Source organism: Photinus pyralis, unplaced genomic scaffold (assembly GCF_008802855.1).
Source record: "Photinus pyralis isolate 1611_PpyrPB1 unplaced genomic scaffold, Ppyr1.3 Ppyr1.4_LG6, whole genome shotgun sequence".
In the NCBI taxonomy this organism is placed as follows: domain Eukaryota; kingdom Metazoa; phylum Arthropoda; class Insecta; order Coleoptera; family Lampyridae; genus Photinus; species Photinus pyralis.
In genome coordinates, this window is record NW_022170663.1 from 33,589,035 (window position 1) to 33,648,293 (window position 59,259).

Sequence of the window (59,259 nt, forward strand, 5' to 3'; positions counted from 1 at the left end):
TAGGCGAGGAAGACTAGATCTATCTAAAAATTTATTAATCTACATCAGTGCCGTATTTATATAAGGGGCAATTGCCCACAGCGGTAAAGTTGTAAGGGCGGCATATTTGGAGGAAAACAGAAAAATTAAAATGCGTTCAAATTTTTTAGGTAAACGGTGAATCGGTAAATGAAATGAAGCAAAAATAAAATCTGTTATTCATTGCATTGCAAATATAGCCAATGAATGCCTTACTTTTTTTTATTCAAAGGGAGCGTTTGCGCTGTAATAACGGTGATATAGTGATATGTCAAGAGCGGCAAAAAATGTTTGCCCACAGCGGCAGAAATAAATCCGACACTGATCTACATGTTTTTTTTTTGTTTTTGTACCGATAATCTCCTCACTTCATCTATTGTGTGAGGGCTGTGTGGTACTTCAAACAGTTTTGTCTCCTTGTTTGATTTTATTTACAAGATTCACAAGCCCTCCCTTTAAGTGTACTCACAAATTGCGAGTACCCCAGACATGGAGGCGCCATCAAGTAGATAAACAAGTCACCGGCGATAAGGAGGTGATTATTATAGTGAAGTTTACGCTCGTATGTGATAAATTTACATGTTATAAATTTGTGTACAAAAATGTTCATTAATAATTATAATTGTAAATAAATAAATGGCGCAATTAAATTTACGTTACATTATAATTACTTTTATTCCATTCTTTTATATAATAATCCGTTTATTGTGTCGAGGGTTGTAATTTCTGTGACACTTCAAATATTTTGTTTCCTTGTTTGATTTTGGTTACAGAATATCGACATATGCCCCCTTTTTAAGTACACATAAATGTGTAGCGCCTCCCTCGTTTCAACAATTATAATTTTTTTGCAAAAACTCACTCTCATAACGATTCATCTGTTGTGAGTGTCTTATAATGGTTGTTGAAAAACATCGAATATTTTCTTCCTGGGTTGATTTTGTTAAATGATCCACAAGCTACTCTATAAGTGCACATAAAGATATATTCCCTATTCGCTTCAAAAATCATACATTTTTATAAGACTATTATTATTACTGTAGGTAGTAAATATTCTAGAAATCCCAATAGACATCGAGGCGCCATAAAAGATTAGTCATTGGCGTGAAAGATTCCACCCTGTAGGTATATACAACCTGCGATGATACACATTTTTGAGAGCTGGCAACCACGTAATTTTTAGAAAGGGGAACCTGCAGTTTAATTTTGTTGTTATTTAATCCAGGTAGTAATCTTTGCATTTCTTTGTGTTTTGCTTACTCCTTCTCTAAGGTGTTTTGCATGCAAGATTGTATATTCCTTTATAATTTGTCATATTTGTTTTTGAAATTGACTTGATTTAACCTCGATACAGGATCACGTGTTTGATACTTAACGTTAACTTTTATAGTTTCTTTTTCATTTTTAATGTTTGTTCTTTTTTATTTTATTTTGATTACATAATCCTGACTAGAAGAATTATTCATATCAATTTTTATCATTCTTTTAAAATTATCGAATTGTTTGAAGTACGATGTGTATGTAAGGAATTGTTGTTTGTAAACTAAGACTTTCTCCGAGAAGAGACGGTCACGGGGGTGGTAAAAAAACTGTAACCAAATGAGTTATACGACACTTAATTCCGTAATTATGTTCGACATTCAACTGTAGGCTCGAAACCCCGAACAAAGGTATGTACATATCTCGGGGGCGAGATTATGCTGATCAGAACTCTTCGATTTAGAATCTACGTGCGATAAATGTTGAATTTTGTCGTTAGTTCAAGTTGCCTTGTATTTTTATATGGTCCTTATGGTTTAGTTCAGGAGTGTTTTTCCCTACATTGCAGGGCGTCTGTCGCCACCAACGCTGCACTTGAAACCGTCTGCCATAGCATATTTAAAAACTATGGGAAAAATGAGATTTCTTGATATAAATCTTTTCCGTGACCCTTATATAGTTTAGTAATTTAGTTGATCACCTAAAGAAGTCACTCATTCAAGTTAATGCTGCTATTTACGACTGGCAGACAAGGGATTTTATTACTAGTTTTCAACGTACTTTCAGCCTGAATTATCGAATATGTTGTCGCTTATGGTTTAGTTACCTTGTACGCTGCCTCTCGGTCTATACCTACCTGCTTACCTGACCCATTGTTCGCAAAATTAGTTTTAACCTTGAGGATAACCACCTTTATGGATATGCATTTACTATTTTTTTAACCACTGCTTAAACTTGATAATTCCACAAATTATTTTGTTAATTAACTTTTGGGCTGTGTTAATTAAACGTCAAGGTTTTCTCCGTCGTTACTCTTTTTACCCTTAGCAGTTGCTTTTGCTTGCTTTGTTTGTTGATGTACATCAACTAAATTTCCCCGACTATCACAATCGTCATAATATGAGCAATAATGTTTCGTTTTAACTGTGTTAAGAATTTTATTTTTTTGTTTACACAATTGTGATTATGTACATCTTACATTCAACGCTATTTGTTTATTGAAGCATGGTACAAATGGTTATACCTTTACATTGTTTTATTAGGTATTTATCTGTGGGTTCACACGCAAGTAGATTATCAATGTGATGCTTGCGTTTTGATGTTTTTTATGTACATGCAATTTATCATTTTACGGGATTGTTTGACTGCGTAAATTGAACTGTAGATGTAGGTATTTTTGCACGATTTTGATTTATACAGTGAATTTTTTTAAATGCGAACATAGGAGTTTGTATGCAATGTAATTTCCCTATGTTCGATTTTTAAAAAAACACATCAATCTATTGAGTAGTTCAAATGAGTAGTAGATACAATTGACAGCTGTCACATTTTTAAAAATACTGCCGTCCAATTTAATTACGAAATCGGTTAGGTTATTGCTTAGAATGTCAAGTGAGGACACTTCGAACATTTATTGTAATTGTTTGCGTTATTTATTTTCTTATTTATGTATTGAATAAATCAAATTAGTAGAATACCAGGTGCAAATGAACTACAAATAATTGAAGGTTGGTTCACAATGAATTGTGATGTCAGCGCGTGCCATGTGAAATCAAGTTATCGTAAGTTTAAGAAAAATTTATCCTAAAGTTGCTATGGCCTCACATGGCTTATTTAAAAAAATCTTATCGAGTGCTCTTCATCATAAAGACTATGAGTTGCTGTTCATAGTCACACAAATTGCGCGTTTTGGGAATGTTAACCGCGCACACCTCATAGATTGATGTGTTTTTTTTTAAATCGAACATTTTACATTGCCTGCAAACTCCTATGTTCGCATTTAAAAAAAAACTCACTGTATATTGTTTTCCATTATGAGGCGTGCTCAACCAAATGTTTCATGGGAGGTGTGTTGAATTGGGAACAGTTTAAGGGTGCAGAAAACAGTACTTGATAAGAAATAATAGCGTCAAAAGATTTTTTTAGACAATAACAAGAACAGCCACAGAGATGAGGAGGCGAGAGCGAGAACAAAGGCAATGCAACACAAAAGTAGAGAAAGAAGCAACAAAACAAAGTAGCTGTACAACAGGTGACAGGCTAATTATAATTGCAGCAAAGTAGTACTACCGCAAGTGACATTCACAAATTGGTTCTTTATTAGAATTAATTATAAAATATCTTACAATTTTCTCTTATAAAAATAAATTGCACATAGGAATATATAAGCTGATAAAAAGTTCAATACTGGTATTTGTATGTTTCATACAAATATAAAAATAATACTTACATAGTGAAATATTCGTTAAACAGACCTTTAAAAAGAATGAATTAAGTACTGGGAATAAAAACAAAATGCCATAATGGCACAGTCAAGGGAACGTTCCGCTGTTACTCCAACATCTAGTGGCAATGGGACGATTCAACTTTTTCCCGATCGTGTGGACATGAAATCCAATTTCTAATAACCTGCTGTGATTCAAGATTTTGCGCCCGTCGAAAATATAGGCGGGCTTCATCATTCCATTGTAAATTTTGTTATAATCTAAACACTAATGTAGCCTATAAGAAAATGAACTTTAAGTTTAGATTTACTTACTATAAATTCATCCCACTCGGTGCATAATACAATGGCATGGGTACCGGCCGTGGCAGTGTACGCATCTTCGTGAATTTTGACAGATTTCCTTACATATTCTGGGCTCTCACAAATTGAGGGATGCGTTAAATCTTCAAATATTTGTGATTCTTCAACCTAACTGAAATGGTTAGACATTTTTGAGTGTGATGTGTACACGAACCTTAGGATCATAAATATGGAGAGTAGCGCCCTCGTCAAGAAGTGTTTTAGCGACATGAATCGCAGGACTTTCTCGTGTATCGCCCGTATTCTTCTTAAACGCGAAACCTAACAAAGCAATTTGCTTTCCGCTCACTGTATTGAACAGTGCTTGCACCACTTTCGCTGTAAATCGCGTTTTTTGGTACTCGTTCATGTCGATCACTTGCTGCCAGTAGGCGGCGACCTCTGGCAAATTTAGGCACTCGCAAATATATACAAGGTTCAGTATGTCCTTTTGGAAACAGCTCCCGCCAAAACCAATAAAAGAAGAGGGTTGTTAGTTGTTTTTAACGGCGAGAAAGTGCGAGCGATACCTATTGAAGCTTGAAGAAATTTTGAGCCAATTCTCGAATCCAAACCGATCGCGCGGGCCACCTCCGATACGTCGGCGCCAGTCGATTCGCATACTGCCGATAGTGAATTTATACTGGATATTCTTTGCGCTAACATAGCATTGGCAGCCTGGAAAAAAATAAAAAAATTTAGACCTGTAAGTTCCATCATATATGATAGTCGGAAAACTGCTGGTCACTGGTTATGTGCCCCAATACCTGCTATTTTATGATTACATTGTTCTTACAGAAGATATGATGTTTTTTTAATGCATTTCATTAAAGCATAAAAACGCAAGCTACGCCACTGGAAATGTTTTACCGCGAACGTTACCAATTTAAATTGCAAGACGAAAGTTCCCGTGGTTGGAAATAAAATTGTCCAATGTTATCGTACAGGCTGAAAACTAATGTAAAATTGTTAACTGCAGATTGGAAAACAACTGAGGAAGTGAGTACATAGGAAGGTTTTCAATAGCTTTTTTCCTTTCTTGGAATCAATGAAGTCCCTACAGCTATTCTCGTGTGATTAAGAGGGGGCAACCCTGATTTGAATTTGGATGTGGTTGTTTTTGTTATTAACGAATTTAATTAAATTTCACTCTCCCCATATCTGGCGTTTTATTTATATGGAGAATAAAGAGCAATTTTGAAAGAATCTGGACCAGGTTTTGGAAAAATGTGGGAATGAATTTAGAAATGAGCATTGAATAGGTCCCAAGAATGTCAAGAAAATAATGTTAGGAAAAAATATATAATACACTTGCTAATAATATTGGAGAGAACCTCCAGATGAATCTTGAAAAGGGTTTGAACAAAAATCCCAAGAGGAATCTTAGAAAAAGTGACTTTAAAAGGATTCAATGATAAAAGCGAGTTTCTATGAAAAAAATCTCTATACAGATGTAGGAAAGAATGGTGAGAAGAGCTTTGCAGGGCATTTCAGAAACTATTTTGAAAATTTAGGACAAAATGCTGAGAGAAATCTCTACAAGATTCCGAAGATAAGTCCTCGAAAATATTTTTTGATGAAGAATGACAAAAAACTTACACTTACACAGCGTTGTATAAAACCTTAGAACATCCCCACTGAAATGAGATCGCAATTGCCTATAGGAGCCTTTGAAAAGGACGCTCTAAATAATTCGGGCATCGCAGTTATAAAATTACACAAAGTTAGACAAATCTCTTCCCTTGTAAGACGTATTGTAACAGATGGCCGCTTTGCAGTTTCAAAAATTTCATTTTGAATTGTATTTTGTTATTAAACATAGGAAAATTTCCACACGTACCGCTGCATAGTAAACTTGAACTAAACTAAGTCTGGCGATAACACGAAACGTATTCGGAAAAGCGAGCGCGGTTGTCACAATCTCTCGGACCTAAAAAATCCGGGTTCTTTTAATTGGTTGTAAGGGCACGACAGTCGAGGTAATTGCGTTTAGAAAGGAGAACCCGTTTCGGTTTTTTTAGCGGGTAACATTCAAATTCCGAGAGTGTGAGTGTGTGAAAAATTTGATTCGCGAGTTTCCCATACCTACCTGACATCTAAGATGATAAGATTACTTTTCAAACCGTTCAATGGTTATTAAGTTCAAAAAATACCAACCAGCTTTGATAACTCAGACGACCAGGTGTTAGTGGTGAGAATGTTTTTTCTAGGTATCCAATGTTGATAAACACTGCATAAAGCTTCAATCGCGGCATGCCCTGCCGCACTCTCCTCACCACCAATTAAAACCCTATCTGGGTGCAGTAGATCTTCAATTGCAGTGCCTGTGGAAAGAAACTAATGGTATCAACACCAAAGAACAAGGACACACCTTCCGCCAAAAACTCAGGATTCGACAGTATCTGATAAGAAACGCCCGGTTTGTTGTTAGCGCTCAGTATATTTAAAATACTTTCGGCGGCACGAACCGGAACGGTACTCTTTTCGACAACTATTTTATTACTTTGAGCAATTTCCGCTATCATTCTCGCGGCGCCTTCCACGTATTTAAGATCGGCAGCTCGCCCCTGAAAGAACCAAGTTATCACCGGACTAAAAATGGAACCACTCACCTTTCCATTTCCGAAAGTTTTGGTCGGCGTGTTCACCGAAATAAAAATGATATCCGCCTCCAATATGGCGGTGGTGTAATCGGTCGAAAAGAATAAATTTCTTCCTCTGCACGCCCTCACCACGCCGTCTAGGCCGGGCTATGTAAATTGTCGATAAGACTAGTTAAGGGTTGTTTGGAATAGTTTACCTCATAAATTGGAAGCTTATCGGAATTCCACTGGGCGATTCGTTCTTTGCTCATATCGACGACGGTTACTTTTATTTCGGGACATTTCATCGCGATTACGCTGCATGTTGGACCGCCCACGTATCCCGCGCCGAGACAGCAAATTTTTTCAATCGCCATTGTCGATATCTAGAAATGAAAATGGGTTACGAGTGCAATACACTTTAGGGTTATCGCTAATTTAACCTCAATACAACTGATAAGGGTGTTCGGTTGACAAGCTTTAACAGGATATTCCTGCTCAAAAGTAGCAGCTAAGTGGCACATCATATCGACAATTTAAAAAAAAATTCTCAAAATTTTCAAATTTAAATTTTGACGTCATACTGCAGGTGAGAGAGAAGGGAAAACTAAGAGGGGAAGCTGTCCCTTGGTTACGCATGGTTAGTTCTTTCAACAGAAGCGATCGCATTCCAATTAAATTGAAATAACCAATCAGATGCGTAACCGTAAGAGACAGCTTGTCCTCTTAGTTTTCCCTTCTCTCTCACCTGCAGTATCCGCGCATACATTAACACGCGCAGTTCATTTATTATATGTTGATGGTTAAGATATTCAAAAAAATGTCATCTATACGTACAATAGAAAAAGAAAGTAGTTTTTTACACGTGAAAATTTCCAATAATAATTTTATATAAAGTTATGCAAATGTGATGGATTTATAACATGAAGGCATTCATCGGTGGAATCCTGTGATATTTAATGCGTACCTAATCGATTGCTACCTTTCTTACTCACAAGTGATCACATTTTCCCTATTATTATCATTGCTGATAAGACAAGCCTTTCTAAAAAATTCCGCTGTCAGCAACAGTATTTCATTATGAGTTTCTAACACAATAAGCATAGAACCATGGTTTGAGGTTGCCGAATTTGACGGTTCCTGTATTATTGAATCGCACACGCATGCGGGTATAATAGTGAGCCGATCTAGAAAATTCTATCAAAGTGACATTTTGCAAAACGATAAGTATCTCTTTGTCAGATGTTCCATTTTTTCGTGGGACATTCGGTTCTCAAGACAATCGCATTTAAAATTTTAAATACGTCTGGTCCAGATTTTCCATTTATAAGTACCATTTTTGGACACTCCGTTTTAGAAATACATAATTGGATTTGAAGTTTTGACCCCACTAAATAACACGCATGGCCCAGGTTACCTTTGATAGTACTTCCTTCTCACAAGTTAAGATAATCGCATTTGAAGTGTTCACTCCATGGTCCAGATCAACAATTTTCCCTTTGTATGTTTGCTCATCCAACACAGCTGTTGTTCGCCATAGCCTTGCTGTTAGAACGCTTTCGATAATTTAGTAGTGGAAAAATTTCCTACACATTTTCTAAAACATTTCTTGTGTCCACATAAACAAAGATCGTGTGTAGTATGATCTTTGCCATACGTAAGTACTAGCTTTTCCGTTTCGCAATTTAATTTTTGGGCGTCTTTGAAGATACTTTATCAAGAGCAATACCAATTTGTGGCGACATAATCTGTATGGGCGATTTAAATCTAGATTTATTAATAGTAGATAACATGACGTCTAAATTTAATAATCTATTAGACACTAACGGCCAGTTGCACAAAAAAAATAATCCAGGATTATTGTTTAATCCGGTATTAAGACATTTGATTGGCTTTATACTGAAAGATGCAACCAATCAAATGTCAAAATTCTTGTTTAAACTCAGATTTGGCAAATATAATCTAGGATTTTGATTATATATAATTCGCATTCCTGCAACCGGCTGTAAGCAATTTGCAAATAGTTAATATGGATTGCAAATTACAATCATTCTGTCTATTTTCAACAATCCTCTTCATTACATCAAAATTGTAGTAAAAAAACTTGATTTTAAAGGGGGCTTAGTGTTTGGATGTGAAAACAAAAGATTCCCAATTTATTAATTATACAATAAACTTAACTGCATTCGATAATAAATTTGGCGTCACTGTAACTATGACACCATCCCCGAGACCACTACAAGGGCAATACTTTCTTATTTTTAATCATGGATCGCGTCATCGCAGTACAAATGAAATCGCACACAATAAAGACCTGAGATTCGTTAACCGTCGAATAAAATGAGGTAATCGAATATAATCACAAACCGGAACTGTTAAAACAAAAAGTCTAATTAGTAATTAGTGAGCAAGTAGTCACGATTTCACGGTACTTAATAATTAGATAGTGTGATACGACATGATAGCGTTCACATGCAATCTCTATGGGAAAAAATTTAAACTAGAAGACCCTAACAAACCCTTTTCGTTCACCATACGCGCCTCTTAAAGAAATCCGTTTTCTGACATGTTTTCAATTTTCTATTATAATTGATCTGATGTTTACAATATGCGATACGTCTGCTTTTACTAAAACCATCTTTTGTTACATTCAAAGAAATATCTCCTTAAATAAGAAAGAGGGCACTGCGCATACGCACATCTGATTTTTACTATATGCGACATGTTTGCCTTTACTAGAAGTATCTGTGGTTAAAATTTCAATAAAATATAGGTACTAATAAATAAGAAAGTTGACATTGCGCAGTCTCAGATTGGCTCAGATGCCAGAGCTATAAGCTCCCGAATTCAAAAAGAACGAACTAAATATATTGAAAACTGTAGTAGTTAAGGCCTCTGACGGACAGACAGACAGTCGGACGGAGAGAGAAAGTGGCTGCAATATCGCACCCAACTTCGTTGGAAAATGCGCCAAAAATATTTTAATTTAGAAAAATTTGAAACAATTAACATAATTCAATCAAATTTCGGATACTTTCTAGGCCTTTTCCCGATCCTTATCAGACTTTGGCGAGTCTACATAGCTTTGTAGGAACCATTCTTTAGGGCGAATTTCAGATGATTTATCTAGCGATTTGTTTAAAAAATCGGGAACTGGTATTTATTGTTTAAGCAAATGCTGCGGAATCCCGTACAAAGTAGCATATATTAGGAAGCGACGAAGGCGACGGCCGTTATGAAGTAAATAACCTAATGTGTGGTGCCTGCCTGAATAGTAGCCCTAAATGAAAATATAGATGAAAATCAATTTAAAACTCCAGAAAAATTCAAAAAAATTTCAACAATTTAGAACAATTCCTCAAATTATGCCAAAGTTAAAATCAAAAATTAAATAAAATTTAAACAAATTCCCAAAAATTCAAACCAATTTAATAAAATACCAGCAAATTATACCTACAGGTGTTCCCCTCGGAACGAATAAATCCAAATTGGGGATGTTTGTGCACAAATGTGATCAAATATTCCGATTGACATCGTCCTTTAAATAGCGCCAATAAAATTGGGACACAAAAGCTTTATCTTTTTAGAAATAATTTTCAAAAGAATCCAAGATCTCTACTTAAAATTATTGTAGAGGTTTTTGGAATTCGTCTTAGATATTTTAGCGAATAGTCCAGAAATTCCCATAGACATTGAGGTGCCAGGAACGATTATACATCGGCGTTAAAGAACGAAGGCCGATGTGACCCGATCTTTTCGGGAAGTGTGACGTGTTTTGTTCTAGAACATTCGAGAAGACTCGCGACCACTCGAGAACACTCGATAGAAGCAAATCAAATTGCATTTACAGTTTAGTTCTAATTTCAACGCCGAAATAATAAATAGCTCGCACTGTTATAAATTAATTCATTTCAAGACACGTCATTAAATTTACGATACAATATTTTAATATATGTAATCTTTACAGAGATCTTGTTTGAGAAGCTTCTTAAGAGTTTCTGTAGATCTCAAATACCTCTTCTCTCTTTAGACATCTTTTTGGAAATATTCTTTAGAATTTTATTAGAAAAATATACTGAGAGCATATTTTCTTGAAAACCATTTTGGTATCCTTCCTCGAAATCGTTTATAATTCTTCCTAAAAATATTGTTAAAAGCCTACGTAAAAATTTGACTAAAACCATTTTGGCGAATTTTCTAGAGAATAGAAGAAAAACACGGAAAAAATTTTTTGTAAAAAACAAGCAGAGGATAATAAAAATACTTAAACGCTTTAAAAAGGAAACAATCCCGGATCCCCTAACTTTTTTTATTTTATTTTTATTAATGGGTAGGTACTTTTGTGAGAAATATGAAATATCCAACAATCTATGGGGTTTAGACACAGGAGGCCACAAAAGACTATGCAATAGTAAAATAAATAAATAGTGATAGTCCCATTTCAAAGTTATAGCACTTTGAAATTCCGAAATGTTGCCGTTTCATTGTGAACATTCTGTATCACTAAATCCAACTCTCATCAAAGTGTTACCTTTTACTAGGATTAACATTATTGCTCAAATTTTATTTCTTAACATCAAAAAAAGTCGCTACGATACATCATAGGGAGGTTTGCTTATGGGGAATTATTCGGAAAAAAATTAATAGGATGGCAACATTGACAATAGTTATTTGTATTCACAAGTCCAGAAAATGGATTTTTGCGAGTAAGAGTAAGGTTCATTGTTTATGTTTCTACCTCCTAGAATTATAAGCTGTCATTTTACTTGCATTCAAATTTCGAATATTTCGATGTTATGTTGGTAGCACTGTAACAAGCATGTCAATTTACAACAGATACCTACCAGTTAGGTAAGTTTACCATCGGCAACCATGTACAAAACTCAAAAGTGTCATAACCGCACTAAACGAAAACTTGTAAGTGAAATGTACAATTCTTGATTAGAGTACTTACCTACCACATTTACATATATTACTATGTTGCCAAGCCATAAAGTGCTTAAAATGGAATTTGCACAAAAAATATGCCTATCATTCTAACAATTTAATTTAAATTTAGAAATGTCATTGCAAATGAAATCAGTTCCACCAACCAATTATTAGTGTATCTGTGCCGGTCTAGGCCAATAATGATAGCTTTCTGGACTCATTTGGCTACAGAAAACAAAGCTTTGAAGCAGGGAGACACAAAAACAATCAAAAAGGCTCAATGTAGAGGTAACAAATGACATCGAAACAACTAAAAATATACAGGGTGTTCTATTTTTAATCTCTATGGGCTAACAAAGGGCGAGGCACTGTTGCAGGACCCTGTATAGTTAAATTGCAACTCTTTTTTTTGTTACGCTGAACTTATCAAGTGTGATTTTTAATTTGAAAGAATTTTAATGGGTTTGGCCATAGTACGCCCTTGGAACGATGCCCCCTTAGGCCTGGGCCTTGTGGTAAATCCAGCCCTGACAATGAGTATTATCCAGGGTGTTACCCTCGGGATTACCTACCCAAACCTAATAACCCGCTTATACAGAGTGAGCAACAAAGATTGAAGCTAAATTGGCAATGTGCCGCTCATAGCATATGCTGATTTGATACAAGATACGAAATACGAATAGACGCACGTCACTGTGACAGCGCAGAACGTCATTTTCGTATACAACTCCATACAAAGAAGGTAGTTTTGATATTAATAGGAACAAGCGGTGATGACGCACGCTTCAATCATTGTTGCTCACACTGTACTTCACCGGGTAGCGAAAAAGGCAGTTTACCAAATTTCAATTTCAAAAGGGACAGACATCAGAGACTATTATAAAATAGAATAGAATAGTTGCAATGAGGTAGACGAGGGGCAAATATAACCAAATTTTATCCTATTTACTAAAAAAGAATTTTCCTTCAACACCAAAGTAGGCAAAGAACAAGGCCCTGGGCTCTTGCTCTTTTATCTTATTTTAATGCGATAAGCAATTCAAAGTTTATATTTTAAAAAAGGCGGAAACGGATATGAAATCCAGCAAGAAAATTTCTCGCTCTGAAGTTGTACGATTGTTTGTTTTGATTTTTATTTTAGGTTAGGGATGAACTCAAAATTAAAATTCCCACTTAACAAAAAAAGTCAGTGTTAGATGACTTTGATATTTCCGTAAATGTTTAGATAGGTTCAAATTAAAATAAAACAAAAACTTACTGTAGTGTAGGGCTGCACTCGTAGATGATCAATCGATAACACCTCAGCAAAAAATTGAAGTAAAGACAGGACACGTTAAATAAAAGAGGAGTACCGAAATGTACTGTACACGTACTCAAACACCACGTATTTAAATTTTAAGGTAAACATTTTATAAACCGACAGAAGCAAGTTTGCTTAAAAGTGGAAGTGAGGATTGTGGAAGGGGCGATTTGCGCCAGTGGCGTAGCTAGCTTAGGTCTTTTAGTGGGCGCTCCATTTTCAGTGGTACCAAAAACTGTCATTTCTTTGGCGTTCGATTGTACCATGGTCATCTAACAAAAACTCTTAAAGTCGTACTTAATAACATAATTCTTGATTCTTGAAAAAGTATTAAGTAAGTTTCAACTTACCTACATATTTTATAATAAAGTACCAGAAACCAGTTACATGAGATTGAAGGATGCTGGTTCCATCCTCGGTTCCAACAGAATGGAGGAACTGTGTACACGACTTTTTTGCTGACGGCATAGTCTCCCTGACTTGTTAGGTATCTCTATACTCACTCCCCCAGATTTTTTCTTTGGGGGTACGCTAAAGAGAGCCACGTGTACGAAAATAATCCCCAGACTCTGGAGGAAGGAACTGCAGACAGCAATTACCTTACGCATTAAACGGATCACACCCGCCACGTACTACCTTGCAGGATGTGTTCCGAAATATGTAGGTAGAGTCGTGTGAAGACATGTATCCACTATCCAGGCCGTCGAGGGACATTTTCAACATTACTGTAGTTATCTATACATGTAATTTATGTATTCAAAAGCCGCCCTTATAGATATTAATAAAATGAATCGTACATTAAAATTTTTTTCGTAGTCACTAGCAACTTTTTTTCGCCCGTTTGCAAATTTAATTGTCTTAAGGGGGGAGGGGGCATTAATTAATTCCCGAGACGCTTATGGTGTCAATTTAACTGAGGGGGTAGTCATTGTTTTCTTCATGGTATTCTAATGAAAGACGTATCAACAAAATGAACTATTAACTATTATAGTCAATATACTGATTTTATTTCAGCACATTTGACTAGGTCTTTTTTGAATTTATTTTTCGCTGAATTATTTTAATAACTTATCAGATATTTTTGAACCAGTGATTAATCTTTTCAGAAGTCTTCCAAGGTTCCTTTCGATCTCGATAGTCGGCATTCATCATGGGACACCCTGTATAGGAATGTAATTACCATATATATAAGAGAAGGGTAATTACTGATGCATAATGAGAGAACATTTTATGACCGTTGCAAAATGCGTATAGTTTCAATTACTGTAAAGTGTGATAATTGAAATGTCTAGATAACCAAATCGAGACGTTGGGAAACACTACATATGAGCGCAATAATCGTATCATAATTAGCACACGTTTTCATGTTAATTGTGACTATATCATCGTTCTTTTTGTCACACTACTGCAATTTCATGCCTTGTTAGATCACGTGTATGAGCATATCATATATCACTGTGTATAAGTAACTGTAAAAAATAGCTTTATACGCCCACGCAGGATGGATAAATACAGGGTGATCATAAACGACTGATGACAGTGAATGCCCGCGAAGTAAACTTCGAAAGGTGGTTTGCTACCATATGATCTGGGCGTCGATTCCCGAAGATGTGTTTTGTTCACATCGACTGACCTTGATGTGAACGTCAATGCCACTGCATTCTCGAATCTACCACATCGAGCGAAAAGTTGATCGAACGCAACGACTGGTCTAGACCACTCGTTGCGTGAAAGTCATGCGCAGTTGCAGCTACAGGACGGATCTTCCAGCTGTTTTGCTATAGAGGTTATTCAGTGCCCTAACCTATAAATTCACATATTTTCTGTGAAATAAAACATGGAATTGTTCGAGGATTTTCTGGTTATTAATAGCAGTATCCATAATGCAAAAACAAAACAAAATACAAAACTGACAAATGACAGTTCAATTCTTGTCTGTGATTGGTTAGCGCATAAAGTTTGTCCACGATTCGGGAATGCAGCTAAACTTGAACTTATCCCTATCGTATACGATCATGACGTCATGGCAGCCGGTCACATCACATGCACATCACGGAGCATATCGACTAACTTCGGGAATCGATGCCCTGGTCTATGCCATGCGAGTCCAGACTCCAGTCGGTGGGCTAAGGAGGGGTAACTCGTAGTAGGTCGGTACTGGAATACGTTGCTCGCAACTTTTAAAACAGCTTCTGGCAGCGCCTAACACCGTACCGTGGACCAACGACTCTGAAATGTCATGGCCGAATGGGGAAATAACCACACCGTCGTGGTAAGCTGATGATGACTAATGAATCTCAAACTGACCGCGGTCACGTCTTATACGAGCTTGGGGCGCGGAGGGTCTTCGCAATTCTACGCCGGGATCAAGAGGAGACAACGTCATACAAAGGGCCCAAAAGGTAGAACAGCTAATGCCGACGGGCTGCGAATGGCCAAGGCTCGGTTAATAAGCGAACCTTTTTTAGAACAATTAACTCAACCTCACATGAAATAGCCGACAGGGGCAAAGTATTTGTTTTGAGGTAAAATTCCGATGGAAATAAAGTGTAACCGTCTGGGTGACTAATGGGTCCCTTAACTTAGAGATCTACGGGGAACATATAAAATCTGGGTTGACAAAATTCTCACCAAACAGTGGAACATATAAAGCCATAGTTGTCCAGCATTGACTTACAAAAAGACGTACTCTGATACCGTCACACTGCTATATTACCTGACGCCTCTCCCTTACTTGTAAAGAATTAGGAAGCAATGGGGAGCGTCAAATTTCATAAAACCCCTTATTATATATATTATCAAAGAAGAATGTTTGCAAAAAGTTCCAAGCGATATCAAGATAGTACCTACTCGTTTTATTTAAGCTATTTTAAATTCAACGTTTAAATTTCATGCCTTATTTGGTTTCGTTTTTAACTTTGCTTTGGATTTGACCTCTGCTGATTGCAGGCATAGCGTGAGCTGCTATTGTTTGAGTTTACCGATTATTTGAATGTGTTTACGCGGGAGTAGATTACCAGAATATTACTGCCCTGAATGTTTGGATTAATAATTTATTTCCGTGGAAGAGAAGAACTACATGGAGTTCGCCCTGTCCCTGCAGTTGTTAGTGTCTAATTTCTCTTCTGTTTAAAATGTTGGTTTGTAGGTATGTGAACCACATTTGCTTCGATTACTTGATTTTTGTTGTACGATTTAAGATGTTTGATTTTCGTATTTCTGTTTGTACATCGTTACCTGTAATTGATTTATTTCTTGTATTTGTGTTATGCCAGGTTTTTTTATTGCTGGTTCTTTTTTCCTGGCTTTTCGGTTTGGATTTGCTCTGCGGAACCCAGCCCCGTGCGTAATATTTCATTTTCTCATTTCCTTCGGACGCACAAAAATTCTGTTTTTTATTTAATTCCCTTCCCGATTGTGTCTCACATTCAAACGCATAAAAGACCACCATAGGAAAATTGCAACGTAGAAGTCAATTCGTACAACTTCATCCAAGCCGAATGTTACCGAGATTTGAAAGTGGCGCGAACGTCCATTTTTTGACAACTAAAGTTAGATGGCGCTGTCTGCAATTTGTTCTCCAGGGTTGCCAACTGTAAGTATAGAGTAAGTCAATATTTCCAGTACAGCCTGAGGAACCCCTAGGAACATTACAGCATCAAATATGTATTTGGAGGAATAGGTAACGAACGAAACCCACTTTTAAGAAAGACTGTATGCAGTTATAGGAGAAACTGATGGAGAAATCGTGGCCCCCTAAGTATAATACTTTTGGCAATGTGAAGCTTACTATTATGTTTTAGCATTCTCAATCAAAATATAGGAAGAAATTTATTAGACCTTTCTACGCTTACCTACGTATAATTTTGAAAATAGAAAAAAAGCAAACATTGTTAAAACAAATTAAAAAAAATTTCTGCATTTTTATTTATTCTTTTATTTTCTTATTTTTATTTCTGGTCTGGTCCAGAAGATTAGCTGTAAATTCCTATAAATGGCTATTTGGAAACGTACTTCATTTAAAAAAATGGGGTCTAGGACACTTCGCCGAATGCCCACAACGCCGACACGATTTTTTGAAGGTCCATATCGCCGACTAGGGACACTACGCCGACGGACACTACGCCGACCGTGCCCACATCGTCGACAAGTGTGCAAGGGACACAACGCCGACCATGCCCACTTCGCCGACGGACACTACGCCGATCGTGCCCACATTGCCGAAACGTGTGCAAGGGACACTAAGCCGAACGTGACCACAACGCCGACTGTTCGAAAATCCAGGCCCCTCATACTCTGTCCAGTGTATGAGTTTGCATTTTAAAAAGTTTAAAAAACATGTCCTAAACCTACAAATAACCTAATATCCAAAGCTGCTTTGCTTCACACTCCGTCCAGTTTGATTAAGAATTTTCGTATGAGTCTGTAGTTCGAAAAAAGTTAAAAAAAATATTCTGAACCTACAATAACCTAACGTCAAAAGCTACTTGGTGTTGCACACCGTCCAGCTTGATTAAGAAGTGTTGTATGAGTCGACGTTATGGTCACGTTCGGCTTAGTGTCCCTTGTTCACTTGTCGGCGATGTGGGCACGGTCGGCGTAGTGTCCGTCGGCGAAGTGGGCATGGTCGGCGTTGTGTCCCTTGCACACTTGTCGACGATGTGGGCACGGTCGGCATAGTGTCCGTCGGCGTAGTGTAGTCGGCGATATGGACCTTCAAAAAATCGTGTCGGCGTTGTGGGCATTCGGCGAAAAGTCCCGGCCTCAAAAAATGTAAATTTGACGCTTTTCATAAGGCCTTGTCATTGGTTAAATCTAATGAATGCTCAGCACGTGTTAACCTATTGTAATCTATTGTAATAGTTATTTACATTATTAGTGCGGGAACAGTTATTTTGAAGATGAGCGCGAAGTTTGGCGGCGCGAGTGCGCAACGCGCACGAGCGACGCAACTCGCGCTTAATCAAGCAAATACTGTTCACGCACGTAACATGTATTCTATTTTTTGCACGGATTAGTTAAATCGAATGTATATAAATTCAAATCCTTTTCGCGAGATTTTTTCGACATTATAATTCTTTTGAAAAAATCAAGTCCTCTATGCCGATAAAGTAGAAATTTAGAAATTTAAAATGTCAATTTATTGTTCAAAACTTCTGGTTTAAGCTNTAGTATATTGAAAGACAAGTGTTACAATGCGACCTATTGTAATACGACTATCTTGTGGCACGAGTGGCGACGCGAAGCGTAGCCACGAGTGTCCGCAAGATAGGAGTATTACAATAAAGCATTGTAACACGCGTTTTTCATACTATTTTTTCTATTTCGGTGCTTTAATTTAATTGAAAAAATCATTATCAGAAACTATAGGGAACGTTAGAACTAACATGTTTTATGTTGGGAACACTTTTTATGCCGTTAAGTTTTAGATTGGCAGCGTAGTAAGACTGACATTTTGAAGTTCAAACATGGAAGTACCCAACGAAGTACCTACTTGTACTAACTAGTAACTGCCAACTTAAGAAATGAGTTACCAAAAAAAAACGACTATAATCACTGTCTTTGTACAACTGTTTTCGGCCGAAAACAGTTGTACAAAATCATCATTGTGACACCGAAATAGAAAATAGTTATTTACATTATTAGTGCGGGAACAGTTATTTTGAAGATGAGCGCGAAGTTTGGCGGCGCGAGTGCGCAACGCGCACGAGCGACGCATCTCGCGCGAATCAAGCAAATACTGTTCACGCACGTAACATGTATTCTATTTTTTGCACGGATTAGTTAAATCGAATGTATATAAATTCAAATCCTTTTCGCGAGATTTTTTCGACATTATAATTCTTTTGAAAAAATCAAGTCCTCTATGCCGATAAAGTAGAAATTTAGAAATTTAAAATGTCAATTTATTGTTCAAAACTTCTGGTTTACGCTTATTTTTGCCCGTGGACTACAGGGAATGATGTAAATAACTATTTCGTAGTTATGTCCATCAAAGGACATCCACAAAATGTATATTCAAAACATCCCCAAAACGTTTCGGGAAGAACATTTTATGGATGTTCTTTTTAGGTTCATGGACATTCGTACACTAGTTCGTACATATAATGGACCTACAACGTACGTCCACGAGACGTTGGGTACTATATGGGCTCCTGGGTTTCTGAAGCCCACTATATGAGATTACATTTCATAAAACCCCACAATTAATTATCACCTACCTGTTTTCTGTTATGGTTGAAGGGACATGCTGGTCTCTTGTATTTAATAGAATATTAAAAACTTACAATTTGAATATTTACTGTTGATACAAAACTTACTTACGTCTCTGCACACTCAAATATATAACTGTATATAAGGAAAAAAAGCAATAATTGATATTCTCAGACAGTCTAGAAGCACTAAATCCTTTAGTGGCGCTCACTTGTGATTCTGAACTTGTCCGGGAGTGCATCTGAAACCTGAAGCAGCTAGGAATTAATGATCATATAGCTTTATGGTGTGTTCCAGTAGAGCATTATGTGCCAAGCTTCTACCAAAGTATATGGTCCAGAACCATTACCATATACCATAGAGTAAATATTACTCTATGCATATACTTAGTGATATACAAAAAGACCATATAAAGTTAAGTTATAAATCAGTTGGAAGAGGCGAGCAAGTCCCCAAGTACCTAGCCACCGACAGGTTAAGTGATTTATCAAGGCGACTTATTTATTTAATTTATATTCTCCCTCTTTTCTTCTGGGCTGTCATGTCAACAGGCTTGCACCCAATTACAGAGTGACCCGCATAATGCTTTTTAGAGGTGCCAATTCAGAAGATCTAAAGTTGTTCTATACTACCATTGAATAAGTAATTACTTATTCAAGGATACTACTCGCAGGTCTCATCTGTCACAGATGAAAAATTATTACCTCAGCCATAGGGTTCGAACAGTCAACCTCCGGCTATGTAGCCCAACGCTCTACAACTGAGCCACATAAACTCACAAAGTCTTAGCAAGATATTGATCTGTTAACCCTAACAGGTCACACAAATCTTGAGGGAGACTAGGTGACCATGGGATGCATCAGGCCTTATAGTTCTCACACCAATAATAATACCCAATAGTAATAAGGAATTGTTTCAAATACATAATAAAACCATAATTTTACACAGTATGGAATTATTATTATTAATTAATTATTCAGGAACCAACTTCATAACTATGTATACATAGAGACAAATATGCACCTACATGTAAGTAACAAAATTACAGACATAGAGTGCTAGTGCATAAAGACTTTATTACAAATTACAGTTTATCACTACAGTGGAATTAGTTTAAACAAAAAATTGACACCCCACCACAATAAGAAACCATAAATAACTATTTGGGATGTTGAGATCAACAATACTTATATAACAATAAAAGGACTTCTAATTTTACCCACTACCTACTCTAAAATATAGAATTTTTAATTAACAAACTACGCCACCTTTAAGTACTACCAGCACTAGATTTGCTCTCACGTGAACTCGAACTACGCTGCCGCTTTAACTCCTTTTTCTTCAACTTCATTTCCTTGTGTCGCTGCGCCAGTAACTTTTTATACGCATTTAATTGCTCCTTGCGCTTCAGGCAACGTCGCTTCTTCAGCGCCAACATGTGACGTTTGCGTTGCAAGTTTCGAGGTGTAATGAGCCGCTGTATTTTGGGCGCTTTAAATCTCTGCTTCTTGCCTTCCTTCGGTGGCAGCGGCCGTTTAACAACGTACTGACGTACGTCGTCCTGTTTATTTAAGTTGAACAATTTCCGTATTTTATTCGCACGTTTCGGACCCAACGGACGGGGCATAGTCTTATCGGTCAGGCCCGATATCTCCGCGTCACCCTTACGAACGATGGTTAACGATAGAACGCTCAAGTTTGAGTCGACAATGCAACCGCGCACTGATTTACGTCGCCGTTCGCCTTCACGACGAGGACGGTAGCAAGTGTGTCCTTTCGATAATAATAAACGCACACGTCCCGTAGTTAAGACTCCCTGTTTCATAGGAAAACCCTGCTTGTCGTTACCGCCCGTAATTTTAAATACGTAACCTTTCCAGTCTTCGCCCAGGGGATCGGCGTGAACTTCTGCACCGATTCGTTTGTCGTAGAAAATCCTCACCTTGTGGTCATCGACGATTTCGAAGAGCTTTTGACACCCAGTCGCGGGGTACGCTATGTTTAACTTCATGCTGGAGCACAATTACTGGAAATTGGAAAGATTCATTGGGCAGTATTGATTTTATGTTCTGTTTGTATAGAGAAAACTTACCTGTTTAGGACGTTGATTTAAAACGAAAATAATACCACTCTACAAACGTTTTCAAGCGAAAAATTATGGTCAAATTTCGGGAGAGTAAACAAAAATTTTCCATATTTTGAAATGATTGTACGCGTGCGTAAAACAATAACAAATTTGCGTTACCTAGCAACGCACAAAAATTTGTCTATGGAGCTATCTATAATTTTTACTATGCCATTTTTACCGGTGATTGACAGTAGATGGCAGCACAATGATTATAACATTTTACTTACATACAGGGTCAGCTTTACGTTGCCGACCACCTCATTTCGTAACTGGGAGTACAGATGACGCAACTCACTCCAATACAAGTTTCCTAAATTGAAGGGGATTTTGTGTCTTCACGGCATTTCTCCAGAGTTGAGAGTTGCTTTGCAAATGCCGTGTGCAGCCCGCGCGCTATAGCATGGCGAATAACGGCGCAAACCGAATGTGATATCGGAAACTGCAGATTGTCGGAAAAACTAGTGTTGTTGAGATTCCTCTTCAGTGGCGTTCAGTTGAGTCAAAGAATACTACCCTTTGGTTGAGTCAAAGATCATACTACAGATCTTAGGTTGTGCGTATATTATTATATTATAGTATCATATGACTTCATGTTCGCCTATACTCTGTTTTTTAACTAGGAAGACGGATTTAAAAACCTGATTTACACTGAAAATGTCACTAGAATCTAGTAACAAAAATAATAGACTCATTTTATACAGTCATGTATTGTGTGTTGCGTGATGTGTTTTTCTTTCACATTTGGATAGATTTCATTATTTATGCTTTTGGGTTATTATTTGATAGGAACTACTTTATATTATGCATACATCACACTTTTAAAAGCGAACTGTCGAAACTTTTCGTTATCTTTGTGGTTTTTTATTGTGTTTCTCAGATTGTGTGGCGGTCACAATATAGTTCTAGTTGCCCAGTGCCGGATTATCAACGTATGGGGCCCATAGGCAGTAAATGCAGCGGGGCCCCCTCATAGACATTGAAGGGAAAATCTTAACTACACCTTGTTGGTTGATTATTGAAACGTCGGGCTCCTATTTAATTATTCTACGATTTTTAGGTACATTATAAATAAGGGTAGGCTGCACCTATCTAATCTAATGCAAAAACCGCAGCAAAATTAAATAGGAGATTTACTTATTTTTGAAATGTAGTGTAAAATAAAACATCAGTGGACTATTATATGAACATAACTTTAATTTAATACTGAATGGTACACAAAATTTATACAGGTACCTTCCTTAACTTCTTTGAATCTTTGAAATAAAATTGCGTACCTAATATAGCAGCAAATTCTAATTTGGTTAAAATGTCATATTCACTTGCCATTATGGCATGGGGCCCTTTACACCCTCGGGGCTCAAAGGCAGTCGCATATTCTGCCTAAGTGGTAATCTGGCACTGTTAAGTTGGGCTATTTGTACGAGTTATAAAGAACGGCTAGTCGAGCACCTTCTACTACATTGCGTCCGGGCGGGGACGAGTACAAGACAGCAACAACGCATGTGAAAATCATTAAAAATGGGATAGTTATATACGGGGCATAAAATGGAGACAAGCGAAAATTTGGTATCTGGAAAAGGACATATAAAAACCAGAAAACTATAACTTTTTTTAGATAAATGCGATTCCAATCCCAAAATCAGGGCCGTCCCCAGAAACAAATGGTGGAAGGGTCTAAAACTTTCTAGAAATGAGATAAATTTTAAATAAACGCAAAATTTTCCATTTCCAACCCATCCCATATGATACTGTAAAATTTATGAATTTTGACGAATTTGTTCTATCTGAAGTTATAAATTCTGGGCTCGGGGGGGTCGGCGGACACTCCCTGGCCCCTTGCCGGCGGGCCTGTCCAAAATGCAGAGATCATATTTAGTAAGTGGGACTTCGGCCAAGACTGCACCACAACCCAACAAAAAAAATCATGTACCAATCTGGATTTGAACCACGGACCAGCAATAGCGCAATCGCGTATGTTCTCCAGTGCAGCAAAGCTGATGATAAGCAACTAAAGTATTTATGGCATTTTATGGCACGAAAATAAATAGAATAGGTACGGTGAGTGCACGGTAGGGGTGTGAAGGATTTATGCATATTGTTGGGATGGGGACAGATTAGGAATAGCAATAAAATCCAAAATTACTTATCTCATTACTTACATCTTGATTGACCACTCACACCCCCGCAGTGTCAAATGAATGAATACAAATTATAATAATACCTCTATATTTCTCTTATTCTTACATTTCCTACGAGTAATCAATAAATAAGTACAACCGAGTAACAAACAGTAAATAGATAGTACATTTTAATAATCACGTAACATATCGGCGCGCGACCAATACATCAAAAATTCTGAATATCAATAACTGACTCTTAAACTTCTTCCTGCATACAGTGCATTGTCGACTCCTGTGATAACTCGTCGAGCGATTCTGTTCAAGAAACAATTCTGGATTAATCATGATTATCATTTCGCTTTTAAATTTACGTACCTTGCGGTGTGAATAATGGCGGAGGCGTCGATTTGACGTTGTTTTGATGTTGTTGAAATGAATACGTTAGATGTAAATTTATGTGTCGTGCAAAATTGCTGTTCTCACTATTTGAATTGTGTACTGAAACAAATTTTTATTTTTATTAATTAGCTAGACAATACAGTGAGTAAATAATCATTAGGTACTACTAAAAATCTACTAAGAATGGCTGTCGAATAAATTGTCTATTTAGTGTAGATGTCAGGTGGCAATCCCGAAGGAAATCCAAAATCTTGGGTAAAGCATTTGATGAAGTTGATGATGTAGTGCAGTGGCAGTGCTTAATCGCTAAGATTTCATTTTTATATCTATCTTTATAAGAGTCCGAGAAGAAAATATTTTTATGAAGACGCTTTCTCATCGTATTTGTAAGACCAAATAATGTAGTTAAAATAATTTGAAGAAGATTTCTGTGGCATCCTGTTTGTATTTAATCTACACACGAGGCCGGAAGTCGGAGCCATTTTAGTTCCGGAAGGTTCACGTCGGTCATCTTGTGTGACAGCTTTGTAATCGCATCGCATCATCGCTTTGATACATTTCAAGGGACATTAATCTCTTTCTGACTCGGTCTCGTATCGCCTACTACCACATGCGCAACTGTTGAGATTTGGAGGCTGTTGGAAGTGCAACGTTATCTTCGTAGTTGAAAAAATAAAGGTTAGCGACATCATTACTTAGCACAGGCTCTCTTATATAAGTGCCTGCACCGAGATATATAAATCTTGGTGCACAGTATGAACCCTAAGTCATAAAACGATGCAGAGCAAGGCAATGGTACCACCTGGTCCAGCAGGATAAGGCTCCAGTGGAAATGAGAATCATGTAATAACTTACCTTCATGCATGAATTATGAAATACGTTATTTAAAAAAAAGAAATCATAATTACAGCACGTACAATTAAATGAAGAGAAAGGTATATTACCTACTAAAGAGACTAGAAGTCGAGGTAAATCGGAAACGCAGTGAACCGAGACTTAATTGCTTTTGGAATATAAATTAAGTTGTAACAGAATTTGAGAAGATTCTGTAAAACGGATGAGTAATGCAAAACCGGCACTAAACCGTATCATTAGGAAATGAAACTTACGTTGATTTTTCACCTTTCCGTTATGCATGTGCTTCTTCTGCCTCGCCCTCGAGTTCTGAAACCACACCTGCGTAACTCTTTTACTTAATCCCGTAATTTGTGCGATCCTCTCCAAATCTTGCCCGTCCGGATTGGAATCTAATTGAAAATTTGCCTGAAGCACCTGCAACTGCTCCTCCGTAAAGGTCGTTCTGACCCTTTTCGCCTTATTTTTATGGAAACCCTCCGCATCGCAACCGTCTGCAAATCAAGAGATGTCTTTTTATTTACTTAAATAAATTGGATGTAAAGTTTCGAGTTTACCATCGGAAGAGGTCGTGCCGCCGTCTAACGTCTCCAGATAGTGTGCCTTGCATAGTACTCGGTCTTCGTGCAGGGCGAACTCCTCGCCCGTTGATAATTGACGATGACAGGCGGCGCAGGCGAAACAGGCCAAGTGATAGACGTGTTCTCTCGCCTTGCGGACCCAGTCGCTTGATGAAATTCCACGGGAACATACCGAACATTTGGCTCCAAAACTTCTGGAAAAAACGAAATCGGTTACGCAATTCACTAAATAAATAATCAATTAAACAGCAGAAAAATGTGGTCAGTAAAACCATTAAATAAGTAATTACTTATTCAATGCATAATATTTCACTCGTGCCTGCGCTGTTATATTAAATAGACAAGTATAAATTGTGCACAACTCTTGTGCAGATAAAGCGCATTTTTTGAACTGAAATAGCTTTTGTTTTGACATCACCAATGGATATATTTCTTGTAGACTTATCAAACGCCCTTTGTGAGTACTCTCTTCCGACATCACGATAAGAGGTCGATGAGGGGGGCTGTGGTTGGTAGAAATTAATTCTTTTCGTTGAGACCTTTCATTAGAGTGCCATGAAGAATAAAACTAGTTCCACTAACCCCCCCCCCTCCCCCTCCTACCCGTACTTTGATAAGAGAACAGAAAGAAGGGTAGAAAACGGTTCCTTTCATTGAGACCTTTAATCACTTTAGCACGTTGTTTTCATTTAAACTCTCAATAATTCTTGTATCGTCAAATATTTCTGCTCCTAATACAAAGAGCCGATATCGGAAAATCCATAATATCGAGAATTATTATTGCTTTACATTAGATTAGATTTTCAACTGAACTCCTAACTAAAATCAGGATAATTTTATATGTATAGTGGTATTTTTGTTCCTAATACAAGGGGTCTCACAAAAAAAACTTTGGAAACTTTATCTGACTACCAAGAGAACATAATAATCGAGGGGCTTTTTTCTGCATAGCCCAAGCATGTAATTGTTGTATCGAGCATGTGCGAGGAGGTAATTCTGCTCCTAATACAAAGAGGTTTTTTAATATTTTCTTAGCTACCACCATTGAATAAAAACCACATAGAAAGCCAACGCAATGCTTTTTTATGGGGCCAGTTTAACCAATGGTTTAACCATTGAATAAAAATAGTGTTTTTATTCAATGGTTTAACGGAGTTTCTCCGCAGGTTGCCCCCTAGGACAAACTCCGCTAATTAAAATTAAGTAAATTGTAATCGAGGATTTATACCAGCTACTCAACTGATTCAACGCGGTTTGATGTGGTTTTTTATTCAATGGTACTACGTTCTTCCACAAGGGCGCCCAGCCTTCAAACTAATTTTTCGGAGACAGTAACGTTCCTATCACCTATAAAGAAGAGGTCTATTTCCATCATCCAGAAAAAGGTCTCAACGCCTTATTTAAACTTTTACCATTCTTGTATCAGGAGATCATAATGCGCTAGAAGGTGTTTCTGCTCCTAATACACGCTGTATCAGTTATTGCATAACCACCAGGAGAACATGATGATAACTAGGCCCTTTTCCAACATCAAGAAAAAGGTTTCAAAGTCAAGAAATTATAATGTGCGAGAAGGCGTTTCTGTTCGTAATACAAGAATTATTAGTTAAAAAACTAAATATTTTTGGATGAGGAGAATGTAATGTGCAAGAATGATACTTATATCCTCCTATAATAGAGTGTTGCTCCTAATACAACAAGTAAGTAAACCTTTGTAAAATTTGTTTGGCTACCAGATGAACATGATGAATAAAGAAGTCCTTTTCCGCCATCAAGGGAATGCCTTAACACCGTATTTTGACTTAAACTTGTAGCAATCTTGGATTAGGACATTATAATGTGAGAGGAGTACGCGTTTGCTTCTACACGCAGTGTTAAGTAATCAATTCTTGTAAAACTGTCTTCTTACCAGGAAAACATTATTTCCACTTTTACAATTTTCGTGTCAATGCGCGAGGGGGTATTTCTGCGCCTAATACAAGAAGTATTGGTTCAAAAAACTCTTGCGAAATTGTTTGGCGACCAGGAGAACATGATGGACAAGGAAGTCCTTCTCCGTCATCAAGAGAACTGCCTTACCTTATTTTGACTTAAATTTTTAGTAATCTTGAATGAGGAGACTGTAATGTGCAAGGGTGTTCCATGTGCTCCTAATACACGGAGTGCCAATAATCAATTCTTGTAAAAATTGTCTGGTTACCAGGAAAAGATGATGAACGGGGAGAGTTTTTTCACCATCAAGAAAAAAGTTCAACGTTTTATTTCGTCTCGAACTTCTACCATTCTTGTGTCAGGAGACCATAATGTGCGCGGAAGTGTTTCTGGTCCTAATACACGTAATATCAGTAAGCAAACTCTTATAAAATTTGTCTGGCTATCAGGTGAACATGATGAATAAAGAAGCCCTTTTTCGTCATCAATTAGGAGATTATAATGTGAGTTCGCTTGTGCTTCTCATATATTCAGTGTTAATCAATTCCTATGAAACTTGTCTAGCTACTAGGAGAAAATGATGGACGAGATTAAGTATTTTTCCTTCATAAAGAGAAATGTCTCGACAACTTATTCAGACTTCAACTTTTACAAATCTTTTATCAGGGAAGTATAATGTGGCAGGAAGTATTTTTGCTTCCAATGCAAGGAGCGTCATCTAGTAATTTTTTGTAAAATTTGTCTGATGATGGACGAGGTGGTATTTTTACACCATCAAGAAAAATGCGTCAACGCCTTATTAGACTTAAACGTTTATAATTCTTGTGTGCTAGTGCTAGAAGGTGTTTTTGCTGTTAGTAAACTAAAGTTTGTTGGGCTACTAGGTAGGAGAACATGATGCACGAGAAGTTCTTTGTCCATCATCAAGAAAAGAGTTTCAACGCCTTTTTTAGACTTAAACTTTCACACATAATGTGTCAGGAGAGTACCTATAATGTGCAATGGTACATTTCTGCTCTTTATACATGGAGCATCAGTTAACAAATTTTCGCAAAACTTGTCTGGCTACCACAAGAACATAATAGACGAAGGGGCCTTTTCACTCATCAGGAGAAATGCCTCAACACTTTATGTAGGCTAACAAATTTACTATTCTTGTATCAGGAGATAATAATGTGCGAGGAGGTATTTCTGCTACTAATATACGAAGAATCAGTTAGCAATCGATTTCTCGAGTGCAAGGATCAATGCTATAGAATATGAGCCGGATTAAAAGTCTGGTTTCCCAATGCGAGCTGAGTGGAAAAATTCCCCTACTGGAAATCGAAAAATCGCTGTTTGATCCGATATTGTAGACTACTAACATTTTAACGCCTTAAGGTAATTAGATGTCTTTAATTAATTATTTCAATCGATCGTTTGTGGCGAGGTGTGTGTATTCTGGTCCTAAGTGCGTTATTTGATTGATTTTGTTTAATAAATTCGTTTCATCTGTAAATGTCAAAAAAAGTATTGATCTATGCATGGAAAATACGCTAAGTGCCTCTAGAGCGAAATAATAATTTTTTTCCTGTTTTAAACCTCAAGGAATAAAAGAAAAAACCACAAATTGTACAAAAAATGAATGCTGGTCAGATTTGGTTTCTATTACGGTTCTGTCTAGTTTCCATGAAGAATTAAATAAAGAAAAACAGTAAAAGCCTAAAGGCCATAGTTGTTAATTTGTCCACTTTTTTCCAATTAGTATCTATTGCAGAAATCGAAAATAATTTACATCACAACAAAGTCAGAACCAATGCGATTCAGTCACGAATCCTTTACTGTAATGTAAAGTAAATACTGCCAATTATTCTAAATTTTGGATTGTCCAGAGTAAATATTAGTAAGGGCGATGGGGTGAATATAAATAAACACGATATGTGGAGTGTAAAAAAATGGGACATTGTGTATGTATAACGTAAAAAAAATCTACCACACATGATAATGAACAATGTCCGCAAGAATCTATAGGTATATTGTATTTGAATGACTAGCACTTCTATGTTTTCATTTGTCATTTGGTAGAGACAGCGCAGTGACATTTGACCACCTCATCTCATTCTATTTTATCCAAAGTTGGTGCTTTATAGTCGACGTTCCCATCATTCCCATGATAAATAAACCATTATTAAATCTTTTTATAAGTCAATATTTTTATGCTTCTAAACAACAATGAAATTCTTATACGAGCGACCACAAAGGCCGCCATCCTTTGTTGGACCAAAGCGATTTTATTCTCTTCGTCAGATAAATAAATAACGTTATAATAAACATTTTAGAGAAATTTTATATTTCCGTTTTTTATTGAGTTGTAAACATTCCCCGAGATCTTCCATCGTCGAAAATATTAAACTACAGTTTTTTTTAATGTCTAATCATACCTTTAATTGGTTCTAAAATTCGTGTACGAATTTAATGGGCCAATTTTAGATGCCTCATCTATCGAATGTTTCGAGATTCTTGCCATGCCAAGTACGTTGTAAACACAACATTATTTTAAACTAACTGTTCCCGAAAAAGAGCTAGACAAGGTTACAACAAAATTAATTGTAGATATTGCCTTTTACCAAAGTGAGATCCGTAACGAAGCATAATTTCTTGTTTGGACGTCTTATAATTGAGATCTCACACGTTTGTTAATCAAGTCTTTGTTTATGATTGCAAAACAATGGTTTATTTTGAATATATTTGCAAAAGCAATCAACAGAACAATAATGTCAATTTCCCAAAAATCCTAATTATTGGACAGGAAAAATTCGCCACCGGAAACTCGAGGGGCAAATATTTTGGCGCTAACATTAAGATTTATATAAATTGTAGGGATACTCAAATACCAAAAAATGTCAAATTCGATATTACTCATTTTGTTGGGAAAATGCAAAAACGCTTTACCTTGATGTCAAGAAAGGAACTTCATGGTATTCTAATGAAAGGTCTCAACGAAAGGAATTAATTTCTACCAACCATAGCCCTCCTCCTCGACCTCTTATCGTGATCGGGTATATTCCCTTATACCTCAAGAACGGATTGTCGGAAGAGGGTACTCGCAAAGGGCGATTGAGACATCTGCAAGAAATATATCCATTGGTGATGTCAAAACAAAAGCTATTTCGGTAAAAAAAAATGCGCTTTGTCAAAATTTGGTCAATGCTTAATCGTTTTCTTTGCTTTTGAATACAATAATGGGGCATGCTTACTTGTGATTAAGATTAACTCTCTGTGAGTACGTACACGTATACCGTGCAGAGGTTGCAACCCCTAACAAAGTTTAATTTAATTAATCGGTTCACAATTTTATGTAGTCGGGGATATTAATTCAAATTGTTTACGAAGTTTGAGTGCGCAGGTATTTTGGCTATTTGGGAACCTATTGGCGAAGTCATAGGGGTTGAATCGACTAGTTTTGTTCCCTTTTTGGTGTTCCTAAACTTGTTTATTCAGGGGAGGGGGTTTTACTTGATTCGGCAACCTAGTCATAGTTTTATTGAAGTGTTGGTACAAATTTTGGTATAATTATTGTTGTGACCCAGCGTTTTACTGTTTATCTTTTTTATATTACTATTACTTTTTATTATTATTATTATTATTATTTATTTACAACTGTACATTTTTTTACAATTTCGTTACCTGTATTTTTGATACTCCCTACACATTACCGATTACAGTATACATAACAAAAAAAACAAACTACATCAGTATTTTAAGTTCGCCTTTGTCAATTTTACACAGAACATCTTTTTCACACCACATACTTTGAAATCCACTCACGTCCTTTTTTTCCAAAAACCAACCATATTCAGTTTTCAGTCGATAGCTGATTCTGCTGATGTACTCGGTTTTATAGTCCGTCACCTTTCTTCCTCGCATTGCGTCAGTTGAAGATAGATAAATTGTGCTCTTTGCCATTGTTAGTAGGTAATTCGCAATATGATGCTTGGACATTCGCTGAGGAAGACCGCTGTATATCTGGTGTATGCCAATTCGAGTACCAGTAAGTCTGTACACTAACGCTTTTACATAACTCCAAAGCTGTATTGTACGAGAGCAATTGAAAAAGATATGAAAACTGCTTCCAAGATTTTGACAAAACGGGCAAGTGCTATTTTCCCTGATACCTGCTTTTGTAAGAAATACTGCATCCGCCAATCTGTCTTTTGCCAATCTCCATGCAATCTCACCGTCCTTACCCAATGTCATTTTATTAAAAAATGTATTCCAATTCACCTCAATGTCTAACCACTTTCCCAGTTGTTTCTCCTTAATGCGGTACAAGTTTGCAGATAACTTTTCTTGCAGTGCTTTTCGAGTTTTCTTGTCCAGTTTTGTCATACTTCCGTCTATATTTTCAAACATAAGCTGAATAGGTTCTTCGTCGTCCTTGTCTTGCATGTGCTCGTAATAGTGATTGTGAAAATAGCTCCGTATCCTTGAATAGTGGTTTTCCAATTCTATTCTGTCCCTTCCTGAAACGTGATAGATTTTCGCTCGTAGCTCCTCCGTTGTTATCCATCTGGTTCCAATTAGGAAGTCTTCTACGGTTTTAAAACCCACCGTAACCCAGCGATTGATAAACAATGGTGGTTTAATTTCCTTCAGGAGTTTCGAACTGGTTGTTGGTATTCTCTTGATGTCTCGCAATCCTCGAGGAAACCCCTTCACTTCCATATCCAACTTATTTACCGCATCCACAATGGACAAAGCAAAAGGCGAGTGATCAGTTTGCACCTTTCGATGCATCAAGAAAAACCATTGCCATGACGTTTTGTAATTATCTCCTATCGCATTGACGTGGTTCATAACCATTTGCCAGTTCTGCACTTCACCATTCGGAAACAATTTCTGCAAAGTCATTAACCGAAAACATATCAACTTAGATTGCAAATTTACAAGCCCTAGTCCTCCCCACCTCACCGGCAAGCATAAGTCCATTTCTCTACACCAGTGTTTCCCTCGCCACATGAAATTAACAAATAGCGCTTGAAGTTCACCTATTTGTGCCTTATTGAAATGCACTATGTGTAAAACGTGCCATATTTTAGGCGCAACTGATTGGTTAACAATAGATTTCTTCCCTAACAAAGAGAGATAGGGCATTCGTCGTTTCCATAGGTCTAAAGAGGATTTAATTCTAGTTTTTATATCTGCGAATGCATACTCAGCGTCTTTCTTTTGGTCATCGTGAAAATTTATCCCAAGGACTCTAATACTCTCAGTACTCCATTGGTAACCAAGTGGACGATCTTTCCTACTTTTCCACCGTCCTGTCCAAAACCCCGTGGATTTACTTGCATTCAGTTGGGAACCAGATTGCTTGGAGAAACACGCGTAGCAGTTTGCCAACACTTGGAAATCAATGTCACTTGACACGAATACTGAGACATCATCTGCATAGGCACTCACCACAATGTTTATAGTGTTCGTGAAAGATATGCCTTTTAGGGATTGGCGGCACAGGGAAAGGAAGGGTTCAATGGCTAATGAATATAATGACCCAGAAAGGGGACATCCTTGGCGTATTCCTCTTCTCATTGAAATTGCACTCGTCAATAGCGTATTAACTCTTATCTGAGCTGTAGCGTCACTGTATAATGTAACGGAAATGCTGCAGACATGACGTCGCCTTTGGCACTCTGGAATTTTCTACGCGTATTCGAGAATGTACTGGACTTACATTGCTTGCGTGTATAAATGGTTGCGGACCGAACATCGCGGCAGTCTACTATCGAACGAGATCGAGTGCGAACGAAACATAGAGCGCGAAAAGCTGATATAAATTTCGAAGTGTGTGATATAAATAATCGATATAAATTGTACGGATTTTATAGTGTTTTAGTTTTGTTTAATAAATATTGATATAAATCGAACCCGAATTTATAAATAACGTTACATTGGTGTCAGAAGTGGGATTAATTAAATTAATTAAAAGTAAGTTTAAATTAAGTGCTTGTGCTTGTGTATGCCTGTAACAAGATCTGCTGCCGCTAAAATGGAAGAAACGATGCTCAATTTGCTCCAGCAAATCCAAAATGGCCAACAGGTGTTGCAACAAGAAATAAAAAGCAACCAAGAGAAGTTGGAAGAAAATTCTAGAAATTTTGAAGAGAAGTTCGAGAAGATGGAGGAAAATTCTAGAAAGATTAATGAAGAAAATTCTAGAAATATTCAAGAGAAATTCGAGAAGATGGAGGAAAATTCTAGAAAGATTATCGAAGAAGTCTCTAAATCAATTGAAGAAAAAGTTGAAGATAGAATTACGGAAGTTTCCAAAACATTTAAAGCAACATTCGTCGAGATTGAGCACAAGTATGAAGAGCTGCGCGAGCAATTCTTGCGACTGACTACGAAAGAGCGTACTAGTAGTGCCACAGAAACAAATACAAGAGTAGAAGGCGACGTTCAGCAAGCCCGAGTAAAACCACCTACTTTTGATGGTAAGATTCCTTGGACCACGTACGTTCGACAGTTTGAAGCAGCGGCTGCGGCAAATAAATGGACTCTTCAAGACAAAACTACAGCCCTGATTCTTGCTCTGAGAGGAGATGCTCTGGATGTGTTGCGGACCATCCCCGAGGATCAACAGAACTTCCAACAAATAGTAGCGCGACTAGAAATGCGATATGGCGATAAACACCTTCAGCAAGTTTACTATGCCCAAGTCAAGAACCGAATGCAGAAACCTGGAGAAAGTTTGCAGGAACTTGAAGCGGACATCGCTAGACTGATTCGATTGGCATACCCTACGGCACCGGAGAGCTTTCTTGATCAACTGGCTGTACAAACATTTATCGATGCCGTTCGTGATGGAGATGCCCAGCAGGCTTTGAGACTGGCTAGGCACGACAAAATTGAGAAAGCTTTGGCCCATGCGTTAGAATTCGAAGCCGCCAAGAAAGCTAGTCATGGAAGTGCGCGAGTACGTATGGTGGAACCTCGCAGTGAGAGCCGGGTAAGAACCATCGAAGAGGAAGGTGGCTCTGAAAGTTTTGAAGAAAAGGTCAGTAAAGTAGTGGTAGAAAAGGTCAGTAAAGTAATGGAAGAAAAGGTCAATAAAGCAATACAGTCACTGGCAAAGAAACGTGAACCACGATGTTGGAATTGCGGCGAGATTGGACACAGAGCTGGAAAAGTTCACAATAATGCAGACGCTTTGTCAAGAAGACCGTGCAAGGACAACTGCACACATTGTTCTAAAATAGAAGACAAGATTGGCCATCTGCGACGAACAACTGTAGAGAGTGAGGAGTGGAAGCCAAGCGAGATCAAAACGGCCCAAGAAAACGACCCAAGTATAAAAACTGTTCTGAATTGGATGCGCTACGGACAAAGACCAGACTGGCAAGACATTAGTGCCACAAGTCCTGAAGTAAAGAGTTATTGGGGCCAATGGAATAGCCTGACTCTAAAAGACAACCTGTTGTACAGGACCCTTGAAAGTGAAGATGGCACCGAATCGACGCTGCAATTAGTAGTACCTAGAAGCAAAGTGTCGGAAGTATTGCGAAAATTGCATGACGGCGCTTCCGGAGGACACTTTGGTATTACGAAAACGTTGCAAAGGGTACGTGAGCGATTCTATTGGGTCAACCGTAAAGAAGATGTCCGGCGATGGTGTCAAAAATGTGAGTTATGTGCTACTGGAAACGGACCAGTTTCCAAGAAGAAGGCACCCATGAGGCAGTATAACGTTGGTAGTCCGATGGAACGAGTTGCTATCGATATCGCAGGACCGTTTCCCGAGACAGATGGCGGAAATAAATATATCCTAGTCGCTATGGATTATTTCACAAAGTGGACTGAAGCTTACGCCATTCCAAACCAAGAGGCAGCAACAGTTGCAGAAGTGTTGGTAAAGGAGTTCTTTACACGTTTTGGTGTTCCTATAGAAATCCATTCAGATCAAGGAAGGAACTTTGAATCGGCTTTGTTCCAAGATGTTTGTCGATTGGTAGGAGCCAATAAAACCAGAACAACACCTTTGCATCCTCAGTCAGATGGAATGGTGGAGAGAATGAATCGAACGATGGGTAAATATCTTTCAAAAGTCGTGGCGGAACATCAGAAAAATTGGGACCAGTATCTCCACCTGTTCCTTATGGCATATCGATCAGCCGTCAACGAGACCACGGGTCAGACTCCTGCCTGCCTTATGTTGGGTCGTGAACTACGCCTTCCATGTGATCTCGAGTTTGGGCGTAAACCCCATGAAGAATATGTCGCAGGTGAAAATTATGTTGACCAACTAAAGGCGAAGATGAACGATATTCACGACTTGGCTAGAAGTCATATTCAGATTGCCAGCGATCGCATGAAAAATCAATACAACCTCCGCTCGGCCAATGAAACTTTTGAAGCTGGAGATCTGGTATGGCTGCACAATCCACAGAGACGAAGGGGTCTTTCTCCCAAGCTACAAAGACAATGGGAAGGTCCGTATGAGGTGATCAAGAAAATAAATGACGTGATATATCGTATCAGAATGAACCACCGGAAACCGAAAGTTGTCCACATTAATCGACTCGCACGATATGCCGGATCCAACAACAACGAAGAAGTTAGAGGTATTCGAGAAGAGGAACGCAGCTTTGGGATCGAGCCAAACTTTAACGATTTTATGTCAAATTACGCCCAGCGGAAGAAAGCTCGATTTGGCGTTACTCAGGAAATTTGTCAAAATATTTTTGAGCTTCCGGTTAACGTTTCCATCGCCCATTGTGTCGCCGAAGACCTTCGCATGGGTAGAGGTGTAGCTTCCGTATTCCGGAAAAGATTTGGAAGAATGGACGAGTTGTTAAAGCAAAGACCACGAGTGGGTAAAGTACTGCGCTTGGAAGATAGTCAACGCTCTTTGTTCTACTTGGTTTCAAAGAAAACGTCAGAAGGCAAACCCACCTATGAAAACCTCTGGTCTGCTTTAAAAAGCTTAAAGAAACTCATGGCATACTATGACATAAATAGCTTGGCGATCCCGAAGATTGGATGTGGTTTAGATGGGTTGGACTGGAAGATAGTGCGAACCATGATCGAAGTGATTTTTAGAAACACTAGCGTTCGAATTACAGTATGCTGCTTCAACCCACAGGGGACGACCCTCCGCAAAACTGTGGACTGTTACTTTTTCAAGAAAGGTGTTTGTCGAGCAGGCTCTGACTGCAGATTCCGACACGAGGCATTAAAAAGTAATACTAACGCAGTTTCTGAACGAGACGTCCAGAATTAAGAAGGGGGCAGTGTAACGGAAATGCTGCAGACATGACGTCGCCTTTGGCACTCTGGAATTTTCTACGCGTATTCGAGAATGTACTGGACTTACATTGCTTGCGTGTATAAATGGTTGCGGACCGAACATCGCGGCAGTCTACTATCGAACGAGATCGAGTACGAACGAAACATAGAGCGCGAAAAGCTGATATAAATTTCGAAGTGTGTGATATAAATAATCGATATAAATTGTACGGATTTTATAGTGTTTTAGTTTTGTTTAATAAATATTGATATAAATCGAACCCGAATTTATAAATAACGTTACAATAATAACTTCACAGCGTTAATGAAAAAACTCCCCAAGTTAAACATTTCGAGAATATGTAGCAGGTAATCATGCCTAATACTGTCAAATGCAGCCTTTTGATCCAGATTGACTATTCCAAGTGGTAAATCATATTTGTTGGCCAGATAAATAATTTCTCTGTGGAGATGCAGGCTGTCATAAATTGATCTTCCGGGTATTCCATAGCTTTGATCAGCCATAACAATTTTTCCAATTACATTGGTAATTCTGAGAGATATTGCTTTTGCCAAGATTTTGTAGTCGGTAGTTAATAAGGATACCGGTCTCCAGTTATCCAAGATATTTTCGTCGCCTTTTTTGTAAATTAAATGTATTACAGCTTTTGTCATGGATTTTGGCAGGGCCATTTGGTTTAGACTCTGGGTAACTATTTCAAAGTATGTCTGTTCAAGTTTGTTCCAAAAGGTGATGTAAAACCTCGCAGTAAGTCCATCCCCTCCAGGAGCACTCCTCTTATTAAGTGAAAATAAAGCTTGTTTGAAGTCGCTCGGTGTAAAAAGTGCATTAAGGAGTCTTTGCATGTGTCGGATAAAGTTGTTAACCCTTTGAATAATCGGGATTCTTTATCCAGATGCCCATCTGTTTTATTAAATTTTTCATCATAGTAGTGCTTTACTATTGAACAAATTTCCATAGGACGATTCACCAAAACCCCTGCATTATAAAGGCTCTTGAGTGGTTTAAACTGCTGGAATAGATTTTTACTCAAGGAAGGTCGATCTGAGTAGAGTACTCCTTCTAATTTATTTTTTTGGAGAATTCTTTCGCTCCTCCTTTTGTACCAGTTTTGGGCATTCTTCAAAATTGTCTTCAAGTCTGTTGTGCTGTGGCGTGAGTGAGAGTTGTCTGCCTGTAATTTTTCAATTTCCCGCTGCAGTTGATTGAGTTCTAATAGCTCCGTATTGTCTTTTTGGCGCTGATACAATATTACTATGTCCCTCACGTCTATTTTTAATTTATCCCACCAATGCAACAGATTGCAATCTTGACTCCTGCTGTTAATTTCATGCGATAGGAAGGTATTCATTGTATCTACAAAATTAGGATCGTCCAATAAAAAGTCATCAAATTTCCAATATGGTGCTCGAAAATTGCTCTTTTTTCTGTTCACCCTAAAACAAGTGACAACCGCTAGATGGTCCGAAAAGGAGAGCTTGATATGGATATCTGTCAGGTTCATCAGCACATTTTGCGAGATATAAAATCTATCCAATCGAGAAGCGGAATTAGAAGTGTAAAAAGTATACCCAGTCTTGTTGTTAAGATGAATCCAGCAATCTTCCAGGGAAAAAGAGTTTATAATAGTTCGAAGAGATGCAGCTACTGCCGGATGTCTCTCCAAGGAGCCTTGACGATCAATCATTGGGTTTAAAGTACAGTTAAAATCGCCGGCGAGTATGGCTGTGTCACTATTTTTGGTAACAGAATATATATATAAGGATAATTTATTTAGAATATCCAGAGCGACAGGTACGTTATGCGGTAGGTATATATTCCACAGTGTCCAATCCACCTCATTAATACGTAAGGTTATTCGCTGGACATATGACTGATAAATAACCCTGTGATCACGGACTGTTACGTTTTGCTGATTTCTAACAGCAATGGCTGTTCCGGAGTACGGTTCCGTAGCTAGATTATGATAAAAATTATACCGAGATGAGAGGTGCATATCGTCATTCATACTATCAATATTTGTTTCTTGAAAAAAACAAATGTCACAATTATTAACGTTTAAAAACCCGTTCAATATTATCCGTTTGTAATCTGTTTTAATACTTTTAACGTTTAATGTCATAATTTTCAAGAAGTCCATAATTCGTCAGTTAATATGTGTTTTCAATACTCTCCGTGGATAATCGCAGATCTCTTTCTGATCCACTAAGGGACTGTGACGGAGATATACCAGTTGCTTCCTTATAAATGTCTCTCTGTAAGTATTTAATTAACCTCTTACAACGTTCCTTTATTGCTCGTTGACTGAAAACGACGATTACAGCCTTGATAATGTCGATAATTCCGTTTATATCTTCACTATATCTTCTTGCAACTTCCAAAGGAGCGTTAGAACCTTTTACATTATCCATGAAATCACAAAAGGTTAAATAATCCAATGGCATCTGCACCTCACTACCATCCCAAATCTTTCTAGCTTCTTCATAGTTTTCAGTTACGGGTGCTGATGATCCCACTTTGAGTTTTTTTGCAACAGGTTTTGAAGTGTTTACATTTCTTGGTTTTACGAAGGGCTCGACTTGGAACTGAGAAGAGATTTCTAAATTATTCGTGACATCTGAAGAGTCTATTTCCCTTTCTTCCTCTGGCACTACTTGAATTTCATCGAAATTGTAAAGTGGAGCGCTTACTGATGTAGGAGTTGAAGGTGGGTGGGGTCGTTTATTAGACTCTATGATTGCAGTAACCTGTATATTGTTATTACTGGACTCAAATCTTGTGCATTTAGATGCTATGTGACCCATCTCTTTGCATTTATAGCACTTAACCTTGTCATCGGATAAAAAAATCCTATATTCTTCATCTTCAAACTCAATTACGATGGATGATGGAAAATCAAACTCGTCCTCGGATTCACATGCTATGAATATTTGTCGTCGGAAGCTGTATACATGTAGATAACCCTCCACCCCAATACCGGCTCCAATGAACGACATAGGCGATAGTAACTTCAGATGGTTTTTCTTCAGTTCTTGTTCTATTACGAAATGGGGAATACAGGGCGAAACATTGGATAATATAATTCTTTTGGCGGGCAGAATCAACTTTCTGGCTGGTACAAAAATCTGATTTACGTTAATACCCCCCTCATTTTCAATAAACTGTTGAACTAATTCCTTTGTTGTAAAATAAATGCAAATCCTGTTGTTGCTCATTCTCGAAGCAAAAAGGATATTTTTGGGACCTATGACTTTACCCGTAGCAATTACATACTCTTTAACCGCAAGACCATCGATTGCAGGAAAAATTACTGCTTGATTTTTCTTCGGAAACGCCGATGCAGTGACAACATTGGAAAAAGATAGTGATTTATCGTTAGATACCTGGGTAATTAAATTTTCTTGGACCCCCCTGTTGTCAGAAGAGCCGGAAGCAGTGGTAGGCAGTACCATTGTTAAATTGATAAATATAATAATATTGTTATATAAAGGAGATAAAGTAACATTGCCATAAGGAACTCTCACAATAGGAAAATGCAAGGTTAAAGGTTAAAGGCATATCATTTAAATTTAAATATTATTACCTTATTGAAACACTATATCGTCTTTGTGTATAAAACCAATTACGTAGAAATAGAGCAAAAGACGGTCCTTGCAGCTGGATAAAAACCTGCCGAAGGCTGTCAATTGTCCACCAAATCACCAGTGACTTGTACGAGTAGAAACAAAAAGGAAACCTCGTAACTATTACATGTCATATACAGGGTGCCCATTATGTATAGAATATAGTATATATCTCGGAAAATAACGAATGTATAACAAATGTTGTTATATAAAAGTTATGTAACACAAATTTTGCATACGCAATGCCTTTAGTGGTGCCAAGTTAAACTTAGAAAATAAGGGGGGGGGGGGCGGGTAAACACATGTTCTACCCTTCATGTTATTCTAATGAAAGGTCTCATCGAAATAATTAGTTTGTAGAAACTATAACTAACGAAAGGAACCGTTTTCTACCAACTACTGCTCTTCTTTCTGTCCTCTTATCAAAGTACGGGGGGGGGGGGGATAGCCTTCCTCCTCGACCTCTTATCGTGATTGGGTATATTCCCTTTCCCTTATACCTCAAGAACGGATTGTCGGAAGAGGGTACTCACAAAGGACGATTGAGACGTCTGCAAAAAATATATCCATGGGTGATGTCAAAACAAAAGCTATTTCGGTTAAAAAAATGCGCTTTATCTGCACAAGAGTTTATTTATAGTTGTTTTAAATGGCAGTGCACCTTTTCATTAGGCTCATTTGATAGAGATTTTTTTCTCTTTTCGATGATGTAACGCAAAGAGAGAAATTGCTGCAGCAAATATTTTTAGTTTCGTATTGTCTTCAAGAAACGTAGACGTTCATTTGTTTTATTTTGATGTAGGATATCTAGATTAATATATTGATGTGTATAATAATTTTTATTTTTATAAAGGGTTCTAATATGTCACGTCATCGAACAGAAAAACAAAAATTCTATCAAATAAGCGTAATGAAAGGGTAGATTGCTATTTCAAAAAATTCAATTGTTTTTCGTTGCTCATTTGTTTTCTGAAATAAGAACAACTGAATGCTGCCTTATTAAGGGAAATAAAATGTTAAACAACTTTCTTATAAAAAGATTTTGTATAGGTACAGTCGATATTTCCCAAGATATATACTACAGAGTGAGCAACAAAGATTGAAGCGTGCCGCTTCAGCTAAATTGGCAATGTGCCGCTCATAGCATATGCTGATTTGATACAAGATACGAAATACGAATAGACGCACGTCACTCTGACAGCGCAGAACGTCATTTTCGTATACAACTCCATACAAAGAAGGTAGTTTTGATATTAATAGGAACAAGCGGTGATGACGCACGCTTCAATCATTGTTGCTCACACTGTATATTACATACATAAGGGCCACGCTGTACATAGACTTATAGATTCATTCATATTTATATCGTCTTGAGAATTTTTCTTCTAATTTATTCACTGAGTTAGTGACAGGGTGTGCTGATGAACACATAGGTATGGAGAGGTGACATCGAAGGAAAGTTAAGGTAAAGTGGTAGCGCCAATAAATTTATTCGTGTGTTTTATGCTTTGGCTATTAGCCAAGTTGGTGTTGCAGCGTTGTCTACAAGGACACTCTGTTTACGAAGTAGGTAAAATCTTATAGATTTAATTACGTCAAATTAAGATTTGAATGCTACAAGAAAAATTTGAGTATTTTGTAGATTGGAGTTTTAACAAAGCTATTAAGAAAAGCTGAATCTCTGGTTTCGTAAAGATATCAACCTTTGCAAAAAATTGAAGCCGTTTTGTATCGCATGTATTTTGCCACTGATGACTCACTAGAATTGGAGTTGAAGAATAAATCGGTTTTCTTTCATTTAAAGTTGAATCGTCCAGATATCAATAAAGAGAACCTTCAAATGAGTGGGTCCATTATGATTATTTTTTAGATGAACTGAATATAAAAGATTGTGCCGTATAATGTTATTACTCATTATATTAGATTCGAGATCAAGTTAAGGGAAATCCACAAAGACCGTGGCCACGAACTTGATCTATTTAGTTGTTCTGAAGTTTTATAGCGAAAATTAGAAACACGATATCCTGTAAAGAGTGTAAAGGGAAATGTAAAATGGAAGCTTTTCACTATTTGGTTTTTTTCATCAAGCAATCAAAGCACATCTTTGAAGTTTCAGAAAAATCGAAAAGAAAAGTAAGTCACCGTAAAATTTGCTAGCCGTTGGTCCGTTAATTATTTTGTTAGAGAGTTCCAAAGTTCACTCAGAAAGTTACTAACATTTTATTGCAAAGAAGTGAGGTTCAACCCCCTTTATATGCAAATCTGTTGCGCTTTACTATTTGGTCACCCGGTACGTTACTTCCATTTTAATATGTACAAAGCGATCCAAAGGAATAGATTATCGTACATATTATTTTAAGTAACAATTTGATGTTCCTACTAACAGAGTCTCAAGGATAGGTATTACTTAATTGTTCTTATTTTCTGCGTTCTCAAGACAATGTCAGAATTGCCACCACATTCTCGTACTCGACTGTTAACTAAAATTGCACTTAAGCTCAGCGTAGGTGTATATGAACAATTTTCTTTAGTATACCGAGTGTTCACGATAAAAATGAACACACAACACCAGGATTTCGAATATCGTAAAACTAAAAAAGGTGCATTGAGGAAGTGTCTGTTATTTGTTTTTTTAAGTAACCTCAAAATGTAATAATAAGAAATCACGATATTTGACATTTTTTTCGAATATCTCGGGAAGTAAGCATAATTTTGTAACTGTCTAAACGGCATTTTATTGACCTCTTAAATCTGTCACTTTTTTTGCCAGTAAACCGGATTTGTAACGGTTTTCGATTCCGAGATTCCCATGTTGTTCATTTTCATCTCGGACACATGGTAGGGATATCAGATATGACGATTTAAAGCATTTTTCCGGGGTTTTTATGTGCGAATTGTCCGGGTACGAATTATCCGGAAGCGAAATGTTCGGGTGAAGTGTCATATGAAACATTTCCAGCAACGTGATTATACGTCTTTCGCTATAAAAACCGATGCACGTCATTGATTTATGAATCAATTTCAGACAAGTTTTCTATAGATTTCGCACACTTGTTTTTTTTTGTACATGTTGCAGTGTTGCAGCATATGTCTGAAATTGATACACAAATCAATGACGTGCAACGGTTTCTATAGCGAAAGACGTATAGCACAAAATTTCAATGCATGTAGCACAAATTAGCACAAAATATGAGCAAAGGTGTCCCGGTCGACCCTTCAATTCTAGGGAGACTTAAAATATACTGAAAAAAACAAAAATCGAGAAACCATATCCTTGGTAAAAAACGCAAAACCGATTCTACCAGGGTTAAGTGTCGGCTAATCGACATTTCAGATTTAGACTCGACAGGTAAGCTAACCAAACTTTATAACCAATGGTCAATATTCAATAATTTTACTTGATCGTATGTAGCAATGGGCAATTTTAGATAATCGGGGGCCGTATCCCGTTATTTGCGCAAGTATTTAAATGATGGTTTTTATCGGTACAGGAAATGGCATTAAACGAAAACACGCAATAGATGTCTATAAGGTAGTTAAAGGTAGGTATAAGTAAATATATCTGCAAGAGCTCCACAAGGTAAATAAAACTGGACATAAAATTTAATTGTGGGTATTAAAATTTGTGCTGAGTGGTTTTTAACTTCTGGTTGGTGTTTAGGAGAGAGCCGCATACAAAGTATTAAAAAGATGAAATGGTAAACGACATCGACTGACCCGTTCCATAAAATGATGATAGTAGCGAAAGATGAATAACCTAAGTTACAAGACATATAAAACCAGTGGCACCAATAAACGCCTACCGAAAATTGTTAAATGTTAATGAAACAATTACCAAATACTTAAAAAGTCACTAAACATATTTTACGAGCTGGTAGTTAGCGAGTACAAGCATTTAAAATACGCTAAGTGAAGTTTAGTGTAAGAGATGGTAAAGTTGACACTCTTGGTACAAGACATGGTCATTCGCGTGTCCAAAGCCGCCAGTCTCGAATAAAAATCACTAAATTAGGGGAATTAGAGCTCTCATTAACCGATACATAGCTCGATTGGACCCAGAAGAGCAATGGTAATGACTTATAGAAAAAGAAACTAGTTTACTCAATGAATATTCAAAGCTTTTAACAACTTTGGTAGATTCCAGCGGATTCCCAAATTTATTATCTCCTCTAATTGACAGTTGTTTGTTTAATTTTTATAGATTTCGAATTGGTACATCAATCCTCCGGTACGTTGCCTATACCATTGTACGGACAAAAATATTTTAAAAGTCTGTCGAAGTTAACATTTATTCATTCAATCAATATCGGAAATGATACACGTACTATCTAAATGACAATCATACATCAATGTTGTTCTTTATCGAGCCGACGAATATGGAACCTCTTCGTGGAGGTCCAATAGAATCGACCAGTCATCCTCTTCTGCAACGATTATACTCTGACCGAATTTTTTTCCATCTGTCTTTACACATCAAAGCTTATATATTTTATACGTCTTATTGTTAGTTGTGATATTTCTATTGTCAGTTGAAATTTGATATTTTTAATCTTCGGCATTAATAAAAAAAAATGTATTGAATATAAATTTGATTGTTCGTAGGAACTCTTTATAATAATACACGCGTGTACATATAGCAGAGAAGATATTAACGTTGACAAGACGATGAAAATAAATAATAACAGAATGGAAAGGAGACGCCGCGACCGAATACGTTACGAAAATGGGCACGAGTTGCCAATTTTGTTTCTTGCACATGCCGTCAAAGATTCTTTCTTTTAATGATTCTAATTAAAACTTAATTAATACATTCTTGCATCAACCGAGGACGGTGTTTTCGCAATTTTGTGACAGTTGGTCAGTACTGCCTACCGTCAATTTAATGATGTTTGTATATAACTGGAGGCCCATAAATTAGTGGCACTGGGTACTAACCGAAACGGTACTTACTTAGCGTAATCCGCTTTGCAGTAGACTGCTCTGTCTCGTATAAAGCACGACGGTTGACGATCTAATTGTAATTGACATACGCAGCACCTCAGACATCTGGTGTGCCAACTTCTTCCTGACACTTCCAATAAAAATTTATCACCGATTGGTTCTCCGCACGCTGCACATAAACGAAACTCTGTCTGAAAAATAGAAAATGGCAATTAGTATCTTTCCTTCAGTTTTTCAAGAAGAATAATTCAATTTAATTTTAGGAAATTTCCCGGAAAGCAGCGTTTTAAACACCTTTCAAGAGAATTTTTAAAGAGCGGTTGTATTAAATTTCAAGATAATTTCATGAGAATTTCAAAAGTAAGATGTTACAAGAGGCTGTAGAAGGCAAATCTAGTAATACTAAGACTAAAAACAGTAGGGAACCACAGTTGGATTCTTGTGCAACTCCTGACGAAAATGGAATAAATTGGTCAACTCATTTTCTATGGAAGAAAGGAAACAAGAACGTTGAAAATTTGCAAGGCGGGGCACCTAAGAGGATTCTGTGACCGGTCCGTGCAGAGCACAGCTGAGGAGGCAATTTCAATTTCACGTCGATGAAACAATTAGCGAGAAGTTTATAAGCGATCCGTGCATCCTTTTTATTCTGATTGGAAGTTGTAACCAGAACGCATCTAAAACTCCTGGTGCACGATCACTAGTTTTAGTTAATTGCGTCTTAGTATTGACACTTTTCGTAGTTTCCCGTCATATGAGAATATAACAGCGTTGTAGTTATTTGGTATTTAAGTACCAAACAGTTTAAAAAATATTTTGTTTAAGCGCCATTTAATGTCGTATATTTGTGTAAAAGAGATTTAACCATCCACTTGCGCTTTTGCTTTAAGTTGGTGTTTTTGTAGTCGCCATTTGCGTGTAATGTTTTAGATCCGCGCTTAAAATTTCTCAAAATGTATTGCGTATTGCAGTTTGCTCTATTTTTAACGCATTTTTGAAAAAAATACGCTATTATATTCGTTATTGCTGGCAGGCCGGCTGTCCGCGTTAGATCTTCACAACTACAATAGCTAGAGACTTCAAATTTTCACTAAAAGCTTTCTGCTATAGTGTAGATGTGCAGGCACTAGTCTATTTTGAGTTAGATTACTTGTGAGATCGATAATTGAAGAAAATAATTTCGATATGGGTTTCGAAGGTGCTATAATTTTACCGTTAGATAGCGCTACCAGTATAAAAACTTATTATTTACTTTGTGATTTGTTTTACAAAATGAAGACGTACCGTCAATTGAAATTAAATAAAATTAATTATTTAACGCAGCCAAAATTACTCCTGAGATCGATAATTTTAAACTTCGCTAATAAAATACTGACCTGCATTACCAAAAATGCGCTTTAATCATGCATATGCTGATTTACAACTTGTTTATTGTATAGGGTGTTTGTAAAAATACAATTAATTTTCTTTTAGCACCTGACATACATTGAGTGACTTACCAAAAATGTTAGTCTATTGCAGCAGAGATATCTTAAAGAAAATAAGAACCGTTTCAAGTATTATTGTAATTGTAATTATTGTAATTTATCCACCTTTATCCTTTTCCTGAAGAGGCCAGAAGAGGTTTACTAACAGCTAGCCGGCGCACTCTACATATAATTACATAACAAGAACCACCCGCTTGTGATATCCATCCTTATGGTTAGGGAACACCTTTACATCTGAAACAAAAATGTGATATGCTCTGTATATAACCACTCGACCGTTTTGCGCAGATGCCGAATATTATGGGATTTTCGAAACGAAACTAGGAGAATGAAGAGGATGGCGACGAGGTCGACGGAATGCATCACGCGTTCAGGTTTGTAATACTGTACAGATGATTATGCCATTATTTTGTTTAATTAAGTACTTATTTCTGTATCCACGAGGAGTTGATTATCGATGCGATGTTGCTCTGTCCGACTGATCCGTAACTATTCCGTGGGGGAAGTCCTAATACAGTTGATTGTTCGGTGTATCTGTTACTTTCTGATTCGTGCGGCTATTTTATTTTAATGTTTCGATGTTTGTGTTTGCGAGTAGGTCATTCTGTCTCCGTGGAGTAGGTACCTAATACAGTTCGACCTGTCGCTGTATCTGTTGCCTACTCGTCTCGTGCGGATTGCAGTTCTTAGCATCTTAGCAATACGAGTAGGGACCCTCTCATTAACATTTCCACTATTTAAAATATGTTCTGCTTGAGCGATAATCGATTTTCACATGAATACTTGCTATTGCCCAATGGCATTTTCACATGTACTTTTCGTGTTAAATTAAATGATGTTAACGGAAGGCTGGAGTAGAGCCACACCATTTACATGTTTCCTATGTACATGCAATTTATTATTTTACGAGTTGTGTTAGCTCAATTGATCGTACAGGTATTTTGATGTGTTTTTGTCCTGAATTGATTTATCATGTTTTCCACTGCATTTATGATGTCTTGTGTATTTTGTTTTTTTGAACTTGTTTAATTGCATTTGATTTGATTATCTGATTTTTATCTATACAGTTTGAGATGTTTTATTTATGTGTGTTTTCTCTTGCATTTTATTGCTGTAGGTGGTTTATTTCATGTATTTATGTGGCCTATGCCGGGGTTTTAGTACCGTAGAAGGTTTCCCTGGCATGGTCTTCTGTGTGCGTAATATATTTATTTGTTCTTGTCATTTCTTACGCACAAAAGTTCTGTATTTTATTTAATTCCCTTCCCGATTATGTCTCACGTCCCAACACATATAAGAACCGATTACACAACGTAGGAGTTCAATCGTGCCATCCCTATCGAGCCGATTGCCATCCAAATTCAAAAGTGCCGCGAAACGTCCATCGTTTCAATTTGAAAGGTAGATGGCTCTGCTTGTAGTTTTTTTCCAACGGTAAGTATAGGGTAAGTCAATGTTTGTCGTGTCGGCTTCATAGACCCCTAGGAACATTACACGCTATTTAATTATGTTGTATCAAGAATAGCCAGAGGTAGGAGGTGTAGAGGAATTAAAGTTGTAACATCCGTTATAATACCACAAAACACACCAGCTTTTGGTTGTATTATACTCCACATAACTGCACCAAGACTGACAGGTCTACTACAATCAGTTAAGGTTGTGCACGTCAGATGGCGCATGTGCACACTTAGGTACAACTTCAAGGTCAGAAGATACTAAAACTACAAACACCGTTCAAAGTCCAAAGGTTTGTTACCAGCCAAGGTCCAAAAATTCCTCACCGTTCAAACGTTGCTTATCAAAGTGATGATGAGGTGTGTGATCAAGGTCAAGTTTAAAGTTTCTTCATATGGAATCCTATTAAACGATTGTGCTGTACCTAAAATTTGGATTTGAAGAATCGAGAAATTCAAACAAAGCCAAAAATTTTACGAACCTAATAGAGCTTAAAGTCTAAAATTTAAAAACATTTAAAAAGGAATCTAATGTTCGGAAGCATTGAATGAAAAAGTCTACGAATCTGAAGTATAGAGTATAGAGAAATTTAGAAAATCTGAAGAACTTTGCGGTTCTAAACAATTTGAAAAGAAAGAATACCAATATATGAGAATCTGAAAATTTGAATGATCCCAAGAAACCGGATTATCCGATGTATCTTAAGAATCTGAAGTATCAGATGAATCAGAAGAGACGAGGTGAGATCTAAAGAAACAGAAAAGAATAGAAGAAAGTATTCCTTTTATATCACATTAAACTTCTGCAGTTTTTTATTTTAAATTCCCTTAAAATATTCTTTTTATGAACATGTTTCTTACATTCCTGATTCTGATACTTTTCATAAATTCTCATGAAATTTTTTAAGTTTAATTGAAACTCCTCAGGTTCTCTTAAAACTCTCGAGGTTTCCTCTAAAACCGTCTCTTTGAAATCCTTGTAAACTTTTAATTCTTTTAATTTTTCATTGGAATTATTCTTTGGAAAATACTTCGTACCTAAATTCCCATGACATTCCTTAGTAATAATTGAATTTTGCAATGAAATATCTTTACAATTTTTTTGAAATCCCTCGAAATTCTCTAGTACTCTCTAAATTTTCCTAGAGGTATTTGGATAAGATTCTCTTGAAATTCTCTTCAATTTTCTTCGCATATCCTCCTGAACGTTTTCTTAAAATTTTTTAGAAATTCAATTGCAAATGTTTTTTATACAAATATCATCTTGTGTGTAAAAAAATATTCTGGCCTTTAAAATGATGTCACTCTTGGGGAGTGCATATTACACTTTTAAAGTGGGGGTCGCTGGGGCGCGCGTGGATGCTAAAAGTAAACTTCCCTTTTGTTTTTCTGTACCAAAATTACAAATTACAATCGGTGGTTTGTTTTGTAGGTATGTCTGGTTCTCGCAGTATCCATTCAAAAAGTGTCCACTGCATGTTAAAATGCAAGTTATTATAATGTTCTTCTTTGTTTTACCTCCTTTCACGTTCCGGGTAGGTAATATGTAGGTATCTTAGACTAGGTAAGTGAATATAAATCGAGATTCGAAACAAGAAATCTTTTGGAAAAATTAGGTGTAAAATTGGCGACGATCAAACAGTGACACAGACACGATGTCGCCAGTTACACAATAATGTTTAGAGAATAACAAGAAAGGAAAAACATTAAACTCGACTAGAAGCTATTTTAAAAACAAGCATAAAAGGTAGAAATTTCTTGTCACCTCGAAATATATCACTTTCGACACAATAAAACGTGACACAAAGGGCGAGCCTCTTGAAAATACAAATGTCGGTTATTTTTCTCAGATTCACAAAGTTTTTGGGACACACTTCATGGTTTACGTTGAGAGAAGTTCAAGAAGCGTGAAAGCCGATTTTGTATAGCATGCTCGTGCCCTCCCGGATTGTTATAATCAGATTATAAATACTTCTTGACCACATTTTAACTTTAGAATAAAAACCCTCTGTTGTGAGTCGTAACTTCCTTGTAGTAGCAGCCTCTAATCCGTTTTAATATTTATTCACTTCGTATCTTTCAATATAATCTTGTTATATAAGAACATGATGCGACAGATAAATCTAAATATTTATCTTTTATACGGACAGCCTTTCGATTTTGATGATTTATTTTGCATCCGATACCGGAGTGACAGGTTACGTAATTGGTGGCAATTGTCCAGTCATTTTTCTGGATTTTTTCCTCGTAAAAAGCGTGACGGTCGATCATGCACGCGAGATTAATTTTCTGGTGAGTATTCGGGGCGCGGAAAAATTAGTACCGAACCTTTTAAGTCTCGTTAATTTAAAAATAATAAATTAGATAACGTTTTTCGATAATTACCCAAATCTCATTAGTCTCCAAATTGAATGGGTTTTTCTCACACTTTTCACCTTTTGTTGTCTTGTTAATTAATGCGTCATTAATTTGCTCTTGATCCATTAATTTCAAATAGTTACCTTTTTGTACTGGCTGTCCTGTTCGGAAGATAATTATTTTAGAAGTTATAGAACGCCGTTCTACTTTTATATAACAACGGTAGGTAAAGATTTGGAAGAAATTATACATTTGGTTGCCTTTAAACTTTAACCCAAAGTTGGCAAATAAGTAAATTCTAAATATCAAAGATCAAGATATGCTGTGTGAGCCATCTGGTCGCCCAGTATGGCCCAAAGATACTGAAATGTCACACAGAACAGTAAAAAATGACTTCAAAAGCCCTGAAGAACTAAATTTACAAACAAAATTGAATCGCATTTACTATTCCAAACAATGTTTCAATCGCACACTCGGCTTGCCCAAATTACACAAGACTCTAAATTTACTGGGTTCTTAAGCACAAATCACAACATTTAAATACAATTAAAAAACGCCTTAAATCTAAAATTAAACCCCACTTTTCCTCAGTACTACCTAAATTAAATCTAACCGAAACAAATTTAATGTTCATTAAACAGTACAGAGGGCAATAAACAACACAATGCCACTTTTCAAACTATCTTGATGTCACTCATACTTCTTTTTGTTGAATTCAGATTTCTTCTTGTTAATTGCTGGCTCTGATGATGAGCGTCAGTGCACTTCATTAAATAAACAGTGTTGGTGGACCTGCACTTTTATAACGACTAATTATACTGGCGCAAAACTGTATCATTACAACACAAACAGTTTTTATATTCACAAAACTACGACGACGTACAAAAACTTAAGTAACTGAAATAAATGCGCATTTACGAGTGATGCCGCCGAGACGAGACTTTTCGAGACGAGACGAGACTAACCAAACCATCAGTCTCGGCGAGACTCTCGTTTGGTCTCGACGTTTTTTTTGTATTTATTTGTACCTACTGTTTTTTTTTAAATTTTAATCAAGAAAATCCATTGAAGTGGCACGAATTCCAATTGTTTCCATAAACCGTTCCTGAACTTACTGATTTGGACTTAATTATCATAGGCGTTATACAAGTGTAATTTTTCTTAAATCCAGGAAGCCTTCGACAGCTTTTGATTGGTAGTTCGTTCTGGTCGCCATATTGGGGCTAAAATGCTATACATGAGTTTACACTTCTTTGTGTTCTTGCGAAAGGTAAAATGTATATTATGGACATATGACAGATACAAATACAGTTACTGTAGGTATAGGTACTTACATATTTACCGCGTAGTTAAGACCATAAAAGTAACATTTTACAAAATAACTTGGACAGATTATCTTTAAGTATGTAAGTAAGAAAGAATTCAGTGAGACTTTCCTACCTAGTTACATTACCAAATACATTTTATGGAAGCTAATATTTTTAGCTACAGAATGGTAAAGAAAATCCTTAAAATACGCATACTTATGTTTCGTGATTAGCAGATAGATAAGGAAGGTCATTATTATTTGTCATGCCTTCGTTGTGCCTTTTATATGCTCTATAGCATTTTTTTGATAGTATGGCGAGATCACGCGAGACCAAACGAGACCAGACGATACGAGACGAGACTGAACCAGGGCGAGACGAGACTTTGAGTTGGTCTCACGAGACCTTCGAGTCTCGTCTCGTCTCGTCTCGCGGCAACACTACTTACGCCTCACGTATTTAGTGACCGCGGCAGAAATCACTCTTGCGCGCTATATCTCTCGACGCGCTACGTTTTTATGGCAGGAGACCGACAGTGGTTAGCGGCGTCAAAACTTCGGACGATCTTTAAACCGGAGCGCCGGAAGAGACTGCTTTAAAAAAGGAAATGATTGGACTGGTCGAGAAGTAATATTTCTCTTATCTTTTGAACGCCATGGTCGCTTTAGTCGTTTTTTTAAGTAATTGTTCGAATTTATATTTTCGTAAAAATAGCAAGATTTACACATGTACCGCTTTATAGTGAACAGAAATAAAAGTATGCCCAGAAATAAATCCGATAACAAAGCGTATATTTTCCATAAAATGCCAGGGTTTTATCTTTTCAACCAAGGACGTGGCTGCTATTTATTTTTATCAATCGCGTATTTCAGAAGAAACGATTTGTGACTAAATAGGTGACAAAGTGAGTTACCTACAGGTTCAATTTTACATTAGAATTCGGATGTTAGCCTAATTTGGAGCAGTCACTTATTTACAGGTGATAAAATTTACGCGAGAGAACATTTTCGGTTTGGAGACGCTCTTTATATAGAAATGGAATTAAATGTACTGAATTTTAAAAAAAACTCGTTGTGATAAACAACGATTTTTCTTGGTTCGCATCGCTAACGGTTAAAAGCCGTTTTATCAAGGCTGTGCAAAACATGGGCGATAAATAATATTTTGTACACAACGTCATTCGTCATTAATTGGTGCAATTACTCACACCATAAAGCATAATTAACTGGGCAAAATTTTAATATCAACGAAGCGGAGCATTGACGTTTCATTCCAGTGCATAATAACAATGGTTTGTTAGAGTTCTTAATACGTATGGACATTTTTCCTTGGCATTCACCACGAAGTTAACGGTACAAAAAGTCAACTGTACCGTTGCAGCGGTCTATGTCCATATTTTTTGAAGGGAGCGGCATTTTTCGGGAGGATAAATTGTAACGTGAAAGGAATCTGACCCACGGCAATTACTGGAAGTTGTTTTAAATCCTTTGCGCTGCGTAAATGAAATCAAAGAAGTAATACGAAGCCATTCTTTAGATTGTGGCAGACCCAGACTGCATGGGATAATCTAATTGCATGTTTTATCAAGAAAGGGATTGGGGGGAGGGAGTTAAGAAAAAGATTATGATATTTTGGTAAATCCAATAGAAGAAAATATGTTTGTTTTCGATGGAAAGGATAAGAGAGAACCAAGAAGCGGAAGAATTACAGACATTAGGACAGGAAACAATTGAAAAGCAGCGGCTTTGAAGGTGCAAATTAGAAGATAATTTATTAATAAAAGTAACAGGGAGAGAAGAGTTACATGTGGCAGAGAAGCAAATGAATGAGGAGAAGGAAAAAGAGGTTTAAACAAATACACGATGAAAATAGAATTGAAGTGAGTGCGGCGGAGGTCCAGATGCCACCGATGGATTATTGCTAAGTTGTGTTGTGTTTATTGAGGTTAATTTCAATCAGTTCAATTTAGGAGGGAAAAATGTTAATTTACGTAGTTTAGACGACGATTGATGTTTGTTTTTATAGCCTCATTGTAATTAGTTTCTGTAATTCTAAAGAATTTGTGTGTCATAGGGTAAGGAACGTCCCGAAATTATTTGCGAAATATTTGAAAAGTTTATCTCATGTTTTTCTCCAGTTGTAGATAAGAGTTGCGCTTATCGCTCAAAAATTTTGTTTATTTTTCTAACTAAAGAATTAGGAAGTAGGAAATGAAAACAAATATATAGAGAACGAAGGCTTCGAAAAACCACAAACGGAAAGAGGAAGACGCGGTTGGTGGGGTCAAAACTTCAAATGTGAATATTTCAAGACGAAGTACCGAAGATGTCATGTTGTCGCTCGAAGAAGATGCGTATACATACTTCTCTTAGGAGAGGAAATAATGCTAAAAAATAGAAACGCATTATGTATTGTAGTAATAAGTAGGTACAATTATAGTTCGTTAACATTTAAAAATTATTGGTGGTATATTGATGACTTTGTAAATCCTTTAGGGACCTTCATATAATACTCATTCCCGAAAAATTCTGCTGAAATAGTCTTCCTTGCTTGAAATTTCTTATAATTTTTCAATTTTTCTGGAAAATTTAATCTATCCTAATAATAGTCCTTAAAATTCCTTATAATCTTCCTGATAACGCTTTAAAATCTACCCGAAATCTTCTAATTTACATCTTAATATCGCTTTACAATTTCTGCAGTTTTAAGGAGTATTTTTTTCATTAAAATATAGGAAACTTAAATTGGTTACAGAATTTTCATGAAAACTTCGAATCATTTGAATCTCAAAATTATTGGCATTTCCATGCATTTTTAGAGAATAGTTCAAAAAGCTCTACGAAAGTAGTATTAGAATTTGGGTTCTTTAAAATCATTCGCAGAATCTGCCCGCAATACCTCCTCAAGTCCTGTTATTTTTATTAACATCTTAAAATTTACTCTCAAAATGCTTGAAACCTGCTGGAATCTTCTTTAAATCTTTTGAAATGCTTCTTATTTTTAGATCAGTATCAAAAAGTTCTAATAAGTTATGTTCAGCAGAGTTCCAGTCTTTCCACCCGAGTAGGTAATAAGCACATTATAGTTTCTCGCAGAATCAGGAGGAGTAGTAAACACCTCTATTTTTATAGTAGCACCGACAGCCTAAAGATGACTAAAAAGATTACCTTTGATTTGTGACTTTTTGCTAGTGATGCGATTTGCTTTGCGAGTGATATATAGCAACAATCGGCTGTCCCTGCATGAAAACAGACAAAACCGTTTATAGTACAGCGTACCTATATCGTCTATATTATTTATTAATTTAGAAAATGTAGGAGAGTGAATTATAAATGTTGAATGCCATAAATTATAATGTGAAAAGTAAACCGAATGGACCTAACGCTTCTGAATACAATGCCAGGAATCCACGTGGAATCGTCCGAAGTTAATTTATCATAATCCTTTAGAAGCGGCTTTTTTCTTGACCGTACTTTATATTCATTTGTATCAAAATTCTACACGAAAAAAAAACCAGTAACTCACATACGATGTCATGGCCAACAAAAAGTAACGGTAATGTTTCTTTTTTTTTGACACTCAAGGCTTACATAAAAATTGCATTTCACTCTTAGCCAATACAATTAATTAATTGGCAATACTGGTCGGTCGGTACCTATATTTAATTGTATCTTATTTTTAAATGAAACGTGTAGGGTTGGTAATGTTGGGTTTAAATAAGGCGCACTATACTTATGTAAAATCCCGCCCAAGGGCTCGCCCCTGCAGTTAACACACAAAGAACCCCCCTGGTCAAATCCCTGCCAGAGGCGGCAGCTGACTGTTCACACTTTCCATATCCGTGTATGTCACATTCTGTTAGATTTATTATAATATGCCTCTTCTATGCTAATCTCCAATACCAGCCAAACGTATTGTTGTTTGGATTTGTAAGCCGGTCGAGAATATCAATTATGACATGGTCGCATCGCACTCTGGCCCTTTTTATTCTCTCACTTTACGCATACGAAGTAAATATTGGACGGTATATTATGACGGGGGATAATTTGACAGACGCAATTTATGCCGTTTCGCACATAGAGTGCAGCGACGAAATTTAATTGGGGGTAGTTAGGTACACGCAAAAATCCGATCAACACGATGGGCCAATGCCAATTCCCATTTTGCTACCCCATGATGGCACATCGCTAAACAGGACCGAAGAGATTTGGGCGCACGCAGAACTTTAAAAATAAATTTCTTGGCCGGATAATAGAAGTGATCAGAATTTCATGAAACTTCCCGCGTTTGTCCCGGTATTTTTAGCGCATTTCCACAAAAATAAAAAAAAATGCGCTATTGTGGCCACTTTGTCCGTCCGTCCGTCCGGCTGTCCGTCCGTCCGTCCGCTCGTTTTGCGACGCTACTAGTTCTTTATCTTAAGAGCTATTGTTCTACTTTTTTCGCTATTGGGTTCGTTATGGTGTCGAGTCTTGTACCAAGGAAGGAATTTTTTCTGTACCGCTTACAAAAAAAGTTATTGTAAAAAAAACAAAAAACCGTTTTTTACATGTTCCATAATTTTACACTTTTGCCGTTTATTAACGATCCTAGAGATCGTTTATAATTTTGCATTGCTATCTGTCGTCTGCCTGTTGGTCTGTCCGTCTGTTCCTTTGTCTGTCTGTCCATCTATCTGTCCGTGTGAACGATAACTTTGTTTAGAAATGTTCGATCGCTTTTACATCTCCGTTAGTTATGAACTGAATTGCATGAAATTCAATATGGGCATAGCTTTAGCCATATAATACGCAATGCCAAAAGTTGAATCGAATCGATTCAAAATTCACAGTGCCCTTTTCGCATCTCGACCATTTATAAACCGAATTGCAAACTTTTTTACTTATAAAAGTATTTGCATGAAATTTGATACATAGGCACTTGAAATAAAGGAAAATCAAACACCAATTTCAAAATTTGGTTTTGCGCATGCGCAGTGCCAACTTTTTTATTTATGGAAGAATTTAAACGAAATTTGATACATAAGCACTTGGAATAAAGGAAAATCAAACGCCAATTTCAAAATTTGGTTGTGCGCATGCGCAGTGCCAACTTTTTTATTTATGGAAGAATTTAAACGAAATTTGATACATAGGCACTTGGGATAAAGGAAAATCAAACGCCACTTTCAAAATTTGGTTTTGCGCATGCGCAGTGCCAACTTTTTTATTTATGGAAGAATTTAAACGAAATTTGATACATAAGCACTTCGAATAAAGGAAAACAAACGCCAATTTCAAAATTTGGTTTTGCGCATGCGCAGTGCCAACTTTTTTATTTATGGAAGAATTTAAACGAAATTTGATACATAGGCACTTCTCATAAACTGAAATTGAAGTAGCACGTCAAAAATGGATTACCCATGTGCAACGCTATCTTTCATATTTGCGGCCGGATTTTTACGATTTTAATAGAAGTTGCATCTTACAATAATGGGAAATGAATGCAAGTGGAAATGCGCTTTATGTAAATCGTTTACGATTACTTTTTAACTTGTTTAGGTACTGCGCCCACGCGTTTCATTATGATGTTCAGATTGAACTTGTATCATTAGTAACTATAAGAGTTTTCGATTACTATTTAACTGATAAAAAATCTAAATTAGAAACACCCCCTCTTTTATTACTAATTTCAATACAAGACCTTCATGATTAATTAATTAATACCTTAATTATTAATTATTATTAATTAATCATACAGCAATATGAATGGCGATGTATCTTGTTCGTTCAAACTCGAAATACTGATTGATCCAACTCTTCAAAAAGACAGGCGATTCAAATTTCCAGGTCTCGTATAATGAATGGCACCTTTGATCAGTGGTTTATGGACGGTAAATGTGAAATGTCAATGCCGTATAAAAATCAACCGACCGCTTCAGCAGTGCCGAATAATTATATTATGTTATAAATCCATGCTTCGAGGGTCTCCGAATTTAATTTCGCGCGTCGAATTTTACGCTGTTGTCGGTATCGCAACAAGATCCTTGATTTGGGAATGTAACTTTAAGGTCAAACAATTTTAATGTTTTGCGTTTCAGACTTCCGCTATTGCTCGCATTTACCGTAATAGTTTCTAAGTCGTAAATTATGTCTCGAAATTTAAGATCACCAGAACTTGTATTCCCGTTTAAATCTTTCGCATTTGTTTTATGCATACTTAATTTCACTACCGTATTAGCACGAAATTTGTCCGGAAGTAATACACGCTCTCGATTATTAGGATGTCTCACAAATAGCTGACCCGTGTGGCGGTGTGGCGCAGTGGAGATGAAACTCGACCTCGGTCCCTGGTTCGAATCCGGATTCGGACATGGACATTTGTAAATGTATGGGGGGTTGGGTTGGTAAAGCAGTGGCTGAAACCCCGCCCACTTAAAAATAAAAGTCAGACATAAATAAAAAATAAATATATAAAAGTTAGCCCTGTATTATTTCTAACCGCACTGCGGTAATTTACAGGTGATTCAACCAACTTCGCTCACGGATCAACGCGCCTTGCCTGACGATCCTCCCACCTCCTTCCTACTACTTTCCTTTTTTGATTGAAATCCATCTCGACGCAAACTATTTCCACCAGTACACTTATTTTACATAATCAATCAGATTACTTGACGGCTATAAATCAACTCAACGGAGAGTAATTTACCACTTATTCACAAAATCACACACGACGCTTCACCCTTTGATAACTACGACTGCAAAATAAACAATACAATCGGAACTTTTGTATCGCCTAGACTGTTCATTGAAAGTAAATGTCAAAAAATAAATTATCATAATAACTCTGACTTTAACAGCTAGCAAAAGCACAAATTATTTGTTTTTAAACTATTTACCGGTTGCCGTTTAATGTGAACTCTGCTAATACCCCGTATACCCAAGAGAAGTACTGCACCTTGGACTCCAACGCTTTCATGGTAACAAATTATTCAAACGCGAGTACGCTAATTCGATAATGCAATAACCTGCAAATGTTCACGTCCGTACTAAGAAAGTAGCATATTCGCACTGTATTTGCCGTTGAATCTAAATCAGCCGTCACGCGACGAAATTCCAATTAATTGATAGCGCCCTCACGACAATAATTTCGTCGAGACTAAGGTACAGTTGCCATTTAGAATTTCAGTAAATAACTTCCACGTGCGACTACGCGATTCGTAAATCATTTTTAACTCCAAAAATATGGCCCAGGTTAGAACATAGTTTCACCTTGAAGGCTTGGCGAAGAATTTCCCTTTACACTATCTCAAAAATGCCGCACGCAAGTTACGTAGTTTTTCCTCGAAACCTCAGCAAAGAATACCTTTCTCCCACCAGATTTTTACTTGATGTAATCACCGAATTAAAAAAAACAGAAACGAACGCAATGCGCATACAGCTCAGGTTAGGTTTTTTTTTATACATGTGAGGGTATGGCAGAGAGTGCATCCTTCATGCTCCGTTACGACAGTTTTTAAAACCGGTAACACTGCGCTGTTTCGACTCTTATCTTCTTATCTTAACGCGCTTTATTTTTTCGCATATTAGTTTTGCTCTCTTTCATTATGTAGCGGTACACGTATAAAATATTCTATACCGGCACTTTTGTAAAATCAAAATCAAATTTTTCTAAGACTAAAACGGTCATGTGTTACACGTCGTAGACAATATAGACTAAAATCTT

At 36.9% G+C, this 59,259-nt stretch overlaps 3 protein-coding genes across 4 annotated transcripts; all 3 read right to left on the reverse strand.

Annotated features, from left to right (window-relative positions):
• Positions 1–3,573: 3,573 nt before the first annotated feature.
• On the reverse strand, positions 3,574–13,043 carry LOC116174127 (UDP-glucose 6-dehydrogenase). Of its 2 annotated transcripts, none has more exons than XM_031491943.1 (9): positions 12,833–13,043; positions 6,864–7,031; positions 6,676–6,813; positions 6,435–6,630; positions 6,221–6,387; positions 4,594–4,741; positions 4,239–4,531; positions 4,037–4,192; positions 3,574–3,989 (listed from the first exon to the last, which is right to left on the reverse strand). In XM_031491943.1, the coding sequence occupies exons 2-9, from the start codon at positions 7,020–7,022 to the stop codon at positions 3,810–3,812; spliced, it is 1,437 nt and encodes a 478-aa protein (XP_031347803.1). In that variant the 5' UTR covers positions 7,023–7,031; positions 12,833–13,043; the 3' UTR covers positions 3,574–3,809. The 2 variants fall into 2 exon arrangements, with proteins under 2 accessions (XP_031347803.1, XP_031347802.1); XM_031491942.1 differs by having other exon boundaries at positions 4,239–4,537; positions 12,833–13,042.
• A 7,045-nt stretch (positions 13,044–20,088) lies between these two features.
• LOC116173897 (40S ribosomal protein S6-like) lies at positions 20,089–21,326 on the reverse strand. The gene is made up of 2 exons (XM_031491637.1): positions 21,180–21,326; positions 20,089–21,113 (listed from the first exon to the last, which is right to left on the reverse strand). The coding sequence occupies exon 2, from the start codon at positions 21,096–21,098 to the stop codon at positions 20,358–20,360; it is 741 nt and encodes a 246-aa protein (XP_031347497.1). The 5' UTR covers positions 21,099–21,113; positions 21,180–21,326; the 3' UTR covers positions 20,089–20,357.
• Positions 21,327–23,441: 2,115 nt separating this feature from the next.
• Positions 23,442–57,751, reverse strand: LOC116174605 (LIM/homeobox protein Awh). Its single transcript, XM_031492547.1, has 6 exons — positions 57,659–57,751; positions 44,959–45,140; positions 25,147–25,364; positions 24,844–25,083; positions 23,711–23,833; positions 23,442–23,650 (listed from the first exon to the last, which is right to left on the reverse strand). The coding sequence occupies exons 1-6, from the start codon at positions 57,749–57,751 to the stop codon at positions 23,592–23,594; spliced, it is 915 nt and encodes a 304-aa protein (XP_031348407.1). The 3' UTR covers positions 23,442–23,591.
• Positions 57,752–59,259: the final 1,508 nt, after the last annotated feature.

Excerpts from the sequence above, each read along its gene's own strand:
- LOC116173897 (XM_031491637.1), bottom strand. The coding sequence starts at position 21,098 with ATGAAGTTAAACATAGCGTACCCCGCGACTGGGTGTCAAAAGCTCTTC.
- LOC116174127 (XM_031491942.1), bottom strand. The coding sequence starts at position 7,022 with ATGGCGATTGAAAAAATTTGCTGTCTCGGCGCGGGATACGTGGGCGGT. Across the intron at positions 6,814-6,863 it reads ATAAGCTTCCAATTTATGAG|CCCGGCCTAGACGGCGTGGT; the intron begins GTAAACTATTCC and ends CAATTTACATAG. Across the intron at positions 6,631-6,675 it reads AAACTTTCGGAAATGGAAAG|GGGCGAGCTGCCGATCTTAA; the intron begins GTGAGTGGTTCC and ends TGGTTCTTTCAG.
- LOC116174605 (XM_031492547.1), bottom strand. The coding sequence starts at position 57,751 with ATGCATAAAACAAATGCGAAAGATTTAAACGGGAATACAAGTTCTGGT. Across the intron at positions 23,834-24,843 it reads CGGAAAGGTGAAAAATCAAC|TACACAATTCAAATAGTGAG; the intron begins GTAAGTTTCATT and ends AATTTGTTTCAG. Across the intron at positions 23,651-23,710 it reads GCCATTATTCACACCGCAAG|AATCGCTCGACGAGTTATCA; the intron begins GTACGTAAATTT and ends TTTCTTGAACAG.